This window comes from Oncorhynchus mykiss, chromosome 16 (assembly GCF_057628025.1).
Source record: "Oncorhynchus mykiss isolate SJ-2025 chromosome 16, ASM5762802v1, whole genome shotgun sequence".
Classification (NCBI taxonomy): domain Eukaryota; kingdom Metazoa; phylum Chordata; class Actinopteri; order Salmoniformes; family Salmonidae; genus Oncorhynchus; species Oncorhynchus mykiss.
Window position 1 is genome coordinate 6,048,792 of NC_143037.1, and position 60,948 is coordinate 6,109,739.

Below are 60,948 nucleotides of genomic sequence, written 5' to 3' on the forward strand. Positions count from 1 at the left end.
TCTACGTCTCACTACGTACCATCCCTCTGTCTCTCTACGTCTCACTACGTACCATCCCTCTGTCTCTCTACGTCTCACTACGTACCATCCCTCTGTCTCTCTACGTCTCACTACGTACCATCCCTCTGTCTCTCTACGTCTCACTACGTACCATCCCTCTGTCTCTCTACGTCTCACTACGGACCATCCCTCTGTCTCTCTACGTCTCACTACGTACCATCCCTCTGTCTCTCTACGTCTCACTACGTACCATCCCTCTGTCTCTCTACGTCTCTCTACGTACCATCCCTCTGTCTCTCTACGTCTCACTACGTACCATCCCTCTGTCTCTCTACGTCTCACTACGGACCATCCCTCTGTCTCTCTACGTACCATCCCTCTGTCTCTCTACGTCTCACTACGGACCATCCCTCTGTCTCTCTACGTCTCACTACGGACCATCCCTCTGTCTCTCTACGTCTCACTACGGACCATCCCTCTGTCTCTACGTCTCTCTGCGTACCATCCCTCTGTCTCTACGTCTCTCTGCGTACCATCCCTCTGTCTCTACGTCTCTCTACGTACCATCCCTCTGTCTCTCTACGTCTCTCTACGTACCATCCCTCTGTCTCTCTACGTCTCACTACGTACCATCCCTCTGTCTCTCTACGTCTCACTACGTACCATCCCTCTGTCTCTCTACGTCTCACTACGGACCATCCCTCTGTCTCTCTACGTCTCACTACGTACCATCCCTCTGTCTCTCTACGTCTCACTACGTACCATCCCTCTGTCTCTCTACGTCTCACTACGTACCATCCCTCTGTCTCTCTACGTCTCACTACGTACCATCCCTCTGTCTCTCTACGTCTCACTACGGACCATCCCTCTGTCTCTCTACGTCTCACTACGTACCATCCCTCTGTCTCTCTACGTCTCACTACGGACCATCCCTCTGTCTCTCTACGTCTCACTACGGACCATCCCTCTGTCTCTCTACGTCTCACTACGGACCATCCCTCTGTCTCTCTACGTCTCTCTACGTACCATCCCTCTGTCTCTCTACGTCTCACTACGTACCATCCCTCTGTCTCTCTACGTCTCACTACGTACCATCCCTCTGTCTCTCTACGTCTCACTACGTACCATCCCTCTGTCTCTCTACGTCTCACTACGGACCATCCCTCTGTCTCTCTACGTCTCACTACGTACCATCCCTCTGTCTCTCTACGTCTCACTACGTACCATCCCTCTGTCTCTCTACGTACCATCCCTCTGTCTCTCTACGTCTCACTACGTACCATCCCTCTGTCTCTCTACGTCTCACTACGTACCATCCCTCTGTCTCTCTACGTACCATCCCTCTGTCTCTCTACGTCTCACTACGTACCATCCCTCTGTCTCTCTACGTACCATCCCTCTGTCTCTCTACGTCTCACTACGTACCATCCCTCTGTCTCTCTACGTCTCACTACGTACCATCCCTCTGTCTCTCTACGTCTCACTACGTACCATCCCTCTGTCTCTCTATGTCTCACTACGTACCATCCCTCTGTCTCTCTACGTCTCACTACGTACCATCCCTCTGTCTCTCTACGTCTCACTACGTACCATCCCTCTGTCTCTCTACGTCTCACTACGTACCATCCCTCTGTCTCTCTACGTCTCACTACGTACCATCCCTCTGTCTCTCTACGTACCATCCCTCTGTCTCTCTACGTCTCACTACGGACCATCCCTCTGTCTCTCTACGTCTCACTACGTACCATCCCTCTGTCTCTCTACGTCTCACTACGTACCATCCCTCTGTCTCTCTACGTACCATCCCTCTGTCTCTCTACGTCTCACTACGTACCATCCCTCTGTCTCTCTACGTCTCACTACGGACCATCCCTCTGTCTCTCTACGTCTCACTACGGACCATCCCTCTGTCTCTCTACGTCTCACTACGTACCATCCCTCTGTCTCTCTACGTACCATCCCTCTGTCTCTCTACGTACCATCCCTCTGTCTCTCTACGTCTCACTACGGACCATCCCTCTGTCTCTCTACGTCTCACTACGTACCATCCCTCTGTCTCTCTACGTCTCACTACGTACCATCCCTCTGTCTCTCTACGTCTCTCTACGTACCATCCCTCTGTCTCTCTACGTCTCACTACGGACCATCCCTCTGTCTCTACGTCTCTCTGCGTACCATCCCTCTGTCTCTCTACGTCTCACTACGTACCATCCCTCTGTCTCTCTACGTCTCACTACGTACCATCCCTCTGTCTCTCTACGTCTCACTACGGACCATCCCTCTGTCTCTCTACGTCTCACTACGGACCATCCCTCTGTCTCTCTACGTCTCTCTACGTACCATCCCTCTGTCTCTCTACGTCTCTCTACGTACCATCCCTCTGTCTCTCTACGTCTCTCTACGTACCATCCCTCTGTCTCTCTACGTCTCTCTACGTACCATCCCTCTGTCTCTCTACGTCTCACTACGTACCATCCCTCTGTCTCTCTACGTCTCTCTACGTACCATCCCTCTGTCTCTCTACGTCTCACTACGGACCATCCCTCTGTCTCTACGTCTCTCTGCGTACCATCCCTCTGTCTCTCTACGTCTCACTACGTACCATCCCTCTGTCTCTCTACGTCTCACTACGTACCATCCCTCTGTCTCTCTACGTCTCTCTACGTACCATCCCTCTGTCTCTCTACGTCTCACTACGGACCATCCCTCTGTCTCTCTACGTCTCACTACGTACCATCCCTCTGTCTCTCTACGTCTCACTACGTACCATCCCTCTGTCTCTCTACGTCTCTCTACGTACCATCCCTCTGTCTCTCTACGTCTCACTACGGACCATCCCTCTGTCTCTACGTCTCTCTGCGTACCATCCCTCTGTCTCTCTACGTCTCACTACGTACCATCCCTCTGTCTCTCTACGTCTCACTACGGACCATCCCTCTGTCTCTCTACGTCTCACTACGTACCATCCCTCTGTCTCTCTACGTCTCACTACGTACCATCCCTCTGTCTCTCTACGTCTCACTACGTACCATCCCTCTGTCTCTCTACGTCTCACTACGTACCATCCCTCTGTCTCTCTACGTCTCACTACGTACCATCCCTCTGTCTCTCTACGTCTCTCTGCATACCATCCCTCTGTCTCTCTACGTCTCACTACGTACCATCCCTCTGTCTCTCTACGTCTCTCTACGTACCATCCCTCTGTCTCTCTACGTCTCTCTACGTACCATCCCTCTGTCTCTCTACGTACCATCCCTCTGTCTCTCTACGTCTCTCTGCGTACCATCCCTCTGTCTCTCTACGTCTCTCTACGTACCATCCCTCTGTCTCTCTACGTCTCACTACGTACCATCCCTCTGTCTCTCTACGTACCATCCCTCTGTCTCTCTACGTCTCACTACGTACCATCCCTCTGTCTCTCTACGTCTCTCTACGTACCATCCCTCTGTCTCTCTACGTCTCACTACGTACCATCCCTCTGTCTCTCTACGTCTCACTACGTACCATCCCTCTGTCTCTCTACGTCTCACTACGGACCATCCCTCTGTCTCTCTACGTCTCACTACGTACCATCCCTCTGTCTCTCTACGTCTCACTACGTACCATCCCTCTGTCTCTCTACGTCTCTCTACGTACCATCCCTCTGTCTCTCTACGTCTCACTACGGACCATCCCTCTGTCTCTCTACGTCTCACTACGGACCATCCCTCTGTCTCTCTACGTCTCTCTACGTACCATCCCTCTGTCTCTCTACGTCTCTCTACGTACCATCCCTCTGTCTCTCTACGTCTCACTACGGACCATCCCTCTGTCTCTCTACGTCTCACTACGTACCATCCCTCTGTCTCACTACGTACCATCCCTCTGTCTCTCTACGTACCATCCCTCTGTCTCTCTACGTACCATCCCTCTGTCTCTCTACGTACCATCCCTCTGTCTCTCTACGTCTCACTACGGACCATCCCTCTGTCTCTCTACGTCTCACTACGGACCATCCCTCTGTCTCTCTACGTCTCACTACGGACCATCCCTCTGTCTCTCTACGTCTCACTACGTACCATCCCTCTGTCTCTCTACGTCTCTCTACGTACCATCCCTCTGTCTCTCTACGTCTCACTACGGACCATCCCTCTGTCTCTCTACGTCTCACTACGTACCATCCCTCTGTCTCTCTACGTCTCACTACGGACCATCCCTCTGTCTCTCTACGTCTCACTACGTACCATCCCTCTGTCTCTCTACGTCTCACTACGTACCATCCCTCTGTCTCTCTACGTCTCACTACGTACCATCCCTCTGTCTCTCTACGTCTGACTACGTACCATCCCTCTGTCTCTCTACGTCTCTCTACGTACCATCCCTCTGTCTCTCTACGTCTCACTACGGACCATCCCTCTGTCTCTCTACGTCTCACTACGTACCATCCCTCTGTCTCTCTACGTCTCACTACGGACCATCCCTCTGTCTCTCTACGTCTCACTACGGACCATCCCTCTGTCTCTCTACGTCTCACTACGGACCATCCCTCTGTCTCTCTACGTCTCTCTACGTACCATCCCTCTGTCTCTCTACGTACCATCCCTCTGTCTCTCTACGTCTCACTACGGACCATCCCTCTGTCTCTCTACGTCTCTCTACGTACCATCCCTCTGTCTCTCTACGTACCATCCCTCTGTCTCTCTACGTCTCACTACGTACCATCCCTCTGTCTCTCTACGTCTCTCTGCGTACCATCCCTCTGTCTCTCTACGTCTCACTACGGACCATCCCTCTGTCTCTCTACGTCTCACTACGTACCATCCCTCTGTCTCTCTACGTACCATCCCTCTGTCTCTCTACGTCTCACTACGGACCATCCCTCTGTCTCTCTACGTCTCTCTACGTACCATCCCTCTGTCTCTCTACGTCTCACTACGTACCATCCCTCTGTCTCTCTACGTACCATCCCTCTGTCTCTCTACGTCTCACTACGGACCATCCCTCTGTCTCTCTACGTACCATCCCTCTGTCTCTCTACGTCTCACTACGTACCATCCCTCTGTCTCTCTACGTACCATCCCTCTGTCTCTCTACGTACCATCCCTCTGTCTCTCTACGTACCATCCCTCTGTCTCTCTACGTCTCTCTACGTACCATCCCTCTGTCTCTCTACGTCTCTCTACGTACCATCCCTCTGTCTCTCTACGTCTCTCTACGTACCATCCCTCTGTCTCTCTACGTCTCACTACGTACCATCCCTCTGTCTCTATACGTCTCACTACGGACCATCCCTCTGTCTCTCTACGTCTCACTACGGACCATCCCTCTGTCTCTCTACGTCTCACTACGGACCATCCCTCTGTCTCTCTACGTACCATCCCTCTGTCTCTCTACGTCTCTCTACGTACCATCCCTCTGTCTCTCTACGTACCATCCCTCTGTCTCTCTACGTCTCACTACGTACCATCCCTCTGTCTCTCTACGTACCATCCCTCTGTCTCTCTACGTACCATCCCTCTGTCTCTCTACGTCTCTCTACGTACCATCCCTCTTTCTCTCTACGTCTCACTACGTACCATCCCTCTGTCTCTCTACGTCTCACTACGGACCATCCCTCTGTCTCTCTACGTCTCACTACGGACCATCCCTCTGTCTCTCTACGTCTCACTACGGACCATCCCTCTGTCTCTCTACGTACCATCCCTCTGTCTCTCTACGTCTCTCTACGTACCATCCCTCTGTCTCTCTACGTACCATCCCTCTGTCTCTCTACGTCTCACTACGGACCATCCCTCTGTCTCTCTACGTCTCACTACGTACCATCCCTCTGTCTCTCTACGTCTCACTACGTACCATCCCTCTGTCTCTCTACGTACCATCCCTCTGTCTCTCTACGTCTCACTACGGACCATCCCTCTGTCTCTCTACGTCTCACTACGTACCATCCCTCTGTCTCTCTACGTCTCACTACGTACCATCCCTCTGTCTCTCTACGTACCATCCCTCTGTCTCTCTACGTCTCACTACGTACCATCCCTCTGTCTCTCTACGTACCATCCCTCTGTCTCTCTACGTCTCACTACGTACCATCCCTCTGTCTCTCTACGTCTCACTACGTACCATCCCTCTGTCTCTCTACGTCTCACTACGTACCATCCCTCTGTCTCTCTACGTCTCACTACGTACCATCCCTCTGTCTCTCTACGTCTCACTACGTACCATCCCTCTGTCTCTCTACGTCTCACTACGTACCATCCCTCTGTCTCTCTACGTCTCACTACGTACCATCCCTCTGTCTCTCTACGTCTCACTACGTACCATCCCTCTGTCTCTCTACGTACCATCCCTCTGTCTCTCTACGTCTCACTACGGACCATCCCTCTGTCTCTCTACGTCTCACTACGTACCATCCCTCTGTCTCTCTACGTCTCACTACGTACCATCCCTCTGTCTCTCTACGTACCATCCCTCTGTCTCTCTACGTCTCACTACGTACCATCCCTCTGTCTCTCTACGTCTCACTACGGACCATCCCTCTGTCTCTCTACGTCTCACTACGGACCATCCCTCTGTCTCTCTACGTCTCACTACGTACCATCCCTCTGTCTCTCTACGTACCATCCCTCTGTCTCTCTACGTACCATCCCTCTGTCTCTCTACGTCTCACTACGGACCATCCCTCTGTCTCTCTACGTCTCACTACGTACCATCCCTCTGTCTCTCTACGTCTCACTACGTACCATCCCTCTGTCTCTCTACGTCTCTCTACGTACCATCCCTCTGTCTCTCTACGTCTCACTACGGACCATCCCTCTGTCTCTACGTCTCTCTGCGTACCATCCCTCTGTCTCTCTACGTCTCACTACGTACCATCCCTCTGTCTCTCTACGTCTCACTACGTACCATCCCTCTGTCTCTCTACGTCTCACTACGGACCATCCCTCTGTCTCTCTACGTCTCACTACGGACCATCCCTCTGTCTCTCTACGTCTCTCTACGTACCATCCCTCTGTCTCTCTACGTCTCTCTACGTACCATCCCTCTGTCTCTCTACGTCTCTCTACGTACCATCCCTCTGTCTCTCTACGTCTCTCTACGTACCATCCCTCTGTCTCTCTACGTCTCACTACGTACCATCCCTCTGTCTCTCTACGTCTCACTACGGACCATCCCTCTGTCTCTCTACGTCTCTCTACGTACCATCCCTCTGTCTCTCTACGTCTCACTACGGACCATCCCTCTGTCTCTACGTCTCTCTGCGTACCATCCCTCTGTCTCTCTACGTCTCACTACGTACCATCCCTCTGTCTCTCTACGTCTCACTACGTACCATCCCTCTGTCTCTCTACGTCTCTCTACGTACCATCCCTCTGTCTCTCTACGTCTCACTACGGACCATCCCTCTGTCTCTCTACGTCTCACTACGTACCATCCCTCTGTCTCTCTACGTCTCACTACGTACCATCCCTCTGTCTCTCTACGTCTCTCTACGTACCATCCCTCTGTCTCTCTACGTCTCACTACGGACCATCCCTCTGTCTCTACGTCTCTCTGCGTACCATCCCTCTGTCTCTCTACGTCTCACTACGTACCATCCCTCTGTCTCTCTACGTCTCACTACGGACCATCCCTCTGTCTCTCTACGTCTCACTACGTACCATCCCTCTGTCTCTCTACGTCTCACTACGTACCATCCCTCTGTCTCTCTACGTCTCACTACGTACCATCCCTCTGTCTCTCTACGTCTCACTACGTACCATCCCTCTGTCTCTCTACGTCTCACTACGTACCATCCCTTTGTCTCTCTACGTCTCTCTGCATACCATCCCTCTGTCTCTCTACGTCTCACTACGTACCATCCCTCTGTCTCTCTACGTCTCTCTACGTACCATCCCTCTGTCTCTCTACGTCTCTCTACGTACCATCCCTCTGTCTCTCTACGTACCATCCCTCTGTCTCTCTACGTCTCTCTGCGTACCATCCCTCTGTCTCTCTACGTCTCTCTACGTACCATCCCTCTGTCTCTCTACGTCTCACTACGTACCATCCCTCTGTCTCTCTACGTACCATCCCTCTGTCTCTCTACGTCTCACTACGTACCATCCCTCTGTCTCTCTACGTCTCTCTACGTACCATCCCTCTGTCTCTCTACGTCTCACTACGTACCATCCCTCTGTCTCTCTACGTCTCACTACGTACCATCCCTCTGTCTCTCTACGTCTCACTACGGACCATCCCTCTGTCTCTCTACGTCTCACTACGTACCATCCCTCTGTCTCTCTACGTCTCACTACGTACCATCCCTCTGTCTCTCTACGTCTCTCTACGTACCATCCCTCTGTCTCTCTACGTCTCACTACGGACCATCCCTCTGTCTCTCTACGTCTCACTACGGACCATCCCTCTGTCTCTCTACGTCTCTCTACGTACCATCCCTCTGTCTCTCTACGTCTCTCTACGTACCATCCCTCTGTCTCTCTACGTCTCACTACGGACCATCCCTCTGTCTCTCTACGTCTCACTACGTACCATCCCTCTGTCTCACTACGTACCATCCCTCTGTCTCTCTACGTACCATCCCTCTGTCTCTCTACGTACCATCCCTCTGTCTCTCTACGTACCATCCCTCTGTCTCTCTACGTCTCACTACGGACCATCCCTCTGTCTCTCTACGTCTCACTACGGACCATCCCTCTGTCTCTCTACGTCTCACTACGGACCATCCCTCTGTCTCTCTACGTCTCACTACGTACCATCCCTCTGTCTCTCTACGTCTCTCTACGTACCATCCCTCTGTCTCTCTACGTCTCACTACGGACCATCCCTCTGTCTCTCTACGTACCATCCCTCTGTCTCTCTACGTCTCACTACGTACCATCCCTCTGTCTCTCTACGTCTCTCTACGTACCATCCCTCTGTCTCTCTACGTCTCACTACGTACCATCCCTCTGTCTCTCTACGTCTCACTACGTACCATCCCTCTGTCTCTCTACGTCTCACTACGGACCATCCCTCTGTCTCTCTACGTCTCACTACGTACCATCCCTCTGTCTCTCTACGTCTCACTACGTACCATCCCTCTGTCTCTCTACGTCTCTCTACGTACCATCCCTCTGTCTCTCTACGTCTCACTACGGACCATCCCTCTGTCTCTCTACGTCTCACTACGGACCATCCCTCTGTCTCTCTACGTCTCTCTACGTACCATCCCTCTGTCTCTCTACGTCTCTCTACGTACCATCCCTCTGTCTCTCTACGTCTCACTACGGACCATCCCTCTGTCTCTCTACGTCTCACTACGTACCATCCCTCTGTCTCACTACGTACCATCCCTCTGTCTCTCTACGTACCATCCCTCTGTCTCTCTACGTACCATCCCTCTGTCTCTCTACGTACCATCCCTCTGTCTCTCTACGTCTCACTACGGACCATCCCTCTGTCTCTCTACGTCTCACTACGGACCATCCCTCTGTCTCTCTACGTCTCACTACGGACCATCCCTCTGTCTCTCTACGTCTCACTACGTACCATCCCTCTGTCTCTCTACGTCTCTCTACGTACCATCCCTCTGTCTCTCTACGTCTCACTACGGACCATCCCTCTGTCTCTCTATGTCTCACTACGTACCATCCCTCTGTCTCTCTACGTCTCACTACGGACCATCCCTCTGTCTCTCTACGTCTCACTACGTACCATCCCTCTGTCTCTCTACGTCTCACTACGTACCATCCCTCTGTCTCTCTACGTCTCACTACGTACCATCCCTCTGTCTCTCTACGTCTGACTACGTACCATCCCTCTGTCTCTCTACGTCTCTCTACGTACCATCCCTCTGTCTCTCTACGTCTCACTACGGACCATCCCTCTGTCTCTCTACGTCTCACTACGTACCATCCCTCTGTCTCTCTACGTCTCACTACGGACCATCCCTCTGTCTCTCTACGTCTCACTACGGACCATCCCTCTGTCTCTCTACGTCTCACTACGGACCATCCCTCTGTCTCTCTACGTCTCTCTACGTACCATCCCTCTGTCTCTCTACGTACCATCCCTCTGTCTCTCTACGTCTCACTACGGACCATCCCTCTGTCTCTCTACGTCTCTCTACGTACCATCCCTCTGTCTCTCTACGTACCATCCCTCTGTCTCTCTACGTCTCACTACGTACCATCCCTCTGTCTCTCTACGTCTCTCTGCGTACCATCCCTCTGTCTCTCTACGTCTCACTACGGACCATCCCTCTGTCTCTCTACGTCTCACTACGTACCATCCCTCTGTCTCTCTACGTACCATCCCTCTGTCTCTCTACGTCTCACTACGGACCATCCCTCTGTCTCTCTACGTCTCTCTACGTACCATCCCTCTGTCTCTCTACGTCTCACTACGTACCATCCCTCTGTCTCTCTACGTACCATCCCTCTGTCTCTCTACGTCTCACTACGGACCATCCCTCTGTCTCTCTACGTACCATCCCTCTGTCTCTCTACGTCTCACTACGTACCATCCCTCTGTCTCTCTACGTACCATCCCTCTGTCTCTCTACGTACCATCCCTCTGTCTCTCTACGTACCATCCCTCTGTCTCTCTACGTCTCACTACGTACCATCCCTCTGTCTCTCTACGTCTCTCTGCGTACCATCCCTCTGTCTCTCTACGTCTCACTACGGACCATCCCTCTGTCTCTCTACGTCTCACTACGTACCATCCCTCTGTCTCTCTACGTACCATCCCTCTGTCTCTCTACGTCTCACTACGGACCATCCCTCTGTCTCTCTACGTCTCTCTACGTACCATCCCTCTGTCTCTCTACGTCTCACTACGTACCATCCCTCTGTCTCTCTACGTACCATCCCTCTGTCTCTCTACGTCTCACTACGGACCATCCCTCTGTCTCTCTACGTACCATCCCTCTGTCTCTCTACGTCTCACTACGTACCATCCCTCTGTCTCTCTACGTACCATCCCTCTGTCTCTCTACGTACCATCCCTCTGTCTCTCTACGTACCATCCCTCTGTCTCTCTACGTCTCACTACGTACCATCCCTCTGTCTCTCTACGTCTCTCTACGTACCATCCCTCTGTCTCTCTACGTCTCTCTACGTACCATCCCTCTGTCTCTCTACGTCTCTCTACGTACCATCCCTCTGTCTCTCTACGTCTCACTACGTACCATCCCTCTGTCTCTCTACGTCTCACTACGGACCATCCCTCTGTCTCTCTACGTCTCACTACGGACCATCCCTCTGTCTCTCTACGTCTCACTACGGACCATCCCTCTGTCTCTCTACGTACCATCCCTCTGTCTCTCTACGTCTCTCTACGTACCATCCCTCTGTCTCTCTACGTACCATCCCTCTGTCTCTCTACGTCTCACTACGTACCATCCCTCTGTCTCTCTACGTACCATCCCTCTGTCTCTCTACGTACCATCCCTCTGTCTCTCTACGTCTCTCTACGTACCATCCCTCTGTCTCTCTGCATACCATCCCTCTATCTCTCTACGTCTCACTACGTACCATCCCTCTATCTCTCTACGTCTCACTACGTACCATCCCTCTGTCTCTCTACGTCTGACTACGTACCATCCCTCTGTCTCTCTACGTCTCACTACGTACCATCCCTCTGTCTCACTACGTACCATCCCTCTGTCTCTCTACGTCTCACTACGTATCTATCTGATCCAAACGAGTATGACATGGTTGCCGGCCCGTAGCATTGAATGGAATGCAAAAGGCAAGCCATGTGGCCACTTGACACATTTTTTTTTTTTATCAAAATGTGCCAATCATCGTTGAGCTAAACTGAGCGAGCTCAACTGTGATTGGTCCTGGCGCACCAAGAAAAAGAAAAAAGGGTCAAAAGAGAAGCCAGTGTGGATTTTGGTGTCACTCCTGTCAAATCCCATTGAAAGCATACGTCATTGACAGAAACAGACTTGAAATGTTGCATCTCATTGTGTTGTTGTCGTCTGTTGGTTACTGTAGCGAGCTAAAGTTGTCCCTTTCCTAAATTAGCCATGGATGGAGACAGGCATTTGGACTTGTGGTTTTACTTAATTCTCCGTACTGGCCAATGATTATAAAGGAGATTCTGATCCACCTGTTATTTCATACATTATTCTGCCCTTGGTCTGAGAGGATGTGTATCAGTATAGCTTCTGTCCCTCACCTCACCCACACCTGGGCTCGAACCAGGGACCCTCTGCACACACCTCCAACAGTCACACACAAAGCATCGTTACCCATCGCGCCATGGGTCTACTGTTGTATACTACTGTTGTCTACTACAGACTATAACATGGTGTAGAGGTCTACTATAGACTATAACATGGTGTAGAGGTCTACTATAGACTATAACATGGTGTAGAGGTCTACTATAGACTATAACATGGTGTAGAGGTCTACTATAGACTATAACATGGTGTAGAGGTCTACTATAGACTATAACATGGTGTAGAGGTCTACTATAGACTATAACATGGTGTAGAGGTCTACTATAGACTATAACATGGTGTAGAGGTCTACTATAGACTATAACATGGTGTAGAGGTCTACTATAGACTATAACATGGTGTAGAGGTCTACTATAGACTATAACATGGTGTAGAGGTCTACTATAGACTATAACATGGTGTAGAGGTCTACTATAGACTATAACATGGTGTAGAGGTCTACTATAGACTATAACATGGTGTATAGCCAGGTCTACTTTAGGTCAACTCATATGCTGTTCTTCCTAAATAAATGTTCTTCATGTCATGATGTTTCTTTTATATCTGCTAAAACGAAATAAACATTTTATTGTTCAATTACCACGAGGCTGGCAGCGTTTTATCATGACAATAATTAGGCCGGACTAAATTTCATGACTGCCTCTTAAGAGTCCACTTGAAGTTACTTTCACCGATTCACCAGACCCCAATCACTTCTCCACCCAATCTGACACCACTTATTGATTAGGCAGAATAAACGGATCCATTCGCTCCACAAATCTCACTTCCGCCGGGTCAGAATCATCTTTGCCATCATTGGGACAAAGCCTGAACTCAGCGGTCTTCACGGCACCACAGGTAATTCATTCTCACTCTCCTGAGATTCAATTTCTGAGCTACCAGAGTATATTGCTTTTTTTTTAACTTGAAGGCAATCTTCCTCACCACACTGTTTCCCTCTACACTCAGCTCCTTTCCTCTACACTCAGCTCCTTTCCTCACCACACTGCTTCACTCCACACTCAGCTCCTTCCCTCTACACTCAGCTCCTTTCCTCACCACACTGCTTCACTCCACACTCAGCTCCTTCCCTCTACACTCAGCTCCCTTCCTCACCACACTGCTTCACTCCACACTCAGCTCCTTTCCTCACCACACTGCTTCACTCCACACTCAGCTCCTTTCCTCACCACACTGCTTCACTCCACACTCAGCTCCTTTCCTCACCACACTGCTTCACTCCACACTCAGCTCCTTTCCTCACCACACTGCTTCACTCCACACTCAGCTCCTTCCCTCTACACTCAGCTCCTTTCCTCACCACACTGCTTCACTCCACACTCAGCTCCTTTCCTCACCACACTGCTTCACTCCACACTCAGCTCCTTTCCTCAACACACTGCTTCACTCCACACTCAGCTCCTTTCCTCACCACACTGCTTCACTCCACACTCAGCTCCTTTCCTCACCACACTGCTTCACTCCACACTCAGCTCCTTCCCTCTTGAATGAATAACTCCCAAACGGTGCAGAGTTCGGGAGCTCTCTTCGTCCAGTTGGATTTGACAGAATCCTTGGTTTGTATCAACAACTGAAAATACCTTGGTGTTAGTGCATTTCAGTACCTTCCTCTTTAACGAAACATAAAGGATCATGTTTTCTCTTTAACGTCTTTGTTTGGATCCGGTGGTTCCGTTTGTATTTCGTTTGGTTTCACGATTGTCGCCAAGGTTTTTTTTACCCATTCGGTAGGCTCAGTCTACCTGACGACAACATCCACGTTTTTTCATTGCGGTTCAGTTCCTTTTCCTGTTTTTGTTTGAGTGCTACAGGCACCAGCGAACCGCCGGTGTGACTTCTGGGTCGATATGCATGTGATGAACTACTGGAGCACTTCCAGGTCCTGTGAATAAATCTTAATATTTACTCAAAATGTCTGTCTCTGTGATTTGTCATATTCACTCTAAATGTCTGTCTCTGTGATTTGTCATATTCACTCTAAATGTCTGTCTCTGTGATTCGTTGTAACAGACATCGTCGGTGGAAGAAGGTGAGGACCAAGGTGCAGCGTGCTAAGTGTTCATGATTTTTAATAATAATCCAAACTGAACACTGAATAACAAAACAACAAAGAAACAACCGGAACAGTTCTGTCTGGTGCAAACACACACAGACTGAAAACAAACACCCACCAAAAACCCAGGTGGAAAAAAGGCTACCTAAGTATGATTCTCAATCAGAGACAACTAACGACACCTGCCTCTGATTGAGAACCATACCAGGCCGAACTCAAAAAACCAACATAGAAACACAAAACATAGACTGCCCACCCAACTCACGACCTGACCATACTAAAACTAACATAGACTGCCCACCCAACTCACCATACTAAAACTAACATAGACTGCCCACCCCAACTAACGCCCTGACCATACTAAAACTAACATAGACTGCCCACCCCAACTCACGCCCTGACCATACTAAAACTAACATAGACTGCCCACCCCAACTCACGCCCTGACCATACTAAAACTAACATAGACTGCCCACCCAACTCACGCCCTGACCATACTAAAACTAACATAGACTGCCCACCCCAACTCACCATACTAAAACTAACATAGACTGCCCACCCCAACTCACCATACTAAAACTAACATAGACTGCCCACCCCAACTCACCATACTAAAACTAACATAGACTGCCCACCCAACTCACCATACTAAAACTAACATAGACTGCCCACCCAACTCACCATACTAAAACTAACATAGACTGCCCACCCCAACTCACCATACTAAAACTAACATAGACTGCCCACCCCAACTCACCATACTAAAACTAACATAGACTGCCCACCCCAACTCACGCCCTGACCATACTAAAACTAACATAGACTGCCCACCCAACTCACGCCCTGACCATACTAAAACTAACATAGACTGCCCACCCAACTCACCATACTAAAACAAAGACAAAACAAAGGAACTAAGGTCAGAACGTTCATATTCACTCAAAATGTCCGTCTCCGTGTTTTTGTTCAAGCTTGAATATTATCTGTATTAAACTCATTTGCAGACAAGCTGATATACGAAGTATTTACAGGGGATATCTAGTTCTATCACTTGAAATCCAGTTCAAACCACGTTCTCTGTATTTGACATTTGAGCGTTTTCTTGCCTTTTGGCTCCATCTGGTGGCCAGAATATGGCACAAGCTTGCGGTTGGATTTTTGCATGGAATTCAATTTCACTTTCAGCCTTTTTCAAGTCTCCCAAAATATTTGGCTCCCGTAATCCACCTTTAACAGAACGTTTTGTGATTGTTTCTGTCCAGTGCTCTTTCTCAGTATTTGTCTCATTGCCTGTCACTAGCTGAGCTACACTACTGTCCTGCTGTAATCTGCTTGTCAACGCTGTGCATTTTGGCGTAATCATTTTTTCTGTAACTTTGTATATCTGACCGAATGCTGGACATTTTTGTGGTTCATATTTGTACCCACAACGTGAGGATTCTCCCTGCTGCCTCTTTTGTTTTTACAAGCTGTGTACTGTCTCTGTCTCTGTCTCTGTCTCTCTGTCTCTGTCTCTCTGTCTCTCTGTCTCTCTGTCTATGTCTCTCTGTCTCTGTCTCTGTCTCTGTCTCTGTCTCTGTCTGTCTCTGTCTCTGTCTCTGTCTCTCTGTCTCTGTCTCTCTGTCTCTGTCTCTCTGTCTCTCTGTCTCTGTCTCTGTCTCTGTCTTTTTTTTTACCATTTCTGTGTTTTCTTTTGCTTATGCACCTTGAGAACCGGCACCTCGACTTCATCATGAAGCTTTTTCAGCTGGCTCACTTCACTAGGAAAATGTCTATTGCTCTAGCTAGCAGGAAGTCTGATTCTCTGAGTAATCTGCCTCGCACTTGGTCATTTGTGATTCCAAACACACGTCTGTCCCATGTCTCCAAACACGTCTGTCCCGTGTCTCCACACACGTCTGTCCCGTGTCTCCACACACGTCTGTCCCGTGTCTCCAAACACGTCTGTCCCGTGTCTCCACACGTCTGTCCCGTGTCTCCAAACACGTCTGTCCCGTGTCTCCAAACACACGTCTGTCCCGTGTCTCCAAACACGTCTGTCCCGTGTCTCCACACACGTCTGTCCCGTGTCTCCACACACGTCTGTCCCGTGTCTCCAAACACGTCTGTCCCGTGTCTCCACACGTCTGTCCCGTGTCTCCAAACACGTCTGTCCCGTGTCTCCAAACACACGTCTGTCCCGTGTCTCCAAACACACGTCTGTCCCGTGTCTCCAAACACGTCTGTCCCGTGTCTCCAAACACGTCTGTCCCGTGTCTCCAAACACGTCTGTCCCGTGTCTCCACACGTCTGTCCCGTGTCTCCAAACACATCTGTCCCGTGTCTCCACACACGTCTGTCCCGTGTCTCCAAACACACGTCTGTCCCGTGTCTCCAAACACACGTCTGTCCCGTGTAAGAAATATGAAAGGACATTTCTGAAGGACGCACACTGGCCTTGGCTAAAACAAAGAATGCTAATTAAAGGTAATCACAGAAGATGGCTGCAACTTATCACTTGGCTTGTGTACTTTTTCTAGTTACTTCCTTCTCCTCAGTTATTGGAGTAGCAGGTAGGCTAGTGGTTAGAGTGTAGGGACGGCGGGTAGCCTAGTAGTTAGAGTGTAGGGACGGCAGGTAGCCTAGTGGTTAGAGTGTAGGGACGGCAGGTAGCCTAGTGGTTAGAGTGTAGGGACGGCAGGTAGCCTAGTGGTTAGAGTGTAGGGACGGCAGGTAGACTAGTGGTTAGAGTGTAGGGACGGCAGGTAGCCTAGTGGTTAGAGTGTAGGGACGGCAGGTAGCCTAGTGGTTAGAGTGTAGGTACGGCAGGTAGCCTAGTGGTTAGAGTGTAGGGACGGCAGGTAGCCTAGTGGTTAGAGTGTAGGGACGGCAGGTAGCCTAGTGGTTAGAGTGTAGGGACGGCAGGTAGCCTAGTGGTTAGAGTGTAGGGACGGCAGGTAGTCTAGTGGTTAGAGTGTAGGGACGGCAGGTAGCCTAGTGATTAGAGTGTAGGGACGGAGGGTAGCCTAGTAGTTAGAGTGTAGGGACGGCAGGTAGCCTAGTGGTTAGAGTGTAGGGACGGCAGGTAGCCTAGTGGTTAGAGTGTAGGGACGGCAGGTAGTCTAGTGGTTAGAGTGTAGGGACGGCAGGTAGCCTAGTGGTTAGAGTGTAGGGACGGCAGGTAGTCTAGTGGTTAGAGTGTAGGGACGGCAGGTAGACTAGTGGTTAGAGTGTAGGGACGGCGGGTAGCCTAGTGGTTAGAGTGTAGGGACGGCGGGTAGCCTAGTGGTTAGAGTGTAGGGACGGCAGGTAGCCTAGTGGTTAGAGTGTAGGGACGGCAGGTACTCTAGTGGTTAGAGTGTAGGGACGGCAGGTAGGCTAGTGGTTAGAGCGTAGGGGCGGCAGGTAGGCTAGTGGTTAGTGTGTAGGGACGGCAGGTAGCCTAGTGGTTAGAGCGTAGGGGCGGCAGGTAGCCTAGTGGTTAGAGCGTAGGGACGGCAGGTAGTCTAGTGGTTAGAGTGTAGGGACGGCAGGTAGCCTAGTGGTTAGAGCGTAGGGGCGGCAGGTAGCCTAGTGGTTAGAGTGTAGGGACGGCAGGTAGCCTAGTGGTTAGAGTGTAGGGGCGGCAGGTAGCCTAGTGGTTAGAGTGTTGGGACAGCAGGTAGCCTAGTGGTTAGAGTGTAGGGACGGCAGGTAGCCTAGTGGTTAGAGCGTAGGGGCGGCAGGTAGCCTAGTGGTTAGAGCGTAGGGGCGGCAGGTAGCCTAGTGGTTAGAGTGTAGCGGCGGCAGGTAGCCTAGTGGTTAGAGCGTAGGGACGGCAGGTAGACTAGTGGTTAGAGTGTAGGGACGGCAGGTAGCCTAGTGGTTAGAGTGTAGGGACGGCAGGTAGCCTAGTGGTTAGAGTGTAGGGACGGCAGGTAGACTAGTGGTTAGAGTGTAGGGGCGGCAGGTAGCCTAGTGGTTAGAGTGTAGGGACGGCAGGTAGCCTAGTGGTTAGAGTGTAGGGACGGCAGGTAGCCTAGTGGTTAGAGTGTAGGGACGGCAGGTAGCCTAGTGGTTAGAGTGTAGGGGCGGCAGGTAGCCTAGTGGTTAGAGCGTAGGGACGGCAGGTAGACTAGTGGTTAGAGTGTAGGGACGGCAGGTAGCCTAGTGGTTAGAGTGTAGGGACGGCAGGTAGCCTAGTGGTTAGAGTGTAGGGACGGCAGGTAGACTAGTGGTTAGAGTGTAGGGACGGCAGGTAGCCTAGTGGTTAGAGCGTAGGGACGGCAGGTAGCCTAGTGGTTAGAGTGTAGGGACGGCAGGTAGCCTAGTGGTTAGAGTGTAGGGACGGCAGGTAGCCTAGTGGTTAGAGTGTAGGGACGGCAGGTAGCCTAGTGGTTAGAGTGTAGGGACGGCAGGTAGCCTAGTGGTTAGAGTGTAGGGACGGCAGGTAGCCTAGTGGTTAGAGTGTAGGGACGGCAGGTAGCCTAGTGGTTAGAGTGTAGGGGCGGCAGGTAGCCTAGTGGTTAGAGTGTAGGGGCGGCAGGTAGCCTAGTGGTTAGAGTGTAGGGGCGGCAGGTAGCCTAGTGGTTAGAGTGTAGGGACGGCAGGTAGCCTAGTGGTTAGAGTGTAGGGACGGCAGGTAGCCTAGTGGTTAGAGTGTAGGGACGGCAGGTAGCCTAGTGGATAGAGTGTAGGGGCGGCAGGTAGCCTAGTGGTTAGAGTGTAGGGACGGCGGGTAGCCTAGTGGTTAGAGTGCAGGGGCGGCAGGTAGCCTAGTGGTTAGAGTGTAGGGACGGCAGGTAGCCTAGTGGTTAGAGTGTAGGGACGGCAGGTAGCCTAGTGGTTAGAGTGTAGGGACGGCAGGTAGCCTAGTGGTTAGAGTGTAGGGACGGCAGGTAGCCTAGTGGATAGAGTGTAGGGGCGGCAGGTAGCCTAGTGGTTAGAGTGTAGGGACGGCGGGTAGCCTAGTGGTTAGAGTGCAGGGGCGGCAGGTAGCCTAGTGGTTAGAGCGTTGGGCCAGTAACCGAAAGGTTGCTGGATCGAATCCCTGAGCTGACAAGGTAAAAATCTGTCGTTCTGCCCCTGAACAAAGCAGTTAACCCACTGTTCCTAGACCAGTTAACCCACTGTTCCTAGACCAGTTAACCCACTGTTCCTAGACCAGTTAACCTACTGTTCCTAGACCAGTTAACCCACTGTTCCTAGACCAGTTAACCCACTGTTCCTAGACCAGTTAACCCACTGTTCCTAGACCAGTTAACCCACTGTTCCTAGACCAGTTAACCCACTGTTCCTAGACCAGTTAACCCACTGTTCCTAGACCAGTTAACCCACTGTTCCTAGACCAGTTAACCCACTGTTCCCCTGAACAAAGCAGTTAACCCACTGTTCCTAGACCAGTTAACCCACTGTTCCTAGACCAGTTAACCCACTGTTCCTAGACCAGTTAACCCACTGTTCCCCTGAACAAAGCAGTTAACCCACTGTTCCTAGACCAGTTAACCCACTGTTCCTAGACCAGTTAACCCACTGTTCCTAGACCAGTTAACCCACTGTTCCTAGACCAGTTAACCCACTGCTCCTAGACCAGTTAACCCACTGTTCCTAGACCAGTTAACCCACTGTTCCTAGGCCAGTTAACCCACTGTTCCTAGACCAGTTAACCCACTGTTCCTAGGCCAGTTAACCCACTGTTCCTAGACCAGTTAACCCACTGTTCCTAGGCCAGTTAACCTACTGTTCCTAGACCATTAACCCACTGTTCCCCTGAACAAAGCAGTTAACCCACTGTTCCTAGACCAGTTAACCCACTGTTCCTAGACCTGTTAACCTACTGTTCCTAGACCAGTTAACCCACTGTTCCTAGACCAGTTAACCCACTGTTCCTAGACCAGTTAACCCACTGTTCCTAGACCAGTTAACCTACTGTTCCTAGACCAGTTAACCCACTGTTCCTAGACCAGTTAACCCACTGTTCCTAGACCAGTTAACCCACTGTTCCTAGACCAGTTAATCCACTGTTCCTAGACCAGTTAACCCACTGTTCCTAGACCAGTTAACCCACTGTTCCTAGACCAGTTAACCCACTGTTCCCCTGAACAAAGCTGTTCCTAGACCAGTTAACCCACTGTTCCTAGACCAGTTAACCCACTGTTCCTAGACCAGTTAACCTACTGTTCCTAGGCCAGTTAACCTACTGTTCCTAGACCATTAACCCACTGTTCCTAGACCAGTTAACCTACTGTTCCTAGATCAGTTAACCCACTGTTCCTAGACCAGTTAACCCACTGTTCCTAGACCAGTTAGCCTACTGTTCCTAGGCCGTCATTGTGTTCTAGTTAAATAAAGGTCAAATAAAGAAATATTGATTGCCCAGCATAATCTGCTCCACGTCACCGGTGGGCAGAGCTACAACTCTCCTGTGTTAAACTAATATTTACTCTCAATAGTCTTTCGTACAACCTGGTATCAACAAAAAGTAATTATTTTCAAATAAAGAAAATTTGCCTCATCAACACAGTAGGCCTAAATATTTCCTAACCATATCACTACTTAAACATTTCCTACTTGCTCCTCAATCGGATCAAAGACATCTTGGTCATTTTTTCAATCGTCTCTAAGGAAACTGTCTGGGCTGGACACTCTCAAAAAATAAAAAATGTAATAAAACAATTGTCTGTATCGCCGCCGAACTCTCAAATACCCTTCTTTCACTCTATGAACGGTCACTGCTTTCCAGATTCCTTGGGATGACCTTACCCTGAACCCCTAAACTACAACCCTATGAACGGTCACTGCTTTCCAGATTCCTTGGGATGACCTTACCCTGAACCCTAAACTACAACCCTATGAACGGTCACTGCTTTCCAGATTCCTTGGGATGACCTTACCCTGAACCCTAAACTATAACCCTATGAACGGTCACTGCTTTACAGATTCCTTGGGATGACCTTACCCTGAACCCTAAACTATAACCCTATGAACGGTCACTGCTTTACAGATTCCTTGGGATGACCTTACCCTGAACCCTAAACTACAACCCTGAACCCTAAACTACAACCCTTAACTAACCATGTATACATGATTGAGGTATGGACACCCCAAGGATCCCGAATAGCACATCTTCCAAGGATTCCGAATAGCACCTCTTCGAAAGCCTATGAACTCCTCAATTCGACTGAAAACCACGGACACAGCTCTTATTGGTTGTCTAACACTGGGAACAACACAGTCTGTGATTGGCTAACAAGATTTAGATCTGAAAACGGTGAGATAACATACCATGCCATGAGGTGTTGAGGGAAAGACAGATTACCTATAGATTGGACATAATCTTTTCTAGGCCCATCAGCGAAAACAGGAAATACACAAGCCTCAAGTTGGCTACTTCGGAATGTCGGCTTGCACGGGTAAAAAAGGTAAGTTTCTAACATTTATGTTTGAGATTTAATTCATATAAATAGAAACTATGCACCTTTATGCCTTTCATTAACACGTAGGCGTTGGTATGACGACGTGTTAGTTACACGCAGCCGTCATGCAGGCGTTGGTATGACGACGTGTTAGTTACACACAGCCGTCACGCAGGCGTTGGTATGACGACGTGTTAGTTTACACGCAGCCGTCACGCAGGCGTTGGTATGACGCCGTGTTCGTTACACACAGCCGTCACGCAGGCGTTAGTAAGGCGTTCATTGGTAGGCGACAGCCACACAGTTGTACAGTTGCCTTGGCTTAATTCTGTCACTTATCACCCCCCATACGCCCCATCTTTCAGGTAGATTTCTATGGAATGCTGTTTGGGTCTTTGTGTGTCAAAAAATAAACACACGTCAAATAACAAAATTATATTGTAGAATGTTGTGTGTGCTGAATTTGTGTTTACAATACTGAGTTGGTAATAAGGCATTATTTGTTCAACCAAATGGGAAAACGTCTGTGCTGAGGCATTTGAAATCAGAGCAGAATCAAAAATGTTTGCAGATATCTTTGATACAGATGTTATCAGAAGCTTTAGCTTGATACCTAGCTAGCACCAATACAACCAGCCTGAACACAATGACCAGTATAAACTGCAGTCATTTTCATTATTCTTAGCAATGATTTGGGAATCCATGTGAGTGAGTATTAGCTAGTTAGCCACTTGTTGTTCTCCTATTGAAATCGAACTTCAGTTCATGAAAATAACGACATTAGCTAGACATCTACCCTGTTGCCCAAAGCTAACATTATAAGCAGCCAGCTAGCTCCAGTTGGCTAAGTGAGGCTCGACCGGACTGGGTTATGTGTTATGAAGCTAGCCACAATAGTGGAATTTGCAGTTTGCCTTCACAATCAAACTCAAGTCTGCTCAATAAAAAGAGAAGGGGAAAACAGCCCATTCTCTGTGGACACGTTAAATGAACACACTTGTATATGACATCACTAACAGACAAGTCATGACACACAGTCGTGCTCCAACTTGACTCAGTTCTCACTTTTTATTATGCGAAATATGTCTTATACATTTAAACATATAAAACACATCTTTGAAGATCCATTAAATACAGCATTTCTGTACGTGTTATTTTATGGGTTTTTTTCTGCGTTGATTAGCGTGTTTAGATTAAATTCGCAAGCATTACTATCTTGCCTTTGGAAGAGGATGGTGGAGGGAATCACCCAGACTAGCTTGGTTTAGTATGCTCAGTACCCAAGTGCTCCTCAGAGTTATCAGACTCCAAAACATCCACGTTGCTTTGTTTTTTCCCATGGAAGTGTTCAATACACCATAGTAGGTTGACTGGTACAATAAATGAGGGCTGTGCGTTATTCATTCACAATACACGGGTATTACTTTTCTAAACCATCGCTAACAAAATATGCGGTCCCACATTGCCGTATACTGTTGAATATGAGTACTGCACGATTAATCCATACACTCGTGGATACATTGTGAATACCTGCGACGACTGCTCTGGATTCTGCTGTCCAGGCTGTATCACATCCGGCGGTGATTTTTGAGTGCCAGAGGTGCGGCGCACAATTAGCCCAGCTTCGTCCGGGTTTGGCCGTCGTTGTAAATAACAATTTGTTCTTAACGAACTTACCTAGTTAAGTAAAGGTTAAATAAAACAACACATTTAAAACAATACTCTGGTGTCTGAAGTCAGGAACTTGAGAGAAACACAGCGGGGACGGTTTGGTTTCCACTAGTTACCACAACTACAAAGTGCAAAATAAAAAAAATCGTCAATGTATATTAACAAAAAAATAGCTTTTGGTCTTAATTGATGGTTAGAGTTAAGCATAAGGTTAACATTGTGCTTATGGTGAGGTTTAAAATCCAATTTTAAGAAGCTACATTTAAGAAAAGGGCGGAGTTTATAACTCTGTGGCTGTGGTAACTGGTGACGACCGACTACTGAGACAACAATAACACAAGTCAGGATCAAGTCTGACTTTTACATCGGATTCAACCTATTCTGACAGGCCAAAGCCAACAACATCAGCGAATGTGTGCTTTCATTCTCATGCTGATTGATAGATGACACGCGTCGAATAGTAGGTGAGTATCTGATGCTACGTGAATATCGATCAGGGATATTTGTTTTCTTGGTGACTGACGGTGTATTCTGAACGTTTCGATAAATCTGTTCCATTACGGTGTTACCGGTTTGATATGTAGTACCATGGATTCAATCAAACGAATGATGAAGGGAGTGTATAAAGGCTACTCGATTGCTGTTGCAGTGTGGAAAGGCAGGTGAACCGGTTGAACTACTATTGTGTTTGGGGGATAGATGCGTTATGAAACAAATATAGCCACTAAACTCGTGATCACAGTTTCAGACTAGTCAATCTCAGGCTGATGTGATTGTGAATTAGCCTAGTCGATGCATCATTTTACCGCAGCAGTTGTGCAAAACACAGAACTAGAATTAAAGTCGTGATTCTATTTCCATGCCTGCCAACACGTGATACTTACGGATGCAGGATCAGCACTTTACAATCCTATAGTCCTCTCTGGTTGACTGGCTCATCAAAAAGAGGTTGCAAAATTCTTGTTTTGCAAGAAAATAGCAGAACGGAAGACCGCATCATTTAATCACATCACACCTAGAACTATATGAGTGACATTGGTTCACTGGAAAAAAAGTATTGTGGCTTCATGTGATCTGTCTGGTCACGTTTTCATTGAAATCGGTTAACCCAGAACTAAAAGCTTGCGTAATTTGGTCAGATGCTTCGTTATGTTTAAGTAGTCTGTCAACGAGAGATAACGTTTTCATAAACTCCCTAACTGTAGGCTGGATACTTTCATTTAAATGGACTGGTGTCGTCCTAGTGGGTCTGGCACAGTCAAGGACACGGGGACAGACTCACAGTCAAGGACACGGGGACAGACTCACAGTCAAGGCATAGTCACGGGGACAGGCTCACAGTCAAGGACATGGGGACAGACTCACAGTCAAGGCATTGCCATGGGGACAGACTCACAGTCAAGGCATTGCCACGGGGACAGACTCACAGTCAAGGCATTGCCACGGGGACAGACTCACAGTCAAGGCATAGCCACGGGAAGTAGGGGTACTGCAGCAACCCCCTGCATGCCAAAGCATTGGTTAGGTTTACCCCATTACATTGTTGGGTGCATTTATGGAGTCGCCATTGAGAACAGGGTCTCTTTCACAAGGCAGACATATTATATATTATTACTTACTTATATATATATATATATATATATATATATATATAGGACTGCCTTGTGAAAGAGACCCTGTATATTACTTATATATATATTACTTATACTTATACTGGGACGGCAGGGTAGCCTAGTGGTTAGAGTGTAGGGACGGCAGGTAGCCTAGTGGTTAGAGTGTAGGGACGGCAGGTAGCCTAGCCCAGCCACATGAGGTCTAGCATTGTCTTGCATTAGGAGGAACCCAGGGCCAACCGCACCAGCATATGGTCTCACTGAGATGAGATCCTCAGACCCCTTGTACCTAATGGCAGTCAGGCTACCTCTGGCGAGCACACTGTGCGGCCCCCCAAAGAAATGCCACCCCACACCATGACTGACCCACCACCAAACCGGTCATGCTGGAGGATGTTGGAGGCAGCAGAACGTTCTCCACGGTGTCTCCAGACTGTCACGTCTGTCACGTGCTCAGTGTGAACCTGCTTTCATCTGTGAAGAGCACAGGGTGCCCGTGGCGAATTTGCCAATCTTGGTGTTCTCTGGCAAATGCCAAACGTCCTGCACGGTGTTGGGCTGTAAGCACAACCCCCACCTGTGGACGTCGGGCCCTCATACCTCCCTCATGGAGTCTGTTTCTGACCGTTTGAACAGACACATGCACATTTGTGGCCTGCTGGAGGTAATTTTGCAGGGCTCTGGCAGTGCTCCTCCTGCTCCTCCTTGCACAAAGGCGGAGGTAGCGGTCCTGCTGCTGGGTTGTTGCCCTCCTACGGCCTCCTCCACGTCTCCTGATGTACTGGCCTGTCTCCTGGTAGCACCTCCATGCTCTGGACACTATGCTGACAGACACAGCAAACCTTCTTGCCACAGCTCGCATTGATGTGCCATCCTGGATGAGCTGCACTGCCTGAGCCACTTGTGTGGGTTGTAGACTCCGTTTCATGCTACCACTAGAGTGAAAGCACCGCCAGCATTCAAACATCAGCCAGGAAGCATCGGAACTGAGAAGTGGTCTGTGTTTATCACCTGCAGAACCACTCCTTTATTGGGGGTGTCTTGCTAATTGCCTATAATTTCCACCTGTTGTCTATTCCATTTGCACAACAGCATGTGAAATGTATTGTCAATCAGTGTTGCTTCCTAAGTGGACAGTTTGATTTCACAGAAGTGTGATTGACTTGGAGTTACATTGTGTTGTTTAAGTGTTCCCTTTATTTTTTTGAGCAGTGTATATATATATATATATATATATATATATATATATATATATATATATATATATATATATATATATATATATATATAATTTTCAAATACAATATACAAGTAAAATACAGTACAACACAAACATTCAAGACAAGCAGTTGCATTCCTCAATAAGACATTCCTCAATAAGACATTCCTCAATAAGACATTCCTCAATAAGACATTCCTCAATAAAACATTCCTCAATAAGACATTCCTCAATAAAACATTCCTCAATAAAACATTCCTCAATAAAACATTCCTCAATAAGACATTCCTCAATTCGACATTCCTCAATTAGACATTCCCCAATTAGACATTCCTCAGTAAGACATTCCTCAATAAGACATTCCTCAATAAGACATTCCTCAATAACACGGTCCTCAATAAGACATTCCTCAATTAGACATTCCCCAATAAGACATTCCTCAATTAGACATTCCCCAATAAGACATTCCCCAATAAGACATTCCCCAATAAGTCATTCCCCAATTAGACATTCCTCAATTAGACATTCCTCAATAAGACATTCCTCAATAAGACATTCCTCAATAAGACATTCCCCAATTAGACATTCCCCAATTAGACATTCCCCAATTAGACATTCCCCAATTAGACGGTCCCCGATAAGACGGTCCCCAATAAGACATTCCTCAATAAGACGGTCCCCAATAAGACGGTCCCCAATAAGACATTCCCCAATTAGACATTCCCCGATAAGACGGTCCCCAATAAGACGGTCCCCAATAAGACATTCCTCAATAAGACGGTCCCCAATAAGACATTCCTCAATAAGACATTCCTCAATAAGACGGTCCCCAATAAGACATTCCCCAATAAGACATTCCCCAATAAGACATTCCCCAATAAGACGGTCCTCAATTAGACATTCCCCAATAAGACATTCCCCAATAAGACATTCCCCAATAAGTCGGTCCCCAATCAATATTTAAAATTGCACAGCGGCACCAGAACATCCAACTGTATTTTGTAGTTGGTTCCAGCAATGAGGTGCTTTCAAGCTTAAAGTGGATTTACCTCATCTTTGTCCCGAATGGCTCAGTTTGTAGAGCATGGCACTTGCAACGCTAGGGTTGTGGGTTCGATTCCCACTGGGGGCCATTATGGAAATGTATGCAATCACTACTGTAAGTCACTCTGGATAAGAGCGTCTGCAAATGTTTTATTTTTGATTTAACCATGTAGGCTAGTTGAGAACAAGTTCTCATTTACAATTGCGACCTGGCCAAGATAAAGCAAAGCAGTTCGACACAAACAACAATGTAACAGATGTGAAACGGCTAGTTTAGTTAGCGTGGGCGCTAAATAGCGTTTCAATCAGTGACGTCACTTGCTCTGAGACCTTGAAGTAGTAGTTCCCCTTGCTCTGCAAGGGCCGCGGCTTTTGTGGAGCGATGGGTAGGTGTCAGTTGTTGATATGTGCAGAAGGTCCCTGGTTCGCGCCCGGGTATGGGCGAGGGGACGGTCTAAATTTATACTGTTACATTGATGCTGTTGACCCGGATTACTGGTTGCTGCGGAAAAAGGAGGAAGGTCAAAAGGGGGGTGAGTGTAACAGATGTGAAACGGCTAGTTTAGTTAGCGTGGGCGCTAAATAGCGTTTCAATCAGTGACGTCACTTGCTCTGAGACCTTGAAGTAGTAGTTCCCCTTGCTCTGCAAGGGCCGCGGCTTTTGTGGAGCGATGGGTAACGATGCTTCGAGGGTGACTGTTGATGTGTGCAGAAGGTCCCTGGTTCGCGCCCGGGAATGGGCGAGGGGACGGTCTAAACTTGTACTGTTACAACAACACAGAGTTGTGGAGTAAAACAAACCTACAGTCAATAATACAGTATAAACAAGTCTATATACGATGTGAGCAAATGAGGTGAGATAAGGGAGGTAAAGGCAAAAAGGCCATGGTGGCAAAGTAAATACAATATAGCAAGTTAAACACTGGAATGGTAGATTTGCAGTGGAAGAGATAGAAATAATGAAGTAGTAGTTCCCCTTGCTCTGCAAAATAATACATAAATAAATAAAATAATACATAAATAAAATAATACATACATACATACATACATACATACACACATACACACATACATACATACAGTAGGGGAAGTTGTATGACTAACATGTAACTAATGTTAGATGACTAACTAATGACTAACATCCAAATGCTCAGATATTTATAGAACCATTCAATGAATAAATATGCAGTCCATCTGAAACATTTTTTGTGAGAATTTATTTATTCATCGAAAATGGTGAATAACTCACCACAGGTTAATGAGAAGGGTGTGTTTGAAAGGATGCACATAACTCTGCAGTGTTGGGTTGTATTGGAGAGAGTCTCAGTCTTAAATCATTTTCCACACACAGTCTGTGCCTGTATTTAGTTTGCATGCTAGTGAGGGCCGAGAATCCTCCCTCACATAGGTACGTGGTTGCAAAGGGCATCAGTGTCTTAACAGAGCGATTTGCCAAGGCAGGATACTCTGAGCGCAGCCCTATCCAGAAATCTGGCAGTGGCTTCTGATTAACTTCAATTTTCACAGAACCGCTTGTTGCAATTTCTATGAGTCTCTCTTGTTCAGATATCGGTAACTGGACTGGAGGCAGGGCATGAAAGGGATAACGAATCCAGTTGTTTGTGTCATCCATTTAGGGAAAGTACCTGCGTAGCCTAGTGATTAGAGCTAGTAACTAGTAAGACTAGTAACCGAAGGTTGCAATTTCGAATCGCCGAGCTGACAAGGTACAAATCTGTCGTTCTGCCCCTGAACAGGGGCACTGTTCCTAGGCCGTCATTGAAAATAAGAATTTGTTCTTAACTGACTTGTTAAAAAAAATTGCGCACCCAACTCACTCAGGTGCTTCGCTTGCTATCACAAGCTTGAGTTCATTTGCACACAAATAATCATACAATGATGGAAAGATCTGTGTGTTGTCCTTGTTAATGCAGACAGAGAAGAACTCCAACTTCTTTAAAGAAAATTGTATTAAATTTTTTATTTTAGCCCGTTTTTCTCACCAATTTTGTGCTATCCAATTGTTAGTAATTACTATCTTGTCTCATCGCTACAACAACCCGCGCGGGCTCGTGAGAGACGAAGGTCATGTGTCCTCCGATACACAACCCATCCAAGCCGCACTGCTTCTTAATACAGCGCGCATCCAACCCGGAAGCCAGCCGCACCAATGTGTCGGAGGAAAGACCGTGCACCTGGCAACTTTGGTTAGCGCGCACTGCGCCCGGCCCGCCACAGGAGTCGCTGGTACCGGCCAACCCCTCCCTAACCTGGACGACGCTAGGCCAATTGTGCGTCGCCCCACGGACCTCCTGGTCACGGCCGGTTACGACAGAGCCTGGGCACGAACCCAGAGTCTCTGGTGATACAGCTGGCGCTGCAGTACAGCGCCCTTAACCACTGCGCCACCCGGGAGGCCAGCTCCAATTTCTTAATCATAGCCTCAATTTTGTCCCGCACATTGAATATAGTTGCGGAGAGTCCCTGTAATTCTAGATTCTGATCATTCAGGTGAGAAAAAACATCACCCAGACAGGCCAGTCGTGTGAGAAACTCATCATCATGCAAGCGGTCAGACAAGTGAAAATGATGGTCAGTAAAGAAAACTTTAAGCTCATCTCTCAAATTTTACCGTACCTCTGGGGATCCAGGTCAAAACCATTTGGGAATAGCTGCTCTATAACCATCAGCTGAAATGGTGCGATGTCCAGATCCTAAACCAGACTGGTGAAATGGTGCGATGTCCAGATCCTAAACCAGATTGATGAAATGGTGCGATGTCCAGATCCTAAACCAGATTGGGGAAATGGTGCGATGTCCAGATCCTAAACCAGATTGGTGAAATGGTGCGATGTCCAGATCCTAAACCAGATTGGTGAAATGGTGCGATGTCCAGATCCTAAACCAGATTGGTGAAATGGTGCGATGTCCAGATCCTAAACCAGATTGGTGAAATGGTGCGATGTCCAGATCCTAAACCAGATTGATGAAATGGTGCGATGTCCAGATCCTAAACCAGATTGGGGAAATGGTGCAATGTCCAGATCCTAAACCAGATTGGTGAAATGGTGCGATGTCCAGATCCTAAACCAGATTGGTGAAATGGTGCGATGTCCAGATCCAATACCAGATTGATGCACATTTAGAATAGAATGAGAAGTTTAAAAAGTTATTAGCTGAGAGTTGGCCAGGGATTCTAAATCTTTGGAAAGACAAAAATAATTGGTGAATTTGACAGAAGTCAGAAGGATCTCCTCTTTTATGGGGAAGAGGACATAGGAAGAGGACGTAGGAAGAGGACATAGGAAGAGGACATAGGAAGAGGACGTATGCTGCTTTCCAAATCTTAGGGGGGGTGTTTCAAAGATATTTAACCTGTTGCGTCGACCAAACCCGGATCCGGGATTCTATTTACAGACCTAAGCTCATTACCATAACGCAACGTTAACTATTCATGAAAATCGCAAATGAAATTAAATAAATATGCCATCTCTCAAGCTTAGCCTTTTGTAAACAACACTGTCATCTCAGATTTTCAAAATATGCTTCTCAACCATAGGAAAACAATCATTTGTGTAAAAGTGGCTAGCTAGCGTAGCATTTAGCGTTAGCATTAGCGTTAGCATCCAGCATGCAAGATTTCAACAAAAACATAAAAGCCTTCAAATAAAATCATCTACCTTTGAAGAACTTCTGATGTTTTCAATGAGGAGACTCTCAGTTAGATAGCAGATGCTCAGTTTTTCCCAAAAAGATTATTTGTGTATTAGAAATAGCTCCGTTTTGCACATCACATTTGGCTACCAAAAAAAAAATGAAAATTCAGTCCTCAAAACGCAAACTTTTTTCCAAATTAACTCCATAATATCGACTGAAAACATGGCAAACGTTGTTTAGAATCAATCCTCAAGGTGTTTTTCACATATCTCTTCAATGATATATCGTTCGTGGAAGCATGGTTTCTCCCCTCAATCAAATGGAAAAGTACAAGCAGCTGGCGTTTGCGCACCGAATTCCACGCAGGACACCAGGCGGACACTTGGAAAATGTAGTCTCTTATGGTCAATCTTCCAATGATATGCCTACAAATACGTCACAATGACGTATCATCTTGGTTTCGCCTGTAGAATGAGTTCTGGGGCACTTACAGACAATATCTTTGCAGATTCTGAAACTTCAGAGTGTTTTCTTTCAAAAATATGCATAGTCGAGCATCTTTTCGTGACAAAATATCGCGCTTAAAACGGGAACGTTTTTTTATCCAAAAATGAAATAGCGCCCCTAGAGATCCAACAGGTTAACTACTTTCCAGAAGTTCGCTGGATTCCCACCATTCTCCCACATAGTGTGAGACTTTCTTTCTTGTTTTATCCAGTCAAGGACAGATGAAACATTTCAACTGTGGTGGAAGTTAGGACTGTCTTTAACAGTTAACTGTGGTGTTAGTCTACCTCTGTGTCTATATAGACCTGTCTTTAACAGTTAACTGTGGTGTTAGTCTACCTCTGTGTCTATATAGACCTGTCTTTAACAGTTAACTGTGGTGTTAGGTCTATATAGACCTGTCTTTAACAGTTAACTGTGGTGTTAGGTCTATATAGACCTGTCTTTAACAGTTAACTGTGGTGTTAGTCTACCTCTGTGTCTATATAGACCTGTCTTTAACAGTTAACTGTGGTGTTAGGTCTATATAGACCTGTCTAACAGTTAACTGTGGTGTTAGTCTACCTCTGTGTCTATATAGACCTGTCTTTAACAGTTAACTGTGGTGTTAGGTCTAGATAGACCTGTCTTTAACAGTTAACTGTGGTGTTAGTCTACTTCTGTGTCTATATAGACCTGTCTCAACTAGGGAGGAGAGGTAGTTTTCACATTCCACTTTTAAGTGGAACACAAGCAGCTATGTCTAATGCTCTCTTACCTCTAACCTAACTGTCTGTGACATCCCTTTACCATGGTGTTACACACACACACCCACACACACACCAACACCCCCACACACACACACACGCACGCGCACACACACACACACCCCCACACACACACACATGCACGCACACACACACGCACGCACGCACACACGCACAGACGTATGTCTATAAGTATCTGAGTGGTGTTGTGGGTCATGTGCTGATGTCAGGGGTCACGGTCATCCTGAACTTCCCGTTTTATAAGTGTGGAGAATACGTGTGTGTGCTCCTGTTACATGGTACAGATAACAGCACTATACTCTGTACTATAACTGTCATGGTTGTTGCTCAAATGCATTCATGTGAGCTCTCTCTTCCCCTCCCCTGTCTCTGTCCTCTCTCTCCTTCCTCTCTCTTCCCCCTCCCCTGTCTCTGACCTCTCTCTCCTTCCTCTCTCTTCCCCTCCCCTGTCTTTGTCCTCTCTCTCTCCTTCCTCTCTCTTCCCCCTCCCCCTCCCCTGTCTCTGTCCTCTCTCTTCCCCCTCCCCCTCCCCTGTCTTTGTCCTCTCTCTCTCCTTCCTCTCTCTTCCCCCTCCCCCTCCCCTGTCTTTGTCCTCTCTCTCTCCTTCCTCTCTCTTCCCCCTCCCCTGTCTCTGACCTCTCTCTCCTTCCTCTCTCTTCCCCCTCCCCCTCCCCTGTCTCTGTCCTCTCTCCTTCCTCTCTCTTCCCCTCCCCTGTCTCTGTCCTCTCTCCTTCCTCTCTCTTCCCCATCCCCTGTCTCTGACCTCTCTCTCCTTCCTCTCTCTTCCCCCTCCCCTGTCTCTGACCTCTCTCTCCTGCCTCTCTCTTCCCCCTCCCCTGTCTCTGTCCTCTCTCCTTCCTCTCTCTTCCCCCTCCCCTGTCTCTGTCCTCTCTCCTTCCTCTCTCTTCCCCTCCCCTGTCTCTGTCCTCTCTCCTTCCTCTCTCTTCCCCTCCCCTGTCTCTGTCCTCTCTCTTCTTCCTCTCTCTTCCCCCTCCCCTGTCTCTGACCTCTCTCTCCTTCCTCTCTCTTCCCCCTCCCCTGTCTCTGTCCTTCTCTCTTCTTCCTCTCTCTTCCCCTCCCCTGTCTCTGTCCTCTCTCTTCCCCTCCCCTGTCTCTGTCCTTCTCTCTCCTTCCTCTCTCTTCCCCCTCCCATGTCTCTGTCCTTCTCTCCTTCCTCCCTCTGTCTGTAGGTGCTACAGCCTGACTACCCATACTGCCCTAGTCCCCAGTGTCAGCCTGACTACCCATACTGCCCTAGTCCCCAGTGTCAGCCTGACTACCCATACTGCCCTGGTCCCCAGTGTCAGCCTGACTACCCATACTGCCCTGGTCCCCAGTGTCAGCCTGACTACCCATACTGCCCTAGTCCCCAGTGTCAGCCTGACTACCCATACTGCCCTAGTCCCCAGTGTCAGCCTGACTACCCATACTGCCCTAGTCCCCAGTGTCAGCCTGACTACCCATACTGCCCTGGTCCCCAGTGTCAGCCTGACTACCCATACTGCCCTAGTCCCCAGTGTCAGCCTGACTACCCATACTGCCCTAGTCCCCAGTGTCAGCCTGACTACCCATACTGCCCTAGTCCCCATGTCAGCCTGACTACCCATACTGCCCTAGTCCCCAGTGTCAGCCTGACTACCCATACTGCCCTAGTCCCCAGTGTCAGCCTGACTACCCATACTGCCCTGGTCCCCAGTGTCAGCCTGACTACCCATACTGCCCTAGTCCCCAGTGTCAGCCTGACTACCCATATTGCCCTGGTCCCCAGTGTCAGCCTGACTACCCATACTGTCCTGGTCCCCAGTGTCAGCCTGACTACCCATACTGCCCTAGTCCCCAGTGTCAGCCTGACTACCCATATTGCCCTAGTCCCCAGTGTCAGCCTGACTACCCATACTGTCCTGGTCCCCAGTGTCGCCTGAGTCTTTCCCCCACACTATGGACCTCAACCTTGGGTAGAGCAGTCCTACACACCCCTGGAGAAACATTCCACCCTCTCTCCTTTCCTCCCTCTTCCCCCTCCCCTGTCTCTGTCCTTCTCTCTCCTTGTCTCCTTCTCTCCTCCTGTCCCTCTCCATCCCTCTCTCCTCCATCCCTCTCTCCTCTCTTGTCTCCCTCTTCCCCCTGTGTGTGATGATGGCTGATGGTACAGAGTCTCTACAGGCCAGTGTAAACTCCTACTGGGCAGCTTCTCCCATCCACGCCTCCGCTATGTCTGACGAGGAGACCGAGGGACAGGACACTGATGAGGTAAATGTCATCAACAAGTTTCAAGATGTGTTAGTCGTGTGTGTGTATATATATACAGTTGGGCAAAAAAATATTTAGACAGCCACCAATTGTGCAAGTTCTCCCACTTAAAAAGATGAGAGGCCTGTAATTTTCATCATAGGTACACTTCAACTATGACAGACAAAATGAGAAAAAAAATCCAGAAAATCACATTGTAGGATTTTTTATGAATTTATTTGCCAATGATGGTGGAAAATAAGTATTTGGTCACCTACAAACAAGCAAGATTTCTGGCTCTCACAGACCTGTAACTTCTTCTTTAAGAGGCTCCTCTGTCCTCCACTTGTTACCTGTATTAATGGCACATGTTTGAACTTGTTATCAGTATAAAAGACACCTGTCCACAACCTCAAACAGTCACACTCCAAACTCCACTATGGCCAAGACCAAAGAGCTGTCAAAGGACACCAGAAACAAAATTGTAGACCTGCACCAGGCTGGGAAGACTGAATCTGCAATAGGTAAGCAGCTTGGTTTGAAGAAATCAACTGTGGGAGCAATTATTAGGAAATGGAAGACATACATGACCACTGATAATCTCCCTCGATCTGGGGCTCCACGCAAGATCTCACCCCGTGGGGTCAAAATGATCACAAGAATCCCAGAACCACACGGGGGGGACCTAGTGAATGACCTGCAGAGAGCTGGGACCAAAGTAACAAAGCCTACCATCAGTAACACACTACGCCGCCAGGGACTCAAATCCTGCAGTGCCAGACGTGTCCCCCTGCTTAAGTCAGTACATGTCCAGGCCCGTCTGAAGTTTGCTAGAGAGCATTTGGATGATCCAGAAGAAGATTGGGAGAATGTCATATGGTCAGATGAAACCAAAATATAACTTTTTGGTAAAAACTCAACTTGTCGTGTTTGGAGGACAAGGAATGCTGAGTTGCATCCGAAGAACACCATACCTACTGTGAAGCATGGGGGTGAAAACATCATGCTTTGGGGCTGTTTTTCTGCAAAGGGACCAGGACGACTGATCCGTGTAAAGGAAAGAATGAATGGGGCCATGTATCGTGAGACTTTGAGTGAAACCCTCCTTCCATCAGCAAGGGCATTGAAGATGAAACGGGGCTGGGTCTTTCAGCATGACAATGATCCCAAACACACCGCCCGGGCAACGAAGGAGTGGCTTCGTAAGAAGCATTTCAAGGTCCTGGAGTGGCCTAGCCAGTCTCCAGATCTCAACCCCATAGAAAATCTTTGGAGGGAGTTGAAAGTACGTGTTGCCCAGCAACAGCCCCAAAACATCACTGCTCTAGAGGAGATCTGCATGGAGGAATGGGCCAAAATACCAGCAACAGTGTGTGAAAACCTTGTGAAGACTTACAGAAAACGTTTGACCTCTGTCATTGCCAACAAAGGGTATTTAACAAAGTATTGAGATAAACTTGTGTTATCGACCAAATACTTATTTTCCACCATAATTTGCAAATAAATTCATTTAAAATCCTACAATGTGATTTTCTGGATTTTTTTTTCTCATTTTGTCTGTCATGGTTGAAGTGTACCTATGATGAAAATTGCAGGCCTCTCTCATCTTTTTAAGTGGGAGAACTTGCACAATTGTGTGTGTGTGTGTGTGTGTGTGTGTGTGCGCGCGCTAAGGTGTGGACATCACAACATATCATTTAGAAAGGCAAAAAATCTAAAAACTCTGGACATTATAGTGAATATTAAACTGCTTTATTTTCAGTGCTACACTAACCCAATGCTAACTTTTATAACTTTTCCCCATATCCACTTCCTTACATTGTAGATAGACAGGGCCCCTCTCCTGCCCAAGCAGCACCATGCAGGACCCCCGGGGGCCACCGGGCGGCCCCTAGCCTCCCGCCACTGTCCAGAAGACTCCTACTGTATGGTGTACATGATCTTCTTCCTGTTGGGCATCGGCTCCCTGCTCCCCTGGAACTTCTTCATTACAGCTAAACACTACTGGACCTACAAGCTGAGCAATAATACTGACGGGCACGGAGAGGAGCCGCGCTCAGACCTTAGTGTGAGTGTGTGTGTGTGAAGGTGTGTGTGTGTAGGTGTGAAAGTGTGTGTGCGTGTGTGTGTGTGAAGGTGTGAGTGTGTGTGTGTGTGTGTGTGAAGGTGTGTGTGTAGGTGTGAAAGTGCGTGTGTGTGTGTGTGTGTGTGTGAAGGTGTGTGTGTAGGTGTGTGTGAAGGTGTGTGTGTGTGTGTGTGTGTGTCTACTGCATTAAATCACTTGACAGGAATTGAAGTGTTCTTTCACTTGCAACACAATTATAAGAGGGGGGGGACGGCAGGTAGCCTAGTGGTTAGAGTGTAGGGACGGCAGGTAGCCTAGTGGTTAGAGTGTAGGGACGGCAGGTAGCCTAGTGGTTAGAGTGTAGGGACGGCAGGTAGCCTAGTGGTTAGAGTGTAGGGACGGCAGGTAGCCTAATGGTTAGAGTGTAGGGACGGCAGGTAGCCTAGTGGTTAGAGTGTAGGGGCGGCAGGTAGCCTAGTGGTTAGAGTGTAGGGGCGGCAGGTAGCCTAGTGGTTAGAGTGTAGGGGCGGCAGGTAGCCTAGTGGTTAGAGCGTAGGGACGGCAGGTAGCCTAGTGGTTAGAGCGTAGGGACGGCAGGTAGCCTAGTGGTTAGAGCGTAGGGACGGCAGGTAGCCTAGTGGTTAGAGTGTAGGGACGGCAGGTAGCCTAATGGTTAGAGTGTAGGGACGGCAGGTAGCCTAGTGGTTAGAGTGTAGGGGCGGCAGGTAGCCTAGTGGTTAGAGTGTAGGGGCGGCAGGTAGCCTAGTGGTTAGAGTGTAGGGGCGGCAGGTAGCCTAGTGGTTAGAGTGTAGGGGCGGCATGTAGCCTAGTGGTCAGAGTGTAGGGACGGCAGGTAGCCTAGTAGTTAGAGTGTAGAGACGGCATGTAGCCTAGTGGTTAGAGTGTAGGGACGGCAGGTAGCCTAGTGGTTAGAGTGTAGGGACGGCATGTAGCCTAGTGGTTAGAGTGTAGGGACGGCAGGTAGCCTAGTGGTTAGAGTGTAGGGGCGGCATGTAGCCTAGTGGTTAGAATGTAGGGGCGGCAGGTAGCCTAGTGGTTAGAGTGTAGGGACGATAGGTAGCCTAGTGGTTAGAGTGTAGGGACGGCAGGTAGCCTAGTGGTTAGAGTGTAGGGACGGCAGGTAGCCTAGTGGTTAGAGCGTTGGATTAGTCACCGAAAGGTTGCAAGATCAAATCCCAGAGCTGACAAGGTAAAAATCTGTCGTTCTGCCCCTCTCCTAGGCCGTCATTGAAAATAAGAATTTGTTCTTAACTGACTTTCCTAGTTAAATAAAGATATAAATAGTGGGTGTCATTTTAAAGTAATTCTATTGCCAACATGGCTAGTTAAACTATAGTGTTAGCCGTTCCAAAAGCCACTTCAGACAAACAGATTGTAATGTTGGTGCCCGTAGAAAGGAGTCCTGACTGCGTTCAGGTGCGTGTGTGGCTGATGTGAAATGGCTAGCTAGTTAGCGGTGGTGCGCTAATAGTGTTTCAGTCGGTGACGTCACTCGCTCTGAGACCTTGAAGTAGTGGTTCCCCTTTGCTCTGCAAGGGCCGCGGCTTTTGTGGCGCGATGGGTGACGATGCTCCGTGAGTGACTGCTGTTGATGTGTGCAGAGGGTCCCTGGTTCGAGCCCAGTTTGGGACGAGGAGAGGGACAGAAGCTATACTGTTACACGTGCTGCTAATTGTGTTCACAATACAACAAACAGGCTTATTCTGTTCAGGACACCTCAGGGTGTAAGGTCATGTTATCCTCGGTACTGTGGATCAAATGGAGAACCTGACGTCATGTATAGCATGTTACTGACATCATGTATAGCATGTTACTGGACAGACACTGACATCATGTATAGCATGTTACTGGACAGACACTGAGCTCTGACATCATGTATAGCATGTTACTGTACAGACACTGACATCATGTATAGCATGTTACTGGACAGACACTGAGCTCTGACATCATGTATAGCATGTTACTGTACAGACACTGACATCATGTATAGCATGTTACTGTACAGACACTGAGCTCTGACATCATGTATAGCATGTTACTGGACAGACACTGAGCTCTGACATCATGTATAGCATGTTACTGTACAGACACTGACATCATGTATAGCATGTTACTGTACAGACACTGACATCATGTATAGCATGTTACTGTACAGACACTGACATCATGTATAGCATGTTACTGTACAGACACTGACATCATGTATAGCATGTTACTGTACAGACACTGACATCATGTATAGCATGTTACTGTACAGACACTGAGCTCTGACACCATGTATAGCATGTTACTGGACAGACACTGAGCTCTGACATCATGTATAGCATGTTACTGTACAGACACTGAGCTCTGACATCATGTATAGCATGTTACTGGACAGACACTGAGCTCTGACATCATGTATAGCATGTTACTGTACAGACACTGACATCATGTATAGCATGTTACTGTACAGACACTGACATCATGTATAGCATGTTACTGTACAGACACTGACATCATGTATAGCATGTTACTGTACAGACACTGACATCATGTATAGCATGTTACTGTACAGACACTGACATCATGTATAGCATGTTACTGTACAGACACTGACATCATGTATAGCATGTTACTGTACAGACACTGACATCATGTATAGCATGTTACTGTACAGACACTGACATCATGTATAGCATGTTACTGTACAGACACTGACATCATGTATAGCATGTTACTGTACAGACACTGAGCTCTGACATCATGTATAGCATGTTACTGTACAGACACTGACATCATGTATAGCATGTTACTGTACAGACACTGACATCATGTATAGCATGTTACTGGACAGACACTGACATCATGTATAGCATGTTACTGTACAGACACTGACATCATGTATAGCATGTTACTGTACAGACACTGAGCTCTGACATCATGTATAGCATGTTACTGTACAGACACTGACGTCATGTATAGCATGTTACTGTACAGACACTGAGCTCTGACATCATGTATAGCATGTTACTGTACAGACACTGACGTCATGTATAGCATGTTACTGGACAGACACTGACATCATGTATAGCATGTTACTGTACAGACACTGACGTCATGTATAGCATGTTACTGTACAGACACTGACATCATGTATAGCATGTTACTGTACAGACACTGACATCATGTATAGCATGTTACTGTACAGACACTGACATCATGTATAGCATGTTACTGTACAGACACTGACATCATGTATAGCATGTTACTGTACAGACACTGACATCATGTATAGCATGTTACTGTACAGACACTGAGCTCTGACATCATGTATAGCATGTTACTGTACAGACACTGACATCATGTATAGCATGTTACTGTACAGACACTGAGTTTCAATTTAGACTAAATCTGCCATTTTCAGCCCGTATAAGGGTTGACGGGCTGTGAGTGGGGAAGGTCTATGATGAATGCCCTGACTGTTAGACTCTCTGGATAAGAGTCTCTGCTAAATGACTAAAATGTGAATGTTTCCCTCTGGCCTTGACAGGATTACTTTGAGAGCTATCTGGCCATCGCCTCTACAGTGCCTTCGGTCCTCTGTCTGGTCCTCAACTACCTACTAGTTAACAGGTAACCTCTACAGTGCCTTCGGTCCTCTGTCTGGTCCTCAACTACCTACTAGTTAACAGGTAACCTCCACAATGCTTTCGGTCCTGTCTGGTCCTCAACTACCTACTAGTTAACAGGTAACCTCCACAATGCCTTCGGTCCTGTCTGGTCCTCAACTACCTACTAGTTAACAGGTAACCTCCACAATGCCTTCGGTCCTGTCTGGTCCTCAATTACCTACAAAACACACACAGATGCCAAATCCCTGTTTCAGAGAACATCATTAAAGGAACCAGATTCAATCAGCCAATCAGTAGGCCTGGCTACAAACACTTGGAGCCTGTGAGGTCACGTGTTCTCTCAGCTAAACAGACGGTCTGTTCTGGATATAAAGGACTCAGTGTCCTTCCACACCGTGACCTTCATATCACAGTCCTGCAGTGTGTTTGGACCTTTTTAAGTGCTAAGGGAAGGCATCACTGCTACTTCCTGAAACTTAACACGTTTTGGCCCTTTAAGAGCTTTCTGTGTATTAACGTCCATTGTCCTCCGAGAGTTGCTGAATCTCCTCTACTAAAGGAAATGGGTAAACGCCTGATCCCAGATCTGTGTGTGCTGTCTTGCCAACTCATAGTTAGTTAACAACTCACGACTGCACAAACAGATCTGGGATCAGGCTTGGTCTGGGACAGTCTACAATTATGAACGTAGTCTCCGTCCCTCTGGCTGAACGGAATGTTAGGTATTAAGGATGTTGTACACTTGAGCAAGACGCTTGACCCCTGATAATTGCTCTCGTGGTTCTACTGTGCGGATGTCCCCCATTGCCTCCATCCCCTCTGGGTGTGTCTCTGTAAGTTAATGAAGTACATCTTATGTGTAATTAGTTTAAAGTGGCAGCTAGGTCTGAATAACACCATCCCAGTCTCTCATATGCGTTGACCAGACCTGGGTTCAACTAGTATTTTAAATCATTTCAAAATAGTTTTGTATGTGCCTGATTTGAGCTGGCACAATGGGACCAACAGAATGGTCTCTAAAACCCCGCCCACCTAGCACTCCAGGTAGGCTAAAGAAAACGCTCAAAAGTATTTGAAAGATTTCAAATAGTACTTGAACCCAGGTCATGTGTTGAGCAGTCTTTGCCGTCTAATTTAATCCACTCGGTCTACTTCCTGTGTGATCAGCAACACCATAATCAAATCAAATCAAATGTATTTATGTAGCCCTTCGTACATCAGCTGATATATCAAAGTGCTGTACAGAAACCCAGCCTAAAACCCCAAACAGCAAGCAATGCAGGTTTCGAACCATACCATTAATGCATCCTCATATGTAGGTTTGGTTCTCTCTTAGCAGAACACGGAAGCGAATGTCTTATACAATATTACTGTTGTTTTGTCCTTCTTGAGCCACTGAAGCAACAACATAGCCAGAAACACTATCTCAAAAATAAATCAAGAAATCTGTCATAAATGTTGACAGTGACGCCGTTTTAGGGCCTAGCTTTCTGCTCTCTCCTCTTTCTCGTTGAATGACGGCAAACACATTGAAGAATCACGTCCCCTACTGTTGACCAATCCCTCAGTCAGGCAGTCTGTCTGTCAGTCTCTTTCTCTGTCAGTCTCTCTGTCAGTCTCTCTCTGTCAGTCTCTCTCTCTGTCAGTCTCTCTCTCTGTCAGTCTCTCTCTCTGTCAGTCTCTCTCTGTCAGTCTCTCCTTCTCTGTCAGTCTCTCCTTCTCTGTCAGTCTCTCTCTCTGTCAGTCTCTCTCTCTGTCAGTCTCTCTCTGTCAGTCTCTCTCTGTCAGTCTCTCTCTCTGTCAGTCTCTCTCTGTCAGTCTCTCTCTCTGTCAGTCTCTCTCTGTCAGTCTCTCTCTCTCTGTCAGTCTCTCTCTCTCTGTCAGTTTTTCTCTCTGTCAGTCTCTCTCTCTCTCGCTCAGGCAGTCTCTCTCTCTGTCTCTCTCTCTCTGTCTGTCTCTCTCCTTCTCTCTCTCTCTCTCTCTCTCTCTCTCTCTCTGTCAGTCTCTCTCTGTCAGTCTCTCTCTGTCTGTCTCTCTCACTCTCTCTCTGTCAGTCTCTCTCTCTCTCTCTCTCTCTCTCTGTCTCTCTCAGTCAGTCTCTCTGTCAGTCTCTCTCTGTCAGTCTCTCTCTGTCAGTCTCTCTCAGTCAGTCTCTCTCAGTCAGTCTCTCTCAGTCAGTCTCTCTCTGTCTGTCTCTCTGTCAGTCTCTCTCTCTCTCAGTCTCTGTCAGTCTCTCTCAGTCAGTCTCTCTCTCTCTCAGTCTCTGTCAGTCTCTCTCAGTCAGTCTCTCTCAGTCAGTGTCTCTCTCTCTGTCTCTCTCAGTCAGTCTCTCTCAGTCAGTCTCTCTCAGTCAGTCTCTCTCTGTCTGCCTCTCTCTCAGGTTGTCCCCAGTGGTGCGTATCCTGTCGTCTCTGCTCATCATCTTGGCTGTGTTCATAGTGACCACGGTCATGGTCAAGGTGTGTAATATATATACTACCGTTGAAAAGTTTGGTGTCACTTAGAAATGTCCTTGTTTTCCCATGAAAACATACATGAAATGAGTTGCAAAGAGAATAGGAAATATAGTCAATACATTGACAAGGTTATAAATAATGATTTTTAATGGAAATAATAATTGTCTCCTTCAAACTTTGCTTTCGTCAAAGAATCCTCCATTTGCAGCAATTACAGCCTTGCAGACCTTTGGCAGTCTAGTTGTCAATTTGTTGAGGTAATCTGAAGAGATTTCACCCCACGCTTCCTGAAGCACCTCCCACAAGTTGGATTGGCTTGATGGGCACTTCTTACGTACCATACAGTCAAGCTGCTCCCACAACAGCTCAATAGGGTTGAGATCCGGTGACTGTGTTGGCCACTCCATTATAGACAGAATACCAGCTGGCTGCTTCTTCCTTAAATAATTCTTACATAGTTTGTAGCTGTGCTTTGGTTCATTGTCCTGTTGTAGGAGGATATTGGCTCCCTTTAAGCGCCGTCCACAGGGTATGGCATGGCGTTGCAAAATGGAGTGATAGTCTTCCTTCTTACCCTGTACAAAGCTCCCACTTAACCACCACCAAAGCACCCCCAGGCCATCACATTGCCTCCACCCTGCTTGACAGATGGCGTCAAGCATCGTTTCATTTTTTCTGCGTCTCAGGAATGTTCTTCTTTGGGATCTGAACACCTTCAAACGTAGATTAATCTGTCCATAACACTTTTTTTTCCCCCCAATCTTCCTCTGTCCAGTGTCTGTGTTCTTTTGTCCATCTTAATCTTTTATTTTTATTGGCCAGTCTGAGATAGGACTTTTTCTTTGCATCTCTGCCTAGAAGGCCAGCATCCTGGAGTCGCCTCTTCACTGTTGACATTGAGACTGATGTTTTGCGGGTACTATTTAATGAAGCTGCCAGTTGAGGACTTGTGAGGCGTCTGTTTCTCAAACTAGACACACTAATGTACTTGTCCTCTTGCTCAGTTGTGCACCGGGGCCTCCCACTCCTCTTTCTATTCTGGTTAGAGCCAGTTTGCGCTGTTCTGTGAAGGGAGTAGTACACAGCATTGCACCAGATCTTCAGTTTCTTGGCAGTTTCAAGCATGGAATAGCCTTCATTTCTCAGAACAAGAATAGACTGACGAGTTTCAGAAGGAAGGTCTTTGTTTTTGGCCATTTTGAGCCTGTAATCGAACCCACAAATGTTGATGCTCCAGATATTCAACTAGTCTAAAGTTTAATCAGAACAACAGTTTTCAGCTCTGCTAACATTATTGCAAAAGGGTTTTCTAATGGTCAATTAGTCTTTTAAAATGATAAACTTGGATGAGCTAACACAACGTGCCATTGGAAGACAGGAGTGATGGTTGCTGATAATGGGCCTCTGTACCCCTATGTAGATATTCCATAAAACAATCAGTCATTTCCAGCTACAACAGTCATTTACAACATTAACAATGTCTACACTGTATTTCTGATCAATATGATGTTATTTTAATGGACAAAAAATGTGCTTTTCTTTCAAAAACAAGGACATTTCTAAGTGACACCAAACTTTAGAATCGAAGTGTACCTGTATATATTTATGGCTTTACAGCATGACTTGGGTAACATGGTTTATTGTGTAAATGTCAAGTCTGTAAAGTACAGTTTATTTTCTATACAGCCATAATGTACAGTACCAGTCAAAAGTTTGGACACACCTACTCATTCCAGGGTTTTTCTTTATTTTTACTATTTTCTACATTTGTAGAATAATTATGAAGACATCAAAACTATGAAATAACACACATGGGAATCATGTAGTAACCACCCCAAAAAAATATATTTTATATTTGAGCAGTCGCCCTTTGCATTGGCATTCTCTCAACCAGCTTCATGAGGTAGTCACCTGGAATGCATTTCAATTAACAGGTGTGCCTTGTTAAAAGTTAATTTGTTTCCTTCTACAATGTAGAAAACAGTCAAAGTAAAGAACCCTGGAATGAGTAGGCGTGTCCAAACTTTTGACTGGTACTGTATGCGTTATCTAAGACAGTTTTCACCTCAGGACATTAAAGCTGATGCTACTGTACAGGTGGATTCCTCTGGTTGTAGAGAGCAGTTCTTCTTTGGGACTTTAGCCAGTGTTGCTATGGTCAGTGGGGCGTCCAACCTCTTCTCTGGCTCTGTGTTCGGGATCAGTGGGCATTTTCCCATGAGGATATCACAGGCACTCATATCAGGTATTACACACACACACACACACACACACGCACACACACTAAGTCTCTCATATTGGGAAGATGAATCTGTCTACATACCATACTTAGCCAATATCATATACCCAACAGTCTAGTCTACATGATAACAAACCAATATCATATACCCAACAGTCTAGTCTACATGATAACAAACCACCCAAACTGTTCCCTTGGAGAGTCTCTGTATCTGTCCCATCACTGCTGACATCATCTTAGTTTCATACCAACAACTGAAACACTCATCAGCTGATTTGACTTCCTTCTCCTGCTTAACCCAGACATCATTTTATAACAGCATAACACAGTCAGTCATTTTGCCTTCTCCCCATCCCTCTCTCCCTCTCCTCATTCCTCTCCCTCTCCCCATCCCTCTCTCCCCATTCCTCTCTCCCTCTCCCCATCCCTCTCTCCCTCTACCCATCCCTCTCTCCCTCTCACTCTCCCCATCCCTCTCTCCCTCTCCCCATCACTCTCTCCCTCTCCCTCTCCCCATTCCTCTCTCCCTCTCCCCATCCCTCTCTCCCTCTCCTCATTCCTCTCTCCCTCTCCCCATCCCTCTCTCCCCATTCCTCTCTCCCTCTCCCCATCCCTCTCTCCCTCTCCTCATTCCTCTCTCCCTCTCTCCATCCCCCTCTCCCTCTCCCCATTCCTCTCTCCCTCTCCCTCTCCCCATTCCTCTCTCCCTCTCCCCATCCCTCTCTCCCTCTCCCTCTCCCCATTCCTCTCTCCCTCTCCCCATCCCTCTCTCCCTCTCCCTCTCCCCATCACTCTCTCCCTCTCCCTCTCCCCATTCCTCTCTCCCTCTCCCCATCCCTCTCTCCCTCTCCCCATCCCTCTCTCCCTCTCCCCATCCCTCTCTCCATCTCCCCATCCCTCTCTCCCTCTCCCCATGCCTCTCCCCCATCCCTCTCCCCCATCCCTCTCTCCCTCTCCCCCATTCCTCTCCCCATCCCTCCCATCCCTCTCTCCCCCATCCCTCTCTCCCCCATCCCTCTCTCCCCACCCCTCTCTCCCCCTCCCCATCCCTCTCTCCCCATCCCTCTCTCCCCCATTCCTCTCCCCATCCCTCCCATCCCTCTCCCCATCCTTCTCTCCCCCATCCCTCTCTCCCCCATCCCTCTCTCCCCACCCCTCTCTCCCCCTCCCCATCCCTCTCTCCCCATCCCTCTCTCCCCCATCCCTCTCTCCCCACCCCTCTCTCCCCCATCCCTCTCTCCCCACCCCTCTCTCCCCATCCCTCTCTCCCCACCCCTCTCTCCCCGTCCCCATCCCTCTCTCCCCACCCCTCTCTCCCCACCCCTCTCTCCCCCACCCCTCTCTCCCCCACCCCTCTCTCCCCCATCCCTCTCTCCCCCTCCCTCTCTCCCCACCCCTCTCTCCCCCATCCCTCTCTCCCAGGCCAGGCTATGGGTGGTACTATCAGTGCAGTAGCCTCCATAGTGGACTTGGCAGCAGCTAAAGATGTGACTGACAGCGCTCTAGCTTACTTCCTGACGGCTGATGTCTTCATCCTTTTCTGTATCCTCATGTACCTGCTGCTGCCTAAGCTGGATTACTCACGGTAGACACACACACACACACACACACACACACACACAGACACAGACACACACAGACACACACACACACACACACACACACAGCAATAACACTCTCACTCTCACCATATCGATCAAATGTATTTATAAAGCCCTTCTTACATCAGCTGATATCAGCAAAGTGCTGTACAGAAACCCCTCACCTCTAAGGGGTGGCCAGTCCTCTTCTGGCTGTGCCGGGTGGAGATTATAACAGAACATGGCCAAGATGTTCAAATGTTCATAGATGACCAGCATGGTCGAATAATAATAATCACAGTTGTAGAGGGTGCAGCAAGTCAGCACCTCAGGAGTAAATGTCAGTTGACTTTTCATAGCCGAGCATTCAGAGGTCGAGACAGCAGGTGGACTGGGGACAGCAGGTGGACTGGGGACAGCAGGTGGACTGGGGACAGCGGGAGGACTGGGGACAGCGGGTGAACTGGGGACAGCGGGTGAACTGGGGACAGCGGGTGAACTGGGGACAGCGGGTGAACTGGGGACAGCGGGAGGACTGGGGACAGCGCGTGGACTGGGGACAGCGGGTGAACTGGGGACAGCGGGTGGACTGGGGACAGCGGGTGGACTGGGGACAGCGGGTGAACTGGGGACAGCGTGTGGACTGGGGACAGCGTGTGGACTGGGGACAGCGGGTGAACTGGGGACAGCGGGTGGACTGGGGACAGCGGGTGAACTGGGGACAGCGGGTGGACTGGGGACAGCGGGTGGACTGGGGACAGCGGGTGGACTGGGGACAGCGGGTGAACTGGGGACAGCGGGTGAACTGGGGACAGCGGGTGAACTGGGGACAGCGGGTGAACTGGGGACAGCGGGTGGACAGGGGACAGCGGGAGGACTGGGGACAGCGGGTGGACTGGGGACAGCGGGTGGACTGGGGACAGCGGGTGGACTGGGGACAGCGGGTGAACTGGGGACAGCGGGTGGACTGGGGACAGCGGGTGGACTGGGGACAGCGGGTGGACTGGGGACAGCGGGTGGACTGGGGACAGCGGGTGGACTGGGGACAGCGGGTGGACTGGGGACAGCGGGTGAACTGGGGACAGCGGGTGGACTGGGGACAGCGGGTGGACTGGGGACAGCGGGTGAACTGGGGACAGCGTGTGGACTGGGGACAGCGTGTGGACTGGGGACAGCGGGTGGACTGGGGACAGCGGGTGGACTGGGGACAGCGGGTGAACTGGGGACAGCGGGTGGACTGGGGACAGCGGGTGAACTGGGGACAGCGGGTGGACTGGGGACAGCGGGTGGACTGGGGACAGCAGGAGGACTAATATAGACTTTACAACAATGTGCATGCACATGTGTCAAAGAGGCTGAGGGAGATGTGGGGAGAGATGATGAGGAACTGTAGTGCCTCTGAGTTTTTTTCTGTTGTGGTCAGACAAGCCACAGTTAACTGAAACTAGTCTCCTCTCCCGAAACCAAGGAAACAAGCTTTATTGATACTGAGAATAAAATAAACGCTTCCCAGTTTCTGTTTGTTAACCTTTTGATATGAGTCTTTGTCAAAAAAAAACTTCTCACAGGTGGCTCCTTTGACCTTTGGTGTGTTGTCAGGTCATCGGTGTGTTGTCAGGTCATCGGTGTGTTGTCAGGTCATCGGTGTGTTGTCAGGTCATCGGTGTGTTGTCAGGTCATCGGTGTGTTGTCAGGTCATCGGTGTGTTGTCAGGTCATCGGTATGTTGTCAGGTCATCGGTGTGTTGTCAGGTCATTGGTGTGTTGTCAGGTCATTGGTGTGTTGTCGGTGTGTTGTCAGGTCATTGGTGTGTTGTCAGGTCATTGGTGTGTTGTCGGTGTGTTGTCAGGCCATCGGTGTGTTGTCAGGTCATCGGTGTGATAAACCTGCAGGAGCTCTTAGATCATGAGGTGCAATATTACAGAGAACAAACAGCTGTTGATGCTGAACAGTAAACAATGTTTCCTGGGAGAAAAACAATTCCAGAAGTAAACCAGGAAGTGTTTTGAACAAAAGCTTGTTGGACATAGTTTACTATTCGGGCATTAACTTCTGTTTTGTTCTAATACATTACAAGGGTCAAAGGTCAGTGACTTCTTACTAAATGACTTAATAACATAGAGAGACAACAATGTTATAGACCTTTTATACATAGCCTCAGTTAAAATATTCAGTTAAAGATGTTACCTCTCATATCACTCTGGAAGTAAGTTTCCCTTTAGGCACAGATCTAAGATCAGCTCACCTTGCTGAAATTCTATCATGAACCATTTGAGCATCGGCAATCATGAAACTGATCTGGAATCAGTTCTGACAAGTGTAAAAAAACATATAACCTACAGGTGTTACCGACGTTATTGCATAGATGATACATGATTTAAATGTTGTGTACGTGGATGTCGATTTAAGGCAGCCCCCCCCTGCACCTCTCTGATTCAGAGGGGTTTGGGTTAAATGGGGAAGACACATTTCAGTTGTACAACTGACTAGGTATCCCCCCCCCCCCCTTTTCCCTTTCCCTACTGAAACCGTTTCCCTTCCTCAGGCACTACATGCTGGCAGCAGAGTACAACAAGTCAGGGTCTATACCAGAGCCCCGCGGTGAGGCGGACGGCCCGGAGGGGACACCAGCGAGCACGGTCTCCTCCGTGTCCGTCCCTCCTCTAAAACCCATCCTTCAGAAGACATGGCTCCTGGGTCTCTGTGTCTTCTACGTCTTCTTCATCTCTATAATGGTGTTCCCTGCCGTCTCCTCTGGCATCCAGGTAGAAGGACGAAGATGTCTCCTTATTAACAATGACAGTTCTGAGGGGGGTGAACAGGGCTGCTAGTCTACAACACAAACTGTATTCTAAGACAGTAGTCAACTTGGGGACAATTAAGTTATTTTATTGTATGTTATGTTATATTATCTAGTGTGGTCTTCACTGATCAGTCTGTTAACCAGGACAGCATGTTGTCTTCTCTTCTCAGTCTGTTAACCAGGACAGCATGTTGTCTTCTCTTATCAGTCTGTTAACCAGGACAGCATGTTGTCTTCTCTTATCAGTCTGTTAACCAGGACAGCATGTTGTCTTCTCTTATCAGTCTGTTAACCAGGACAGCATGTTGTCTTCTCTTATCAGTCTGTTAACCAGGACAGCATGTTGTCTTCTCTTATCAGTCTGTTAACCAGGACAGCATGTTGTCTTCTCTTATCAGTCTGTTAACCAGGACAGCATGTTGTCTTCTCTTATCAGTCTGTTAACCAGGACAGCATGTTGTCTTCTCTTATCAGTCTGTTAACCAGGACAGCATGTTGTCTTCTCTTATCAGTCTGTTAACCAGGACAACATGTTGTCTTCTCTTATCAGTCTGTTAACCAGGACAGCATGTTGTCTTCTCTTATCAGTCTGTTAACCAGGACAGCATTTTGTCATCTCTTCTCTGTCTGTTAACCAGGACAGCATGTTGTCTTCTCTTCTCAGTCTGTTAACCAGGACAGCATGTTGTCTTCTCTTCTCAGTCTTGTAACCAGGACAGCATGTTGTCTTCTCTTCTCAGTCTGTTAACCAGGACAGCATGTTGTCTTCTCTTCTCAGTCTTGTAACCAGGACAGCATGTTGTCTTCTCTTCTCAGTCTGTTAACCAGGACAGCATGTTGTCTTCTCTTCTCAGTCTGTTAACCAGGACAGCATGTTGTCTTCTCTTCTCAGTCTTGTAACCAGGACAGCATGTTGTCTTCTCTTCAGTCTGTTAACCAGGACAGCATGTTGTCTTCTCTTCTCAGTCTGTTAACCAGGACAGCATGTTGTCTTCTCTTCTCAGTCTGTTAACCAGGACAGCATGTTGTCATCTCTTCAGTCTGTTAACCAGGACAGCATGTTGTCATCTCTTCAGTCTGTTAACCAGGACAGCATGTTGTCTTCTCTTCTCTGTCTGTTAACCAGGACAGCATGTTGTCTTCTCTTCAGTCTGTTAACCAGGACAGCATGTTGTCTTCTCTTCTCAGTCTGTTAACCAGGACAGCATGTTGTCTTCTCTTCTCTGTCTGTTAACCAGGACAGCATGTTGTCATCTCTTCAGTCTGTTAACCAGGACAGCATGTTGTCTTCTCTTCTCAGTCTGTTAACCAGGACAGCATGTTGTCTTCTCTGTCTGTTAACCAGGACAGCATGTTGTCTTCTCTTCAGTCTGTTAACCAGGACAGCATGTTGTCTTCTCTTCTCAGTCTTGTAACCAGGACAGCATGTTGTCTTCTCTTCAGTCTGTTAACCAGGACAGCATGTTGTCTTCTCTTCTCAGTCTGTTAACCAGGACAGCATGTTGTCTTCTCTGTCTGTTAACCAGGACAGCATGTTGTCTTCTCTTCAGTCTGTTAACCAGGACAGCATGTTGTCTTCTCTTCTCAGTCTTGTAACCAGGACAGCATGTTGTCTTCTCTTCTCAGTCTGTTAACCAGGACAGCATGTTGTCTTCTCTTCAGTCTGTTAACCAGGACAGCATGTTGTCTTCTCTTCTCAGTCTGTTAACCAGGACAGCATGTTGTCTTCTCTTCTCAGTCTGTTAACCAGGACAGCATGTTGTCATCTCTTCAGTCTGTTAACCAGGACAGCATGTTGTCATCTCTTCAGTCTGTTAACCAGGACAGCATGTTGTCTTCTCTTCTCTGTCTGTTAACCAGGACAGCATGTTGTCTTCTCTTCAGTCTGTTAACCAGGACAGCATGTTGTCTTCTCTTCTCAGTCTGTTAACCAGGACAGCATGTTGTCTTCTCTTCTCTGTCTGTTAACCAGGACAGCATGTTGTCATCTCTTCAGTCTGTTAACCAGGACAGCATGTTGTCTTCTCTTCTCTGTCTGTTAACCAGGACAGCATGTTGTCTTCTCTTCAGTCTGTTAACCAGGACAGCATGTTGTCTTCTCTTATCAGTCTGTTAACCAGGACAGCATGTTGTCTTCTCTTCAGTCTGTTAACCAGGACAGCATGTTGTCTTCTCAGTCTGTTAACCAGGACAGCATGTTGTCTTCTCTTCTCAGTCTGTTAACCAGGACAGCATGTTGTCTTCTCTTCTCAGTCTGTTAACCAGGACAGCATGTTGTCTTCTCTTCTCAGTCTGTTAACCAGGACAGCATGTTGTCTTCTCTTCTCTGTCTGTTAACCAGGACAGCATGTTGTCTTCTCTTCTCTGTCTGTTAACCAGGACAGCATGTTGTCTTCTCTTCTCTGTCTGTTAACCAGGACAGCATGTTGTCTTCTCTTCTCTGTCTGTTAACCAGGACAGCATGTTGTCTTCTCTTCTCAGTCTGTTAACCAGGACAGCATGTTGTCTTCTCTTCTCAGTCTGTTAACCAGGACAGCATGTTGTCATCTCTTCAGTCTGTTAACCAGGACAGCATGTTGTCATCTCTTCAGTCTGTTAACCAGGACAGCATGTTGTCTTCTCTTCTCTGTCTGTTAACCAGGACAGCATGTTGTCTTCTCTTCAGTCTGTTAACCAGGACAGCATGTTGTCTTCTCTTCTCAGTCTGTTAACCAGGACAACATGTTGTCTTCTCTTCTCTGTCTGTTAACCAGGACAGCATGTTGTCATCTCTTCAGTCTGTTAACCAGGACAGCATGTTGTCTTCTCTTCTCTGTCTGTTAACCAGGACAGCATGTTGTCTTCTCTTCAGTCTGTTAACCAGGACAGCATGTTGTCTTCTCTTATCAGTCTGTTAACCAGGACAGCATGTTGTCTTCTCTTCAGTCTGTTAACCAGGACAGCATGTTGTCTTCTCAGTCTGTTAACCAGGACAGCATGTTGTCTTCTCTTCTCAGTCTGTTAACCAGGACAGCATGTTGTCTTCTCTTCTCAGTCTGTTAACCAGGACAGCATGTTGTCTTCTCTTCTCAGTCTGTTAACCAGGACAGCATGTTGTCTTCTCTTCTCTGTCTGTTAACCAGGACAGCATGTTGTCTTCTCTTCTCTGTCTGTTAACCAGGACAGCATGTTGTCTTCTCTTCTCTGTCTGTTAACCAGGACAGCATGTTGTCTTCTCTTCTCTGTCTGTTAACCAGGACAGCATGTTGTCTTCTCTTCTCAGTCTGTTAACCAGGACAGCATGTTGTCTTCTCTTCTCAGTCTGTTAACCAGAAGAGTGGCAGCCCCTGGACAACAACATATTTCACCCCCATCACCAGGTGAGAATCAGACTGATTCGGCTCTTTATTTTTTCATTAGGTGTCTATATCAAATCAAATTGTATTTGTCACATGCGCTGAATACAACAAGTGTAGACCTTACTGTAAAATGCTTACTTACAAGCCCTTAACCAACTATGCAGTTTTAAGCAAAATAAGAGGTTAATAAAATATTTACAAAATAAACTAAAGTTTTTTTTATTTGTATACTTTTTTAAAAATATCACAATAACGAGTCTATATACAGGGTGTACTGGTACTGAGTCAATGTGCGGGGGCACCAGTTAGTCAAAGTAATTGAGGTAATTTGTACATGTAGGTAGGGGTGAAGTGACTGCATAGATAATAAACAATGAATAGCAGCCGCATTAAAAAAAGGAGGGAGTCAATGTGAATAGTCCGGGTGGCCATTATTATCTGTTCAGCAGTCTTATGGCTTGGTGGTAGTCAGCTGTTTAGAAGCCTTTTGGACCTAGACTTGGTGCTCCACTCTCCATACGCGCATATGGAGAGTGTGATCACTCAGTGTTGCTTGCCTTGAAGCGCACATAGAAGTAATTTAGCTCGTCTCGTAGGCTCGTATCACTGGGAAGCTCGTGACTGGACTTCCCTTTGTAGTCTGTAATAGTTTGCAAGCCTTGCCACATCTGACGAGCATCAGAGACGGTGTAGTACGATTCAATCTTAGCCCTGTATTGACGCTTTGCCTGTTTGATGGTTCGCCGGAGGGCATTGTGGGATTTCTTATAAGCTTCCAGGTTAGTGTCCCGTTCCTTGAAGTGGCAGCTCTACCCTTTATCTCAGTGCGACTGTTGCCTATAATCCATGGCTTTTGGTTGGGGTATGTACGTACGGTCACTGTGAGGACGACGTCCTCGATGCACTTATTGATAAAGCCCGGTGACTGATGTGGTGTACTCCTCAATGCCATTAGATGAATCCCAAACATGTTCCAGTCTGCCAGCAAAACAGTCCTGTAGTTTAGCATCTGCTTCATCTGACCACTTCTATATCGAGCGAGTCACTGGTACTTCCTGCTTTAGTTTTTGCTTGTAAGCAGGAATCAGGAGGATAGAGTTATGGACAGATTTGCCAAATGGAGAGCGAGAGAGAGTTTTGTATGCGTCTCTGTGTGTGGAGTAAAGGTGGTCTAGAGTTTTGCTCCACATGTGACATGCTGATAGAAATGAGGTAAAACAGATTTAAGTTTTACAGCATTAAAGTCCCCTGTCACTAAGAGCTGGATGACCATGTTCTTGTTTGCTTATGGCCTTCTACAGCTGGTTGAATGCGGTCGTCGTGTATCTATGCTTCCTATATGTATGCTTGATATGCTATGAAAGCGTTACAGAGGAGGGTTTTGGCTTTTTAGATCATAATGAAATTGATTACATGGACAGGGAGAACCTGATCCTAGATCACCACTCTTTCTGAGACTCTTTATGACCTGATCCTAGATCACCTACTCTGAGACTCATTATGACCTGATCCTAGATCACAACTCCTACTGAAAAGTTTTATGACCTGATCCTAGATTACCACCACCGAGACTCATTATGACCTGATCCTAGATCACCTACTCTGAGACTAATTATGACCTGATCCTAGATCACCTACTCTGAGACTCATGACCTGATCCTAGATCACCACCACTGAGACTCATTATGACCTGATCCTAGATCACCACCACTGAGACTCTTTATGAATATGGACCATGGGGGAATAATGTAGTCATTATCTTCTCTCCAGCTTCTTCCTCTACAACGTGGCTGACTTCTGTGGTCGCCAGGCCACGGCCTGGCTGCAGGTCCCAGGCCCCACCAGTAGAGTCCTCCCCGCCCTGGTCCTCTCCCGGACAGTCCTGGTGCCTCTCCTCATGTTCTGCAACTACCAGGTAAAGAAAAGGAGAGAACGTCCACAACTTTCTAGGGAGTTTTTCCGAGCCACCGTGCTTCTACACCTGCATTGCTTGCTGTTTGGGGTTTTAGGCTGGGTTTCTGTACAGCACTTTGAGATATCAGCTGATGTACGAAGGGCTATATAAATACATTTGATTTGATTTGATTTGAACTCTTATCCTCTAGTGGAAATAAGGTAAAGGGTGCCAGTCTGTCTGTGTTACCATGCCAACTCCTTGTCACTCATTGGCTAGACACATGACCAGGCAGTCGATCACATCAAATATATCTATATTTTTTAATTAAAAGACCAGCACTCAGTTGAATATAATCTTTGTTAAAAAAAACAATAAAACATTTGTTTAAAATAAAAAAACATTTTTTATTCTTATTGCAACACGTCTTAGTAGTCTTTTTAGTAACACCTTCTATGTAGTACATGTGTACAGTGCCTTGCGAAAGTATTCGGCCCCCTTGAACTTTGCGACCTTTTGCCACATTTCAGGCTTCAAACATAAAGATATAAAACTGTATTTTTTTGTTAAGAATCAACAACAAGTGGGACACAATCATGAAGTGGAACGACATTTATTGGATATTTCAAACTTTTTTAACAAATCAAAAACTGAAAAATTGGGCGTGCAAAATTATTCAGCCCCCTTAAGTTAATACTTTGTAGCGCCACCTTTTGCTGCGATTACAGCTGTAAGTCGCTTGGGGTATGTCTCTATCAGTTATGCACATCGAGAGACTGAAATTTTTTCCCATTCCTCCTTGCAAAACAGCTCGAGCTCAGTGAGGTTGGATGGAGAGCATTTGTGAACAGCAGTTTTCAGTTCTTTCCACAGATTCTCGATTGGATTCAGGTCTGGACTTTGACTTGGCCATTCTAACACCTGGATATGTTTATTTTTGAACCATTCCATTGTAGATTTTGCTTTATGTTTTGGATCATTGTCTTGTTGGAAGACAAATCTCCGTCCCAGTCTCAGGTCTTTTGCAGACTCCATCAGGTTTTCTTCCAGAATGGTCCTGTATTTGGCTCCATCCATCTTCCCATCAATTTTAACCATCTTCCCTGTCCCTGCTGAAGAAAAGCAGGCCCAAACCATGATGCTGCCACCACCATGTTTGACAGTGGGGATGGTGTGTTCAGCTGTGTTGCTTTTACGCCAAACATAACGTTTTGCATTGTTGCCAAAAAGTTCCATTTTGGTTTCATCTGACCAGAGCACCTTCTTCCACATGTTTGGTGTGTCTCCCAGGTGGCTTGTGGCAAACTTTAAACAACACTTTTTATGGATATCTTTAAGAAATGGCTTTCTTCTTGCCACTCTTCCATAAAGGCCAGATTTGTGCAATATACGACTGATTGTTGTCCTATGGACAGAGTCTCCCACCTCAGCTGTAGATCTCTGCAGTTCATCCAGAGTGATCATGGGCCTCTTGGCTGCATCTCTGATCAGTCTTCTCCTTGTATGAGCTGAAAGTTTAGAGGGACGGCCAGTTCTTGGTAGATTTGCAGTGGTCTGATACTCCTTCCATTTCAATATTATCGCTTGCACAGTGCTCTTTGGGATGTTTAAAGCTTGGGAAATCTTTTTGTATCCAAATCCGGCTTTAAACTTCTTCACAACAGTATCTCGGACCTGCCTGGTGTGTTCCTTGTTCTTCATGATGCTCTCTGCGCTTTTAACGGACCTCTGAGACTATCACAGTGCAGGTGCATTTATACGGAGACTTGATTACACACAGGTGGATTGTATTTATCATCATTAGTCATTTAGGTCAACATTGGATCATTCAGAGATCCTCACTGAACTTCTGGAGAGAGTTTGCTGCACTGAAAGTAAAGGGGCTGAATAATTTTGCACCCCCAATTTTTCAGTTTTTGATTTGTTAAAAAAGTTTGAAATATCCAATAAATGTCGTTCCACTTCATGATTGTGTCCGACTTGTTGTTGATTCTTCACAAAAAAATACAGTTTTATATCTGTATTTTTGAAGCCTGAAATGTGGCAAAAGGTCACAAAGTTCAAGGGGGCCGAATACTTTCGCAAGGCACTGTATAATGCGTTATAACGTCCTTTATAATGCCTCATAATACACACACAGTGGGAAGAACAAGTATTTGACACACTGTCGATTTTGCAGGTTTTCCTACTTACAAAGCATGTAGAGGTCTGTAATTTTTTATCATAGGTACACTTCAACTGTGAGAGACGGAATCTAAAACAAAAATCCAGAAAAAAATCAAAATGGCACCCTATTCCCTATATATAGTGCACTACTTTTGACCAGGGCCTATAGGGCACTACTTTTGAGCAGGGTCTATAGGACACTGGTGCACTACTGTTGACCAGGGCTTATAGGGCACTAGTGCACTACTTTTGACCAGGGCTTATAGGACACTAGTGCACTACTGTTGACCAGGGCTTATAGGGCACTAGTGCACTACTTTTGACCAGGGCCTATAGGGCACTAGTGCACTACTTTTGACCAGGGCCTATAGGGCACTAGTGCACTACTGTTGACCAGGGCTTATAGGGCACTAGTGCACTACTTTTGACCAGGGCCTATAGGGCACTAGTGCACTACTGTTGACCAGGGCTTATAGGGCACTAGTGCACTACTTTTGACCAAGGCCTATAGGGCACTAGTGCACTACTGTTGACCAGGGCTTATAGGGCACTAGTGCACTACTTTTGACCAAGGCCTATAGTGCACTACTGTTGACCAGGGCTTATAGGGCACTAGTGCACTACTTTTGACCAGGGCCTATAGGGCACTAGTGCACTACTGTTGACCAGGACCCATAGGGACGCTACCTTTGCTTTCATTTAGTTTGTCTTATAGAAACTTGTCTTTAATTTTTTTTCAATGTCTTTGTGTAACCTCTAGCCCAGAGACCACCTTCACACGGTCCTCTTCAGCCACGACCTCTTCCCTGTCTTCTTCATCTGTCTCCTGGGCATCACCAACGGATACCTGGGCACCTTGCCCATGATCTACGGACCCAAGGTGGTGCCACGGGACCTGGCAGAGCCCGCAGGCGTGGTCATGAGCTTCTTCCTGACGTTGGGACTGGCTGTGGGATCGGCCTTCTCTGTGTTGATAGTACACTTCATCTGAAGAGGAGGAGGAGACGGGAGGAGGAGGAGACGGGGGAGGAGGAGGAGACGGGGGGAGGAGGAGACAGGAGGAGGAGACAGGAGGAGACGGGAGGAGGAGGAGACGGGAGGAGGAGGAGGAGGAGACGGGAGGAGGAGGAGACGGGAGGAGGAGGAGACGGGAGGAGGAGGAGACGGGAGGAGAGAGGAGGAAAAAGATGGCAAATCCAGACTGACTTCTCCAACGTACTTGGTCTCAATGCAGAATCCAACATTTGTCCACAAATGTCAAATTGCCAAGGTTAAGTTTAGGCATTTACTTTGAATGGTTAAAGTTTGGGATTGAACTCATGACCCTCGGTGCCGAAACTCACGGCATACGCCCATCCGCCATCCCAGTCCACAACGGCCTACTTGACGGTTGTTCCACAACGCCTTACACTCGTTGTTCCTACTGTTCCTATTTTGAAGTCATCTCCCGACGTCCTGCTTACCTTGGACGGACGTCGAATTTCACAGTGGATGTTGGGCGACCTGGCTGGACTTCTCTGCCCTCATAGTCCACTGTATCTGAGGAGGAGTAAGGCCTAGATTCAATCAGATAAAGCGATAGCCGACACCCACGTAAATGTATGGATTTGTTTAATGATTTGACTAAAGGCATTACACAGTTGGTTCGGTTCTCTCCATGTATTATAACAAGTCATCTACATTTCCTGTTTTGATAGTTTCGTAATAAATGGTTGTAGTAAGTCATTTTGTCGGTTCTTCTCTCTTCCACCCATCACATGGGTTATCATCACAAGAGGTTTAATAAGAAGTGGAGACTGCGTCCAAGATGTCCGACCGTTGTTTTCAAGGTAATCTACTCACGTTCGCATATGCCCAGGGTTGCCAGGTCTAGGGCCTAGGGCCTGGGGCCCTAAGCAACCACTTACGTAGCTTATGGCTGGAGCCGGCCCTGCATAACACCACATAGTGTTTATGTACATGCATCATGTTCGTGATGTTGCCAAACCCTTTAAAGCCAGCTAATATATAGGATGACTCATTAGAGAGAACAGAAATAGAAGGCTTGCTGCTACTGCATGAAAACAGCTAGATGGCTGGCTGCTACTGCTGCATGAAAACAGATAGATGGCTGGCTGCTACTGCTGCATGAAAACAGATAGATGGCTGGCTGCTACTGCTGCATGAAAACAGATAGATGGCTGGCTGCTACTGCTGCATGAAAACAGATAGATGGCTGGCTGCTACTGCTGCATGAAAACAGATAGATGACTGGCTGCTACTGCTGCATGAAAACAGATAGATGACTGGCTGCTACTGCTGCATGAAAACAGATAGATGGCTGGCTGCTACTGCTGCATGAAAACAGCTAGATGGCTGGCTGCTACTGCTGCATGAAAACAGATAGATGGCTGGCTGCTACTGCTGCATGAAAACAGCTAGATGGCTGGCTGCTACTGCATGAAAACAGATAGATGGCTGGCTGCTACTGCTGCATGAAAACAGATAGATGGCTGGCTGCTACTGTTGCATGAAAACAGCTAGATGGCTGGCTGCTACTGCATGAAAACAGCTAGATGGCTGGCTGCTACTGCTGCATGAAAACAGCTAGATGGCTGGCTGCTACTGCTGCATGAAAACAGCTAGATGGCTGGCTGCTACTGCATGAAAACAGCTAGATGGCTGGCTGCTACTGTATGAAAACAGCTAGATGGCTGGCTGGCTGCTGCTGCATGAAAACAGCTAGATGGCTGGCTGCTACTGCATGAAAACAGAGATGGCTGGCTGCTACTACTGCATGAAAACAGCTAGATGACTGGCTGGCTGCTACTGCATGAGAACAGCTAGAAGGCTGGCTGGCTGCTACTGCATGAAAACAGAGATGGCTGGCTGCTACTACTGCATGAAAACAGCTAGAAGGCTGGCTGGCTGCTACTGCATGAAAACAGAGATGGCTGGCTGCTACTACTGCATGAAAACAGCTAGAAGGCTGGCTGGCTGCTACTGCATGAAAACAGAGATGGCTGGCTGCTACTACTGCATGAAAACAGCTAGATGACTGGCTGGCTGCTGCTGCATGAGAACAGCTAGAAGGCTGGCTGGCTGCTACTGCATGAAAACAGAGATGGCTGGCTGCTACTACTGCATGAAAACAGCTAGAAGGCTGGCTGGCTGCTACTGCATGAAAACAGCTAGATGGCTGGCTGCTACTGCATGAAAACAGCTAGAAGGCGGCTGGCTGCTACTACAGAGATGACATAACCACATGGAATAAAGTAATCAAATAAAACATGCATATATATATATATATATACACACAACTGAAATATTACTTAACTGAAATATTTTATTAAAGTAATGTAGATTAATTAAGGTTAATAAGTGATCAGCAGTAATGGACAGTCACTACCATCATGGGACTTTTATTCATTGTTTTATTCTGGGTTGTTACAGCATTCAACCCACATAGAGCCTGATTCAGACATGGGAAATATACACCTTTCTTACACACTCCTTTCCTACACACTCCTCAGTAGTTGGTATTCACACTTACCTTATGCAGGTGCGTAGCGGTCTTTGTAGGTCTGGCTCCTTTGCGCACTGAAAACTCTCACATTTGCTGGCCTACAGATGTTCTCACTGAGTTCTACTTCAATAGGGTTTTAAATACGTTTATCTAAAGCCATATCTCTCATTTTGGTGTACCTTTTAATTATAATTCTCTTGACAGACTGATAAGGGAATTATATGCATAAAGGTAATGATTCAAGTATTCCACCCTGAAACGTAACTATTAGTTTATGTAGCATGTATAATGAATGATTCAAGTACTAAACATAAGTCCAATAATGTTCGGTAGAGACATGCGAGAGGGCAAGTGTGTGTGTGTGTATCTAAGAAAACACCGAGAACAATTCAACTGTGTTTGACCCGACCTGGCTAGAACTCTTGAGAAACGTAGGTTCCTCAAATCTCGGGGAATGGAACTGACAGCGCTGGGTAGTGATAAACAGTGGTGAGAACTCTGAGGAAGGATACAACTCACCTACTGTTCGTGTGTATGTATGTGCGTAGGATATCTACTGTTTGTGTGGAGGTATGTGCGTAGGATATCTACTGTTTGTGTGGAGGTATGTGCGTAGGATATCTACTGTTTGTGTGGAGGTATGTGCGTAGGATATCTACTGTTTGTGTGGAGGTATGTGCGTAGGATATCTACTGTTTGTGTGGAGGTATGTGCGTAGGATATCTACTGTTTGTGTGGAGGTATGTGCGTAGGATATCTACTGTTTGTGTGGAGGTATGTGCTTAGGATATCTACTGTTTGTGTGGAGGTATGTGCGTAGGATATCTACTGTTTGTGTGGAGGTATGTGCGTAGGATATCTACTGTTTGTGTGGAGGTATGTGCGTAGGATATCTACTGTTTGTGTGGAGGTATGTGCGTAGG

At 47.4% G+C, this 60,948-nt stretch overlaps 1 protein-coding gene across 4 annotated transcripts; it reads left to right on the plus strand.

The window, feature by feature from the left end:
• The first annotated feature begins 23,156 nt into the window (after positions 1-23,156).
• slc29a3 (solute carrier family 29 member 3) lies at positions 23,157-58,238 on the plus strand. Of its 4 annotated transcripts, XM_090201810.1 has the most exons (11): positions 23,157-23,772; positions 33,306-34,365; positions 36,170-36,412; positions 39,963-40,045; positions 42,425-42,503; positions 44,598-44,745; positions 46,162-46,324; positions 48,865-49,084; positions 52,423-52,481; positions 54,231-54,375; positions 57,281-58,238. In XM_090201810.1, the coding sequence occupies exons 2-11, from the start codon at positions 34,249-34,251 to the stop codon at positions 57,509-57,511; spliced, it is 1,488 nt and encodes a 495-aa protein (XP_090057936.1). In that variant the 5' UTR covers positions 23,157-23,772; positions 33,306-34,248; the 3' UTR covers positions 57,512-58,238. The 4 variants fall into 4 exon arrangements, 3 of the variants coding, with proteins under 3 accessions (XP_090057936.1, XP_090057937.1, XP_090057938.1); XR_016487093.1 differs by lacking the exon at positions 46,162-46,324; XM_090201811.1 differs by lacking the exon at positions 23,157-23,772 and having other exon boundaries at positions 33,597-34,365; positions 39,963-40,104.
• The last annotated feature ends 2,710 nt before the right edge of the window (positions 58,239-60,948 follow it).

What these genes read in the sequence shown, in the direction of transcription:
- slc29a3 (XM_090201810.1), top strand. Translation starts at nt 34,249, where the DNA reads ATGATGGCTGATGGTACAGAGTCTCTACAGGCCAGTGTAAACTCCTAC. An exon ending in TGACCACGGTCATGGTCAAG is followed by an intron (nt 42,504 to 44,597) that starts GTGTGTAATATA and finishes GCTACTGTACAG; the next exon opens with GTGGATTCCTCTGGTTGTAG. An exon ending in ATCACAGGCACTCATATCAG is followed by an intron (nt 44,746 to 46,161) that starts GTATTACACACA and finishes CCTCTCTCCCAG; the next exon opens with GCCAGGCTATGGGTGGTACT.